The sequence below is a fragment of the Coffea arabica genome, chromosome 10c (genome assembly GCF_036785885.1).
Source record: "Coffea arabica cultivar ET-39 chromosome 10c, Coffea Arabica ET-39 HiFi, whole genome shotgun sequence".
Taxonomy (NCBI): Eukaryota; Viridiplantae; Streptophyta; class Magnoliopsida; order Gentianales; family Rubiaceae; genus Coffea; species Coffea arabica.
In genome coordinates this window covers 18,227,627-18,299,715 of record NC_092329.1, presented here as the reverse complement: position 1 = coordinate 18,299,715, position 72,089 = coordinate 18,227,627, and the positions used below count along the sequence as shown (strand labels likewise).

Here is a 72,089-nt window from a genome sequence, read left to right as displayed (position 1 = left end):
GAGGAAAATGACCTAATTTTGGTATAATATCTGAATTTATTTTGTTTTAAATTCTCTAGAAAGACAAGAATACCCCCATTACATTTTGAATTTTAACAGGTACAACATGTAATTAAGCTTACAACTATATATATATATATCTAAGTAATTTCATAAATATAAAATTTTGTATATTTAAATATACCTTAAGCTCGATAAGCACGCGAGCTTATTGAGCATAACATTTTCAGCTCGAATTCGATTCATTTGATATTCGAATAGTTCGAGATCGACTCGAACTTGATTTGACCAAGCTTAAGCTGATCATTTGAACAAGCTACTTGTGAATTCATTGACACCCCTACCCACCATTACCCCACCCCTCATCTCCCCTCCTCCCTCCTCCTTATCTCATTCCTCTTGCCATCTCTCTGGTCACGAAAATGGTCACCGTCTGCAACCAAATTTGGTCGCTATTCACGACTAGAGGAGGGGAAAGGGGGAAGGGGGAAGGGGGCAGCGGGGGAGATGTGGGGAGGAAGGAGGAGAAGAGGAAGAGGGAGGAGAAGAGAGGAGGAAGAAAGAGAGGACAAATGGGGAGGGGAAGTGCGAGGAGGAGGAAGAAGGAAGGGGAGGAGAGTGGAGGAAGGGATGGTGGATAGTGGTGTGTTTTTGAAAGTTGGTGGTGGTGGTGTATTATTTATTGTATATTTGGAGTTGTTTTTTATATATTGTATGGATGTGGTATTTTAGAGCTGTTTTTATTTGTGTATTATTGTAACATTATATATGAAAAATTTGTTTTTCAAAAATTGAGAAATTCAAATGAAGCCGTAGTTTGGGAGATGAATTTGTAGCTATTTTACTTAGGGATGGCAATAGGGTAGGGTTGGGGCGGGGGACCCCTCCCCATCCCCCACCCCGCTGCCCATTAATTCCCCCCGCCCCCTCTCCTCATCCCGCTTCCCCGACGGGGTTATTAAAAATTTATTATATAATTTTATTATAGTCAAATTTTAACAAATAATCAAGTACTAAAATATTAACATATCACAATGTTATTATCCATTATAATTTTACAATTGAAACTCATAAAAACAATCAAATAAAAACTATTTGAATACAATCCAACATGACGAAACAAATATAACTAAAGTAGTTAAGTTTTCACTTTTAATACAAATATAATCACTAAATCATTATTATTTTTTTTTTGAAAAAAAGTATTCTTGTGTCAAGTGTAATTGGGAATTTAGTATAAATGTATTAGTAAATTTATTATAACTAATTAATAATTTCTATTAATAGACATGTATAATTATTGGTATAATTGATAATGTCAAGTATATTACATATACTAATATACAATATATAACACATACAACTAATAATATCATTATTATAAGTTTGAAACTAATTAAGTTAAAAATTATATACATATATATGTACTTATATATTTATTAATTTTTTAAACGGGTGGCGGTGTGGGGGATTGGATGGGGGTATACTTCCCTACCCCGCCTCATTTCTAAATAGGGGGAAAAAATCCCCCCACCCCCTCCCCATTTGCCCTCTGCAGGCGGCGCTCGCCTCAATTGTCATTTCTAATTTTACTTGGTTGACATTGGTGATATTGTTGTCATTCAGATACTTCGAGTAGACCTGTGTATTTCCATTATTGTGATAGTAAAGTTTTTGACTAGATTAAGTCCCGTGATTTTTCCCAATTTGGGTTTTTCACATTGAAAATCTTGATGCCCTATGCCTTTTATTTTTCTTTCATTTTATAATTACTGTTGGCATCGTTGCTTGATAATTTGATTTATTCCTATTTTAACTAGTATTTGGGAAAAGTGTAATTTGTTTTGAATTAACTCTGATATTGTGTGCCTGCACCGGTACCCATTTTCCAACAATTAAATATGCGATTAACAGGAATTGGGGAGGGCTGCATCTTTAGATGTAAATTCTGAGAAACCAAGGAGATTAGGGCAATTGGAAATTTGTAGAAAAAGGAAGTAGGTTCGTTTGCAATTTATGGAAGGTTGACCTTTTTCGTAGTCTATGAAGTAAATAGTTATTCTTGTGCTACATTATGCATCTTGGCAAGGTTCGTACAATTACTTTCTCTCATAAATGTCTTTGAGCTTCAAAAATTTATTGCAAAGTTTTTTTTTGGACTTGATATATCTGTCTAAATTGTTTGATGACACGTAGTGTCGCATTTATTTTTCTCATTAGAAGGATTCTACAAATGGTAGTCCGTTTTTGCAATTCGTATGGAGGAATCCTAGCATGGTTTTTTGTTAGAGTTACAAGTCAACTTAGGAGTACAATTCTACTAGTTTTGGAATTCATGTTAAGTAGCCATACAGGTGCAAAACCATTTAATTTCCTCTTAAAAGGTTGTCTTGGTGTTAGTCTCAATGTCACTATTCCCAATAGTATTCTTGTTGAAGATATTGCTCAGCACCTTCTTCTAACAGTTGCATGCTGAATAAGCTATGCAACATACTTGAGTAGCACTAATCTTTCCCTTCTGAGCTACTTAAACTTAGTATTTATTGCTATATGAATCGTGTTTTACCACATTTTCTTTTCTTTTCTTATTTTTTCTATGATTGGAAAAATTTTAATTATATTTTCTGGAGGTTTAACATGTGTACGCATGAATAAGCTTGTCATATGGCTTATTGACATATGCATGCTAGACTTTGAGTGCCTGATACCACCTGTGACGACCCCACCGTACCCAGAGGCGTACCAAAGGGATTAGCGGATCGCCTGCCTAACTCGCGCCAGGACTCGATTTCAAAAACGATAAAATAAATTTCACACTAAAAAAAAGTTCTATATACACTATTACATCTTCAAAAGTTATATAAACTATTACATCAAGCCATATATACCACTTGTACTAGAAAGTAAATCCTATAAAAGTTACTAACTATAACCACCACAACAAATATATACATCTTATTAGTCCACTTATAACAAGTACTAGGGTAACATCAGTTATTCTTTAAACCAAAAGTCTATACACCTTCCCGAGAGATCCCCGCGTTGGCCCCTGCTACGGAAAACAAATGGAATGGGGTAAACTATATGCTTAGTGAATAATCAGGGGTAAAATGTAAAATCACATCCAAATAAACATGTAGACCAAGATATTTCACATCAATAGACAGAAATGTAACATCACAATGGTAGGATACGGGTGGCTTCAAAACCAGTTCATTTCTCCGAGTTTGAACGCCTGTTGATACTCCGTCAACCAAAATACTCATGGTCCGTAGACTCCACTTACTTTCCCCGTTCACCTTATCAACCCCCGCTGGCCAGTCAACATCACACAGCAGCTCGAGCGAAACAAAATCACTTAGCTTTAATCAAAGCTTTAACAAAGAACGAAATCCCAAGATTAGCATGGAACTAACTTCGACCAAGCCCCGGGTGGCTCGAATAGTCCGTCTACCCTTGGAACTGGGTTGGAACCAAGCCCTAAGATATCCAATCTCTCAATAGATGATATCTCTCAACAAAGTACTCACTCCAACAGCACAAGGGGTTCAACACAAGTCATGAATCACCCCAACAACACATAGCAAAAAGGGTGATGCTCAACACAAGGCATGTATTCTCACATATTACATCAAGAACAAAAGATGGGCTTAGGTTGAGTGAGATAAAGTACACCCTCGCCTGAGTACCCATTTAACATATACAAGGTACTTTGACAATTTATCATATAAGCCAACCCAATTACTCACTCAAAATAGTTAGCACGCAAATTAAGGCACTTTATACGGGTCCACTGACTCTGTCCGGTTCGTCGCTACCTGTGATAGAAGATTATACTCAACTATCAGTTAATCGACCATCACAAATAGAAATAAGGACTAAAACGATTAAAGCGGCGAAAACGGCAAAGAAGTGTATGCGCGCGTGCGCAGAAATGAAAACGGTATATAAACGGGTTACACGGTTTTGACCATAACTAGAGCTGTGGTTATCAGACCAAGGTATACTATGTAGCTTCTCGAAGCTAAGACAAAGGGTTACAACTTTCATGAAAACAACTCAACCCAGTTTTAAGTGGATCTAGGTCACATTTGTAGATTACAGAACCAAAACTCCAAAGGCTGGTTTATGCCTCTAGTAAAAATTTGGGCGGCATGCCCCTTGTGTTTACCTATTTTTCAGCCATTTATGACCTCATTATTTTTCTCAAATCAGCCCCAATGTCACACATAGGTAATGTTACGACAATAGCTCTTCAACTAGGCTCAAAATAATCCAATTACAACACAAGTTTTAACAAGGCAACCGAAAATCAAGTTTAAAGGCAAATAGCTAAATGGCAGATTTGATGTCTCTTAGCGTTTTGGTCACAACTAAAGCTACGCTTATCGGTTTGGGGTAAACGTTGTACCGTTTTGAAGCTAAGACAGATAACTAGAAGTCTCATGAAGACATCAACAATCAGTTTGTGCATTTTCAATATCAAAATGTGACATCTCAGAGGAAAACAGAAACTGCCCGCAAAACTGTACATTTGGTAGTCAATGGTATTTTGGTCATTTCACATGCTACAGTGCTCCAATTGATCTGAAATTTTACAGAAAACTATACAACATCATTTTCTACAACTTTCATGTTTTGAGCTAAGCTTAATTCAGCCTCCATCATGGCCGAATGGAACTGGTCAGAACAGGGCAATCTAAAAACTCAAACCTGGAATTTAGTGAATTCAAAGTGTAAACTTCACATTTCTAGCTTGAACCACTACTACAACTTCCTATACAAGATTATATATATCATATACCATCTAAACAACAAGAAATATAAGTGAACAATTCAAAACCCTAACCCACAAATCCATAACCACAATCATGAAAATCACTTAAGTAGGTATCACAAGCCAAGAATACAAGTTGCTACATAACTTAAGCAAGATTAAGGGAAAGAAATAGGATGAGCAGCCATAATACCTCAATAAAATGCTTGCAAGAGATATCTTTCACCTCTCCTTGAAAAATTTTAGTTCCCCAAGCTTCCTAAGCCCCAATTTAGAGATTTCTTGATTTCTCACTCAAATAAGCTAAGCTTAAGATAGAAATGGAGTTTTCTTTCTCTTGTTTTCTCCCTCACGGCGCACGGCTGGAATGGCTGAAATGAAGAGAAATTTAAGTGATTTTTGGTGATAAATATGGAAGAAATTGGTTGGTCAACAACCATAGGATGATCGTTACTTGTCGCCATGAGATGAACTTTCAATTTTTTTTTCTTTTTCCCTTGTTTTTCTAGTCAATAATTTCGGCCATCAAGAGCTAAGTAAGGGGCTGATATTTTGCACTAATATCAATGATGTTTTATGGTAGGAAAGTGGTGGCCAAGTGGTGTGTTCAATCGGTAGTGAACGATACCCGTCGGCTCAAGCCGATTTTTCTTAAATCGCGTATACTAGGGTTTTAACTTATCATTCACTAACTTATTATTATCACCTCTCATCACACACTTAATATCATTTAAAACTCACTCTTAATCACTAAATTTAATCCACACTCCGTACCGAATAGTCACACTACGAAAAGGCGTAAAAACCCTAATTTGCGATAACTTGAAAATGAAAGGAAAAATCCTTAATTCTATGTTCATTTGCACTTTTTGTTGGCTAAATGAGTAGTAAGGTTAGTCTAAAGTAATAAAGTTCAAGTAAAAGGGGATTTTAAGAAAAATATATGGGATTTTACAACTCCATCGATTAAAATTAGGGTTTCGATTAAAATATGAGAGATTTAAGAAAAAACCTGTTAGTCACAAGTAAAACTAGGGTTTTGAGTACAAGTAGGGTTTCTAGTCTTTAAAACAAAACAATGTCTTAAAATAAAAATAAAATAAAGAAACGTAATATCCTTTTTGAGACTAAACAAAACATTCTCCTAAAGTCAGGGTATTACAATCTCCCTTCCTTAAAAGAATTTCATTCTCGAAATTGCAACCTATAAGCCAAATCTTCTTACTCTTTTCACAAGTTAAGGGTTGGAATACTCTAATACCTCATTAATGAGTTCATCATTGACAATAAAATTCACCTCAAAAGTTTGTCCCTCTATGTAGTCCAATCCAAGACCAAGTCTCAATGGTCTTTACGTATTCTTAATGAACGCTGAACGTCTCATAGATCGAATTCCATAAAATTTTAACAACATAATAATTCCGCTGTACTCGGCCTTAATCTATTAGAGCGAATAGAAGGAAACCTCAATACGATGGAAGATATGGAGGGTACCTTCGATGATTGCTAATGGGTCTGTCATCTCTTGACGTCCCATTGCATAGGTCCTTGCCGGCACTTTCGGTCGATTTCTCTTTGCATTGGTCAGCTTAGAAGTGTTCCCTTCTGCCATTGGCAAATTTCCTTCTTTTGGCAGGTGAGGGCACTGAGCAATCAGGTGCTCAGCACTACCACATCGGTAGCATTTCCGAACTTGGCCTTTCTTCCAACAATTATCTTCCATGTGGTTAGTAGCTCCACAAAATCCACATGTCATTCTAGGTCCTGATGTCGGACCCCCTCGTGAGGTACCTTTTTGGGTCTCTCTTCTTGCCTGATCCTTCTCAAAATTTCCTTGATTTGGGATCCCTGTGGATTGTGGACCACCTATTTCTCGGCCTATCTTAGATGGTGGCTCGCTTCTCGAGCTCTGTCCCTCTATATAACTGTTTGTATCTGGTTGTCTTATTTTCTTATCATGAAAAGCCTTTACTTGACTGTTAGTACTTTCAATTCTTTGTGCCTTTTCAATCGCTTGACTATATGTCTCCAATTGAGCAGCTGCAAGTGCCTCTTGAATCTCTACGTTCAAACCCTGGACAAACCGACGAATTCTCTTTCGGTTTGTTAGCACTAACTCTGGAGCAAAACGAGAGAATTTGGTAAATTGTGTCTCGCACTCCGCCACACTCATAGTCCCTTGACGTAGTCGTATGAATTCATCCTCTCGCCTTTCTTGAACAAGTGGCAGTAAGTACTTCTCATTAAACTCACGGGTAAAATTAACCCATGTCCAGGGGGTTTGCTCTCTATCCCATTTGGTTCTGATCACATTCCACCAGGCACAAGCCGCCCTCTCAAATTGAAAAATAGCAAAAGCTATCTGCCGTTCCTCCGAGTATCCTAACGCTGCGAAAATATCTAACATTCGATCCAACCAACTATCCGCTATATCAGGGTTAGATCCACCTAAAAATTTTGATGGTAGAAACTTCTGGAACCATTCTAAGGCACGGTTCTCTCCCTCATAATTTCCGGGATGCTGTACCTGGCCTTGACCCTGTTGGTTAATCACTCGTTCTAACAAATCAGCCATTCGCTGTACGGCTGTAGCTACTTGGGTCTCAGCCTGTATATTCGCATTTTCATTTGTTACCCCTTCGGTGCTTTGTCCTTGTCCTCTACCCCTACCTCGACCACGGGTCTCCATTTGATTGTTTTATAACTTTTATAATTGGAACAAAATATGGTACGAGTTCAAAGCGTGGAAAATTATAAAATGCATGAAATGGTTAAAATGCCAAAATGTCATATACTAAACTATATACATCTATATACAATTCACGCCAAAATATACACATTAATCCACATAATAACTAACATCCAACCAATATAAAACATGTTAGTTCATGAGCACACCGGCTCCAAAAGTCAACAAAACAAGTCAAGGTAACGGCCCTGGCGAAAATTTCCTACAGAGCCCATAGAGTCTATCGCATCCATCGGCCCCGCGCTGCCAGCCCTAGGTAGCGCCTCTGCAGCCATATCCAAGAGAACCTCACAGTTTAGTATAATACCCCGGGTTCTCTCTCTCACCTGCCCTTCAAAGCAAAGAGGTGGCGGTGGGTCTCCTCAAACTGATGACCAAGAGTATATGTCCGCTCCTTCTCAGCTCGTAACCCCTCCTCGAGGTCACGCAGGCGCACGCCCTGTCCATGGCTCACTCTTTTGGCCTTTTCCAACTGTGCCCTCAGAGTGTCAACCGTCTTACCTAGGCAACGACATTTGTTATCTATACCCATAACTACCCAGCCCTAGGTAGCGCCTCTGCAGCCATATCCAAGAGAACCTCACAGTCTAGTATAATACCCTGGGCTCTCTCTCTCACCTGCCCTTCAAAGCAAAGAGGTGGCGGTGGGTCTCCTCAAACTGACGACTAAGAGTATATGTCCGCTCCTTCTCAGCTCGTAACCCCTCCTCAAGGTCATGCAGGCGCACGCCCTGTCCATGGCTCACTCTTTTGGCCTTTTCCAACTGTGCCCTCAGAGTGTCAACCGTCTTACCTAGGCAACGATGTGACGACCCCATCTTCCCCTAAGGCGAACCAGAGGGGTCGACGGACCGCCTGCCCAGCTCTCGCCAGGACTACGGGTCACAAACAATCGAATCGCGTTTAAATATATAAAGGGAAAATTCAACAAAGTGAACGATTTAACCCAATAACTTGTTCTTATATCCATATTATCATCGTGCAAGAAAGTATAGCGCTCGAGCACTTCAAACGGACAAGAAAACGAAAAACGAAGATTTGCCGCGGATGAACAGTAACCGGCCACGTCACTATCCGGCCAGAATCCGGCCGGATTCTAGGCCGGATAGGAGGCCGAGGCTAAACCAAAATTTCGAAATGTCCCCTGCCAATCCGGCCAACAATCCGGCCGGAAGTTGGCCGGATTGCTCTGGCCGGATTCTGGGCAGTAGCCTGAGTCCAAAAATTTTCTTTTTTTTTTCTTCTTCCCCTGCCTATCCGGCCTTATATCCGGCCAGAAACTGGCCGGATTCTGGGCCGGATTCCAGGCAGTGGTTTTTCCAAAATTTCCTGCTTTCATTTTTAAAACCGGCGATTGCACAAATACACCATATAATGAATCCCAGACTTGGTAAACCATATATACATATCATCTATACATAAGAAAGTGTCCTTATACAATTCAAACACAAACACTAGAGTTCAAATACATCGAAGTTTCAAATGTTCGAGGAGCTTGCAAAACTAACTATATCACGGCTCAACTCATATCAAAACTTGTTTCCAATCATGCTCCTGTAAGGAAAACAAAACGACGGGGGTGAGCTTACGCTCGTGAGGTACCAAATGCACAATTTCATGATACAACCATTAACACATATACATAAACACCTTCATACAAACATACACATATAAAAGGATACATGTGACCCTCAAGGGCCGGTTTCCGTTTGCCATACTTGATCGCACACGTTGACACTCCGTCAACCATTTAAACAAACCAAGGTCCGTAGACACCACTTCGCACCATTTCCTTCCACCATTCACCCCCTATTCGGGCCCGCCGCCTCATAGTTCCAAAAGGGTAATACTCGAGTATACCACAAGGTCGAGGAGTTAACACTCCACTCGCCTATCAAGAACCCAAAGGCTCATTAACGAATCGCCCAAGCCCTTGCCGGCACGACTCGAATAACGGTCTAATGGCATGAGCTCAAATTCACATTAATATTAAGGCATTGCCCCAACAAATGTTCAATCATGTATACATACCATTTCACCTCCAAACGAGAATGATAAATGCAAATAAGTGATCAAGAGCGATCAAGTACACTCTCGACCCAAATCAAGACATTTAAAATCACATCACAAGTATGTTCATCATATACTGGTACACTCACCAAATAAACAAGCAAATCACACGTTCGAGTCAGGAGTAGGTCCCGGTCCATCGGTACGACCTAAAACAAGCAAGTAACCAGATATAAGACTCAAACACGAGTCAAAGTATAACTTTAACTTACTAATACAAGTTACACAAAACAAATAAAATGGAGTAACAACAGTGTGGAATGTGAACAAACTCCCCACTTCATCCATTCTATTCAAATCCTTCTCAATTCAAGACCTCCCATATCTACAATCAATTGGACAGCATTCCCCTTATTTTCTTCACATTTCCAACCTAATGAACAACACCCAACTTGTACCATTGCACTTATGGTTCTTAAACTAGTCCATTCACCCCATTTGAATCACAATACAACCAAATATACATCCATTGCTAGCATGTAAACCATACCTAGAAAAGCCCTAATTTCAACAAACCCTAAAACCAAAATTGCTCACAAATGCTGAAATTTTCTACAATTAACCACCATTAATACATATAAGCTTTAAAACAAGTCATATAAAGCCATCACACCCAACTCCATCATGAGGTATCATATAAAACAGAAAATTCCTCAATAAATAGAAAATTATCACTACTCAACCATAAGTCTTGAAATAAGCCACAAAATGGTATCTTCAACTACCATCACCTATCAATTTCATCTTACAACCAACAAAGAAACAATTCCTAACTTGCTTACCTTACAAAGACTTGATACAAGGTAGAGTAGAGCTTTTCTTTCCAAACAAAAACCACCAACCACTTCAATCCCTCCAAGCAAGCAAGTATTATGGAGAAATTTGGGAGATTAATGGTTGGTTTACAAGATTTGGCAAGGAAATGAAGCAAAAGTTGAAGAGTTTTTCTCCTCTTTCTCTCCTTATGTTGCACGGCCAAGAAGAAAGAAAATGAAGAGATATTGAGTCAAATTTTTACTTTGGTAAAGATGTAAGAAAAGTCAAAAGTCCAAGGGCCAATGAAATTACAACATTTGTCATTCAAGCTTATCTCATTCTTGTGTCTTATAACACTTAATTATAATGGCTAACCTCTAATTAATTCATAACACTAGGTACTAAGCTTCCGTATATAAAATTTCCAAAACTACATTTTACCGTACCAATCGTCTTAGTGGGTCCCGCAACCACTGTGCACACTTAAAAGTACAGAAATTGACCTAAACCCAGAAAATGATGCAAAATTCATATTTTCTCATAAAATTCCCCAGAAAACCCACGGATAAAAGAAAACCCTAGAAATAGACTTAAAAGTCCCCAAAATAAATGCCCGGAAAATAAGAAAATTTTCGGGGTCTCACACTCTCTCCCCCTTAAGGAATTTCGTCCTCGAAATTTCTCACCTGAGTCAGTAAACAGCTCTGGATACTTGGTTTTCATCTCGTTTTCCATCTCCCAGGTTGCCTCCTCAACTCCGTGGTTCTTCCATAGAATTTTCACCAGTGGAATTTGCTTATTCCTCAGCTCCTTAACTTTCCTATCCAGTACTTGCACAGGTTTTTCTTCGTAAGTAAGGGCCTCGTCAATTTCGATCCCTTCCGGCTGGACAATGTGAGTTGGATCAGGGTAATACTTTTTGAGCATGGAAACATGAAATACGTCGTGAATCCGTGATAAGCTCGATGGCAATTCCAGTCGGTAAGCTACTTTTCCAACTCGTTGAAGGATAGGAAAAGGGCCTACGAATCTAGGTTGAAGTTTCTTTCCTCTGCCGGCAGTGACACTACGTAACGGAGTAATCTTCAAAAATACTTGGTCTCCTACTTCAAACTCCAGGTCTTTTCTTCGATTATCGGCGTAGCTCTTTTGGCGACTTTGGGCTGTCTGGAGTCTTTGACGGATTAATTTAATCTTTTCTTGGGCATCCTCCATCCAAGGGATAATGGTAGGGTCTAAGACCTTCTTTTCTCCTACTTCATCCCAATATATCGGTGAACGGCACTTTCGCCCATAAAGGGCTTCGTACGGTGCCATTTGGATTGATGAATGGTAACTGTTATTATAGGCGAACTCTACTAATGTCATGTGCTGTCCCCAATTACCCCCGAAATCTAAAATACTCGTTCGTAACATATCTTCGAGAGTCTGAATCGTCCGCTCCGACTGTCCATCCGTCTGAGGATGATAGGTAGTACTCAAATTCAACTTCGTCCCTAAGGTCTCTTGAAACTTTTACCAAAATCTAGACACGAAGCGAGGGTCTCGGTCGGAAACAATGCTCACCGGCACTCCATGCAATCTCACAATCTCCTCCAGATACACTCGAGCTAACTTATCCATGGAATACTTCATATTCACAGGTAGGAAATGAGCCGACTTGGTCAATCGATCAACGATCACCCATACGGCATCATGTCCTCTTTGAGTCCTAGGTAATCCAGAAACGAAGTCCATAGTAATATGTTCCCATTTCCATTCAGGAATTTCCAAAGGTTGTAGCAATCCCGAAGGCTTCTGATGTTCAGCCTTAACTTGCTGACACACTAGGCAGGTTTGCACGTACTGAGCTATCTCTTTCTTCATCTTGTCCCACCAGTACAATTGCCGCAAGTCACGATACATCTTGTTACTTCCAGGATGGATTGTATACTTAGATCGATGAGCTTCCTCCAAAATTTCCCTTCTCAAATCTCTATCATCAGGTACTACTATTCGATTTCTAAATCTCAAAATCCCTTCAGGGCTCAAATTAAAATTGGGTATTTCTCCTTTCTTCACCTTTTCTACCCACCATTGAACTGTCGGATCCTTAATTTGAGCTTCCTTGATCTTTTCTAAAAACACAGACGTCACTTGGATGTTCCCAAAGATTATTCGATTAGGCTCTAGCTTTGGATTCCATTCTCCTACAGCTCCCAACAATTCCCATTCTTTCACCATCAATCCAGAAATCTGAGCCTTTCGACTTAAGGCATCGGCTACCACATTGGCCTTACCAGGATGGTAATTAATCATATAATCGTAATCCTCCAAGAATTCCATCCAACGGCGTTGTCTCATATTCAGCTCTTTCTGGGAAAAGAGGTATTTAAGGCTCTTATGGTCGGAATAAACTTCAAAGGTCACTCCGTACAGATAGTGTCTCCACTTTTTCAGAGCGAAGACAACTGCGGCCAATTCTAGGTCATGGATGGGATAGTTTTGTTCATGAATTTTCAATTTCCGGGAAGCATAAGCTATCACATTTCGATGTTGCATTAGTACACATCCCAATCCTTCTTTGGAGGCGTCGGTGTAAACGGTGAAACCGTCTGAACCGTTAGGTAAGGCTAAAATAGGGGCCATTGTCAATCTCCGTTTCAGCTCTTGAAAGCTAGTTTCACACCTATCGCTCCACAAAAATCGACCACCCTTCTTTGTTAGATCGGTCAAGGGACTGGCAAGTTTCGAAAAATCCTTAATAAACCGCCGGTAATAACCTGCCAACCCTAGAAAACTTCGAATCTCAGTAGGGTTCTCGGGTCGCTTCCACTCAGTCACGGCCTCCACCTTAGCCGGATCGACCGCAATTCCCTCCTTTGATATCACGTGCCCCAGAAAAGACACTTTGTCTAGCCAAAATTCACATTTGCTAAATTTGGCATACAACTGGTGCTCCCTCAGGGTTTGTAGGACCTCTCTCAAATGTTGTTCATGCTCCTCACGGGTTTTTGAGTAAACCAATATGTCATCGATGAAAACAACAACAAATCGGTCAAGAAAGGGCTTGAAAATTCGGTGCATAAGGTCCATGAAAGCAGCAGGGGCATTGGTCAATCCAAAAGGCATCACGGCAAATTCGAAATGCCCATACCGGGAATTGAAAGCAGTTTTAGGCACATCCTCCTTCTTAATCAACAACTGGTAATACCCCTGTCGAAGGTCTAATTTTGAGAATACCACCGCACCTTGCAATTGATCAAATAACTCGTCGATATGGGGAAGTGGGTAGTTGTTCTTAATCGTCACATTGTTTAACCCTCGGTAGTCAATACAGAGTCTCAAAGTCCCGTCCTTCTTCTTGACAAAGAGAACGGGCGCCCCCCAAGGCGAACCGCTCTCGTGAATAAACCCCCGCTCTAAAAGGTCTTGCAACTGTAGTTTTAACTCTTTGAGTTCCGCGGGTGCCATTCGGTAAGGGGTTTTAGAAATAGGGGAAGCCCCTGGACAAAGGTTCACTTCGAACACCACTTCTCTCTCTGGAGGCAAGTTCACTAACTCGTCAGGAAAAACATCAGGGTATTCACTCACTATCGGAACATCTTCTATTTTCAGCTTGTCAATAGGAGTGTTAATAAGAAGAGCTAGGAACCCCTGTGCCCCTCTACTTAATAATTTCCTAACTCGAATACCCGATATCATAGCAGATGAGGCTAGACTACCCCTCACATCTAACCTCAAAGTTGCCTCCCCAGGAATACGAAATTCGACAGTTTTCCTCTTACAATCCAGCTGAGCATCATATCGAGCCAGCCAATCCATGCCTAATATCACATCATATCCCTTTATGGCTAAACTTATCAAATTCCCCAACAATTTCCGTTCACCTACCCAGATTTCACAATTCGTGTACATTTTACTAGAAATCAAACTTTGGTCCCCCGTAGGTGTACTAACTTCCAATTCATAAGGGAGAGTGACAGGGTTTATATCAATTCCACACATAAACTCGGGGTTAACAAAGGAATGGGTAGCTCCAGGATCTATCAAAATTCTAGCTAGGCGGTGGAAGACAGGAATCGTACCTTCCACTACCTCCGCAGAGTCAGGAACTGGCCGTTGTTCAATGGAGTACACCCGTGCAGGTACCTTTGGTTTGGTACTATCTACCCTCGATTGACTTGAGGTAGCCTTAGACGTCATCGGAGTAGTTCCTCTTGTGTCACGTGCCTGGACCGGACAGTTGGCGAATCGGTGCTCCGCACTTCCACACCGCAAACACTTATTCTGCTTCCTCCAGCAGTCGTCATCCGTGTGATTGGGTTTCCCACAGAAGTTACACGGCCCACGTGCAACAGTAACTGAACTCCCTTGTGCGGTGCTCCTCGGCGGCCCTCGTCCTGGTTGGCTTCCTCGAGAAGGAGCCCCTCGAGCCGGACTCGTAAATCGTCCCCCTCCAGCTCCCCGTCCAAACTTAGGAAGGGGAGGGGTACTCCTATCACCTTGAGTTGAGGTACTTCCAGCAGCTCCACGCTTTCGATTTTGGAAGTTCCTCACCTGGAGCCTAGCGTTCTCGGATCGTAATGCCTTCTCAACGGCATCACTAAAAGTAGTGATCTGGGCAACGGCCAAATCCTTCTGGATTTCCACATTAAGCCCCTGAAGAAAACGCCTAGCCCTCCTTTGTTCGGTTAAAATGAGCTCAGGAGCAAATTTGGATAAACGTGTGAATTGGCTCTCATATTCGGCTACCGATTGCGTTCCTTGGCGTAGACGAATAAATTCGTCCTCTTTCTTCTCTTGAACCAACGGCGGAAAATACTTAGCATTGAATTCCCGTACAAAATTCATCCAGGTCCTTGGTGTCTGTTCTCGCTCCCATTTTGTCCGAATAATATTCCACCATGAGCGAGCAGCACCTTCAAGTTGAAAAACCGCAAAGGTCACTTGCCTCTCTTCCGAGTAACGTAGAGCGGCAAAAATGTCTATCATCTTTTCTAACCATTGTTCGGCCACATTAGGATCGGGTCCTCCAAGAAATTTAGGCGGTGAAAATTTTTGGAATCGTTCGAGAGCTCGATCTTCGCTCTCGACGTGATTTCCAGGGTTTCCAGGATTGCCTACAGGTGGGTTAGGGTTGGGGCCCTGTTGCTGCACCACCTGAGCCAGGAGAGCAGTCATCTGCTGGATAGCAGCGGCCACTTGCACATTAGGATCGATTTGGGGTTCAGGAATTGGTTCGGGCACTTCAGTTCCCGTACCCTGTTCAGTCGTGGGCTGTCTACCCCCACGTCCGCGCCCCCGGCCACTACGCGTGCCTTCCATCGCTCTAGATCAATCTATAATCACAATATACCCATGAATATAACTTTAACACTAAAGGGTACACATCCCTGTACTTAACAAGAAACATGGCCACAAAATCAAACAATCACTTCATAACACACTTAAACACATAACACATAGTCATAGCATTCATAACAAGATCAAACATTTACACCAAAGTAGTCAGTCAAGTACAAACAGGAAGCGTCTTACGGAAGAGGCAATACAAAAGTAATATATACAAAACTGGTCCTATATACAACACGACTAGCTAAGACTCCTTCCCGGCCTACCATTCCGTGTCCCATATATATACAAGTCAAAATCATCCAAAATGGCTTAAAAGCCATTCCCTAGCCTACCGTGGGACTAGAGGACCTATTCGCTTGGGAGGGTTCACTTCCAACCCCACCTCCTACACTAGAACTCTCGACACTCTCGTCCCCTAGTAGGTCTTCACACAAATTTAACATTGTTCCGGCGTTCTCCCTCAGTTGTCTCGCCCTCTTGGTCATACGTTTGCGCATCTCCCCAAGTTGCGTACACAAATCATCCACCCTATCTTGACCCTCGCTCAGGTCATACTCCAACTCCTTAATACGCTCCGCTTGCCTCTTGTTGGCCTCTCTTAATTGTTTCACTTCGGCTTCAATCTTAGCATAATCCTTGGCCAACTCCTTTCGTTCTTTGTCCACCGCAAATACAAGAGTATTGGGATAGGCAAACTTGTGACGGCACTCGCAACGTAGGATTCGACTCGCTGGACTCCAACGTAGAGTCGCCCCTCTCGGCCGGATTTGGTACTTGATCATAGGAAGTACTCCACGGCCTTGCTTCGCGATCGATCGCACACGAGAGCCACTAGGCACGTCCATCCTACACAAAAGTATCATTAATCTCCAACACCTAAAAAAAAACAAGCAAATACAACTCCAAGATCAAGACATGTCGAACATAACCAGGTTAAGCCAAACCTAGGCTCTGATACCACTTGTGACGACTCCATCTTCCCCTAAGGCGAACCAGAGGGGTCGACGGACCGCCTGCCCAGCTCTCGCCAGGACTACGGGTCACAAACAATCGAATCGCGTTTAAATATATAAAGGGAAAATTCAACAAAGTGAACGATTTAACCCAATAACTTGTTCTTATATCCATATTATCATCGTGCAAGAAAGTATAGCGCTCGAGCACTTCAAACGGACAAGAAAACGAAAAACGAAGATTTGCCGCGGATGAACAGTAACCGGCCACGTCACTATCCGGCCAGAATCCGGCCGGATTCTAGGCCGGATAGGAGGCCGAGGCTAAACCAAAATTTCGAAATGTCCCCTGCCAATCCGGCCAACAATCCGGCCGGAAGTTGGCCGGATTGCTCTGGCCGGATTCTGGGCAGTAGCCTGAGTCCAAAAATTTTCTTTTTTTTTTCTTCTTCCCCTGCCTATCCGGCCTTATATCCGGCCAGAAACTGGCCGGATTCTGGGCCGGATTCCAGGCAGTGGTTTTTCCAAAATTTCCTGCTTTCATTTTTAAAACCGGCGATTGCACAAATACACCATATAATGAATCCCAGACTTGGTAAACCATATATACATATCATCTATACATAAGAAAGTGTCCTTATACAATTCAAACACAAACACTAGAGTTCAAATACATCGAAGTTTCAAATGTTCGAGGAGCTTGCAAAACTAACTATATCACGGCTCAACTCATATCAAAACTTGTTTCCAATCATGCTCCTGTAAGGAAAACAAAACGACGGGGGTGAGCTTACGCTCGTGAGGTACCAAATGCACAATTTCATGATACAACCATTAACACATATACATAAACACCTTCATACAAACATACACATATAAAAGGATACATGTGACCCTCAAGGGCCGGTTTCCGTTTGCCATACTTGATCGCACACGTTGACACTCCGTCAACCATTTAAACAAACCAAGGTCCGTAGACACCACTTCGCACCATTTCCTTCCACCATTCACCCCCTATTCGGGCCCGCCGCCTCATAGTTCCAAAAGGGTAATACTCGAGTATACCACAAGGTCGAGGAGTTAACACTCCACTCGCTTATCAAGAACCCAAAGGCTCATTAACGAATCGCCCAAGCCTTGCCGGCACGACTCGAATAACGGTCTAAGGGCATGAGCTCAAATTCACATTAATATTAAGGCATTGCCCCAACAAATGTTCAATCATGTATACATACCATTTCACCTCCAAACGAGAATGATAAATGCAAATAAGTGATCAAGAGCGATCAAGTACACTCTCGACCCAAATCAAGACATTTAAAATCACATCACAAGTATGTTCATCATATACTGGTACACTCACCAAATAAACAAGCAAATCACACGTTCGAGTCAGGAGTAGGTCCCGGTCCATCGGTACGACCTAAAACAAGCAAGTAACCAGATATAAGACTCAAACACGAGTCAAAGTATAACTTTAACTTACTAATACAAGTTACACAAAACAAATAAAATGGAGTAACAACAGTGTGGAATGTGAACAAACTCCCCACTTCATCCATTCTATTCAAATCCTTCTCAATTCAAGACCTCCCATATCTACAATCAATTGGACAGCATTCCCCTTATTTTCACATTTCCAACCTAATGAACAACACCCAACTTGTACCATTGCACTTATGGTTCTTAAACTAGTCCATTCACCCCATTTGAATCACAATACAACCAAATATACATCCATTGCTAGCATGTAAACCATACCTAGAAAAGCCCTAATTTCAACAAACCCTAAAACCAAAATTGCTCACAAATGCTGAAATTTTCTACAATTAACCACCATTAATACATATAAGCTTTAAAACAAGTCATATAAAGCCATCACACCCAAATCCATCATGAGGTATCATATAAAACAGAAAATTCCTCAATAAATAGAAAATTATCACTACTCAACCATAAGTCTTGAAATAAGCCACAAAATGGTATCTTCAACTACCATCACCTATCAATTTCATCTTACAACCAACAAAGAAACAATTCCTAACTTGCTTACCTTACAAAGACTTGATACAAGGTAGAGTAGAGCTTTTCTTTCCAAACAAAAACCACCAACCACTTCAATCCCTCCAAGCAAGCAAGTATTATGGAGAAATTTGGGAGATTAATGGTTGGTTTACAAGATTTGGCAAGGAAATGAAGCAAAAGTTGAAGAGTTTTTCTCCTCTTTCTCTCCTTATGTTGCACGGCCAAGAAGAAAGAAAATGAAGAGATATTGAGTCAAATTTTTACTTTGGTAAAGATGTAAGAAAAGTCAAAAGTCCAAGGGCCAATGAAATTACAACATTTGTCATTCAAGCTTATCTCATTCTTGTGTCTTATAACACTTAATTATAATGGCTAACCTCTAATTAATTCATAACACTAGGTACTAAGCTTCCGTATATAAAATTTCCAAAACTACATTTTACCGTACGAATCGTCTTAGTGGGTCCCGCAACCACTGTGCACACTTAAAAGTACAGAAATTGACCTAAACCCAGAAAATGATGCAAAATTCATATTTTCTCATAAAATTCCCCGAAAACCCACGGATAAAAGAAAACCCTAGAAATAGACTTAAAAGTCCCCAAAATAAATGCCCGGAAAATAAGAAAATTTTCGGGGTCTCACAAACGATGCTTGTTATCTATACCCATAACTACCTCGTCAGGGTATCCATATGTATGTCGACACTCACACGATCGACTCATCTGACCGAAGGGAGAATATAGCCTATAGGGTTCCCCGACCCTCCTCTGATATCTGAGGACTCGTCAGTGTACCACCCGATTCACCGGCCTACCTACACTCGTAGCTCGTGCTCTGGCACCGCTAGGTCCACCGGTATCGCTAGGTCCACCAGTCTCCATACCTAAACGACAAAACATCACTTAATCAGTTCTCCGGCAATTCATCTTAATAGATACGTTTCAACTTAAAGGCAATCGAATACTTATGTGTCCTATGACTTATTTCCCAACCATCCAAATCCTCTAATTTAGGCGCTCTGATACCACCTGTGACGACCCCACCGTACCCAGAGGCATACCAAAGGGTTTAGCGGATCGCCTGCCTAGCTCGCGCCAGGACTCGATTCCAAAAACGATAAAATAAATTTCACGCTAAAAGAAAGTTCTATATACACTATTACATCTTCAAAAGTTATATAAATTATTACATCAAGTCATACATACCACTAGTACCAGAAAGTAAATCCTAGAAAAGTTACTAACTATAACCACCACAACAAATATATACATCTTACTAGTCCACTTATAACAAGTACTAGGGCAACATCAGTTATTCTTTAAACCAAAAGTCTATACACCTTCTCGAGAGATCCCTGCGTTGGCCCTTGCTAAGAAAAACAAATGGAATGGGGTAAGTTATATGCTTAGTGAATAATCAGGGGTAAAACGTAAAATCACATCTAAATAAACATGTAAACCAAGATATTTCACATCAATAGACAGAAATGTAACATCACAATGGTGGAATACGGCTGGCTTCAAAGCCAGTTCATTTCCCCGAGTTTGAACGCCTGTTGACACTCCGTCAACCAAAATACTCATGGCCCGTAGACTCCACTTACTTTTCTCGTTCACTTTATCAACCCCCGCTGGCCAGTCAACAGCACACGGCAGCTCGAGCGAAACAAAATCACTTAGGTTTAATCAAAGCTTTAACAAAGAACAAAATTCCAAGGTTAGCATGAAACTAACTTCGACCAAGCCCCGGCTGGCTCGAATAGTTTGTCTACCCTTGGAATCGGACTGGAACCAAGCCCTGAGATATCCAATCTCTCGATAGATGATATCTCTTAACAAAGTACATAACAAAGTACTCATCCCAACAGCACACAGCACAAGGGGTTCAACTCAAGTCATGTAATCACCTCAACAGCACACAGCAAAAGGGTGATACTCAACATAAGGCATGTATTCTCACATATTACATCAAGAAACAAAGGATGGGCTTAGGTCGAGTGTGTAGGAATCTTGAATGAGTAATCTCAGGAGATAAATTAGTGAAGGAAATCAGGATGAATGTAGGAATCTTGAATGAGTAATCTTAGGAAATATTTTAGGTAAATTAGTGGAGGAAATCAGGGTGAATAATCTGTCTCCAAAATTAAGGGAATTAGATGTAGACTTTCCTTATTTAGTGTACCAAAAAATTGTATATATAGACTAGAATGAATTGTAGGAAAGATACAGAATTAACAAAATCTCTTTGATTCTTTTCCAACATAGTATCAGAGCTCGTCTAGGGTTCTGGGAAAAATACCACCTTTGCTTCTTGTCAATTCCAGCCTTAATTGCTGGTTCATTTCTCATTCTCTCCAGCCTTCATTGCTATTCCTTTTACTATACATTTTTTTCCTCCTATTCAATCATGGCGGATGCTACATCCTCAGCGCGGCAATTGTCTTCAACTGTGGAAGAAGAACAAAGTACACGGAACACAACAGAGCTTCAAAACATCCAGGCAACATATAGACTAAATGGAAAAAATTATTTGAAGTGGTCTCAATTGGTTCGAACATTCCTGAAAGGAAAAGGAAAGTTGAGTCATCTATTGGAAATAGCACCGGATTGTGAAACGGTGGGGTTTGAAGCTTAGGAACAAGAGGATTCAATGATCATGTCTTGGTTATAGAATTCCATGATTCCTGAAATCAGCGATACATGTATGTTTCTTCCTACAGCAAAGGCAATTTGGGATGCCCTTCATCAAACATATTCCAAGGTTAATGATGCAGCTCTTATCTATGACATCAAGACAAAGACAACTGGAGCAAAATAAGGGACAAAAATAGACACGGAGTATGCCAATTTTTTACAAAACCAGTGGTAGGAACTGGATTATTACAGGACACTTGATTTGAACTGTAGCAAATGTGCAGTGTTTATCAAGAAGTTCATAGAAAGGGATCGAGTTTATGATTTTTTGGCTGGCCTAAACTCTGAATTCGATCTTGTACGAATTCAAATTCTGGGCAGGCCAGAATTTCCCTCTTTAACAGAAGCAATATCCCAGGTACGTGGAGAAGAAAGTCGCAGGGGTATTATGTTAGAGCTATCTTCAATAGAAAATTCAGCCCTTTTAAGTTTCAAACCTCAGCGGTTGGTATTGAACAAGGTTGCTGCGGACAAGACTAATCAAACAAGTGGGCAAAAGAATCGCGAGGAATTGTGGTGCACATACTGCAAGAAACCATGACACACCATAGATCAATGTTGAAAACTACATGGGAAACCACCCACTCGTGAATGGGGACAGAAAGGTGGCTAGCAAAGGCAGGCTCATATGTTGGTTCAAAATCCAACTCAAGTGATTGGAGGGTTTAGTATGGAGCAAATTGAGAAGCTTAAAAGTATGTTAGAGACAGTTGATAAACCAGCAACAAACAATTCTCAATCAAGGAATCCGGGTATGTGTTCATTGACACTTTCAGGTAAGGTTCTAGTCTCTTTTGCGTTTAGTGTTTGAGGCAATGAGCTTAGGAATGTCTGGATTCTTGACTCTGGTGATACGGACCATATGACTCATATTTCAAATAAATTCAAAACCTATAAACCCTGTCCTAGCAATAGAAAGATTGTTGTTGCATATGGTACTACAACCACTGTGGCAGGTATTGGAGATGTCCAAGTTACTCCAAATTTGATTCTTAAAAATGTTCTTCATGTTTCTCAATTATCTACAAATTTGGTTTCTATAAAAAAACTTGCCAAAGATCTAGCTAGTTCTGTTATATTTGATGAATCCTGTTGTGACTTCCAGGACCGGGACTCGGGGAAGAGGATTGGACTAGCTAAGGAGCATGATGGACTCTATTACTTGGATACATCAAGTCAACCAGAATTTAGTAAATCTACCCTGTCCACATTGTTTTCACCCTCCAATAAGGATGTCATCTGGTTACATCATAGACGTCTAGGTCACGTGTCTTTTTCTGCACTAAAAATAATGTTTCCCTCCTTGTTCAAGGGATTTGATGTTCAGTCTTTTCATTGTGATATTTGTGAGTATGCTAAACACACTCATGTACCATTTCCTATCAATAATAAACGATCGTCTTCTCCTTTCTTTTTAATCCATAGTGATATTTGGGGGCCATTAACTATTCCAAACATCTCAGGGTCTAAGTGGTTTGTCACATTTATTGATGACTGCACAAGAGTCTCTTGGATCTATTTATTCAAAAATAAGTCTGATTTGAGTCATATTTTCCCTGTTTTTCATGCAATGATTCAAAATCAATTTGGCACCAAGATAAAACACTTTCGTTCAGATAATACTCGTGATTATTTCAATCAAACCTTGAGTCCGTTTTTCCAAAAGAAGGAATCATACATGAATCATCCTGTATTACCACTCCACAACAAAATGGAGTGGCAGAATGAAAAAACCGAAATCTTCTTGAGTGCGCTAGAGCCTTACTGTTTGAACAAAGTGTGCCAAAAGCATATTGGGGAGAAGTTGTACTCACATCAACTTATGTCATAAATAGAATTCCTTTCAGGGTCTTGGGGTTTCAAAATCCACTAGAGAACCTATCCAAATTCTACCCCAATATTCGATCTTCCTTTAATCTCACTCCTCGAGTTTTTGGACGTACTTCCTTTGTTCATGTCCATAGTCATAACCGTGGGAAGTTAGATCCTCGTGCTCTTAAGTGTGTCTTCGTGGGGTACTCATCTACTCAAAAGGGTTATAAATGTTATCATCCACCTACTAGAAAACTCTATGTCTCAGCAGATGTTACATTTGTTGAAAATAAGCCCTATTTCATCACTCCTTATCTTCAGGGGGAGTTAGATACACTTGAAGATAAGGAGTTAAAATTTTCCTCTTTAGAGTTGTCCACATCTGAGTCATCCAAATCTGAATTCCAAGAGTCAATTCTTCAATCTGATGTGGTAGAAGAAAAAAAGAAAGATCGTAAAATCTATGACTAGTTCCGGTTTAACCAAGTGTATACAAGGAAAGGAGATCCCATCGTGGTTACAGGGCAAGAACAATCCTCTAAACCAAGCTCCAGGAATGAGGTAACAATGAGTGAATCAAATCTGAATTCTACACCACCGACCGACCATTCTTCCAGCTCTAAATCACCTTGTCTTGAGCCTCTTAGCCTTGACCAGGACCTACATCTACCTATTGCTGTAAGGAAAAAACCCCGAGAATGCACTAAAAGACCCCTATACCCATTGTCTCACTTTGTGTCTTTTGAGAAGTTTTCCCCAAGCCATCAAAGCTTCCTTTCCACCTTAAACACAGTCTCTATTCCTAGCTCATTGTCTGAAGCATTATCAAAGAAAGAATGGAGCCTTGCTATGGAAGTAGAAATAGATGCATTAGAGAAGAATAGGACTTGGGAATTAGTTGATTTACCAAAGAACAAGAAAGTAGTGGGCTGTAAGTGGGTGTATGCAGTAAAGTTTAAAGCAGATGGGTCCCTAGAACGCTATAAGGCAAGGTTAATCGCGAAAGAATACACACAGACATATGGAGTAGATTATCGGGAAATGTTTGCTCCGGTAGCAAAGATGAATACAGTAAGAATTCTGCTATCCTTGGCTGTTAATTTTGATTGGGAATTACAGCAGTACGATGTGAAGAATGCTTTTCTTCATGGAGAGTTAGAAGAGGAGATTTATATGAGCATTCCACTGGGATTCAGTGGGGTTGACAAGAACAAGGTTTGTCGGTTAAAAAAGGTATTATAAGGGCTAAAACAATCCCCACGTGCTTGGTTTGGACGATTTGCCAAGGTAATGATAGCTAATGGTTACAAGCAAAGTCAAGGAGATCATACCCTGTTCATCAAGCATTTAGTCTTCGGGGGAGTTACTGTTTTGATTATTTACGTAGATGACATTATAGTGACAGGAAACGATGAAGTAGAGAAGAAAACTTTGAAGTGGTGCCTAGCCAAGGAATTTGAAATAAAGGATTTAGGAAAATTGAAGTATTTTCTGGGAATTGAAGTGGCTCGATCAAGGCATGGAATTTTTATTTCTCAACAGAAGTATGTTATGGACCTGCTCAAGGAAACAGGCATGACAGCGAGCAAACCAGTTAGAACTCCCATTGAGCAGAATCACAAATTAAGTGAGGCTCATGGAGATACAGCAGTGGATAAAGAGATGTACCAAAAACTTGTTGGGAAACTCATTTATCTCGCACATACTAGGCCAGATATAGCTTACTCAGTCAGTGTTATTAGTCAGTTTATGCATGATCCTAGAGCAGTTCATCTACAAGCAGTTTATTGAGTGCTTTATTACTTAAAGGCACATCCAGGGAAGGGAATTTTATTCAAAAAGGGTCCTGAAATTGATTTGGCAGTTTACACAGATGCAGATTTTTCAGGGTCTCCAGTCGACAGGCGATCAACTTCGAGATATTGTACATTTCTTGGAGGAAACTTAATATCCTAGAGAAGTAAGAAACAAAGTGTGGTAGCAAGGTCAAGGAGTTCAGGGCTATGGCAGCAGGGGTATGTGAATTATTGTGGGTTAAAATTATCCTAGAAGACTTGAGGATTCAATGGAGCAAACCGATGAAGCTATACTGTGATAACAAATCTGCTGTAAGTATAGCTCACAACCCAGTGCAACATGATCGGACGAAGCACATAGAGATAGACAGGCATTTTATTAAAGAGAAGCTAGAAAGTGGACGGATTTCTACTCCGTATGTTCCGACAGGACTTCAACTTGTAGACATGATGACAAAGGGAATGCGTAGCAACATGTTTCATGAGAGTGTTGTCAAGCTGGGAATGGAAGATCTATATTCACCAGCTTGAGGGGGAGTGTAGGAATCTTGAATGAGTAATCTTAGGAGATAAATTAGTGGAGGAAATCAAGGTGAATGTAGGAATCTTGAATTAGTAATCTTAGGAGATATTTTAGGTAAATTAGTGGAGGAAATCAGGGTGAATAAGCTATCTCCAAAATTAAGGAAATTAGATGTAGACTTTCCTTGTTTAGTGTACCAGAAAATTGTATATATAGATTAGAATGAATTGTAGGAAAGATACAAAATTATTAAAATCTCTTTGATTCTTTTCCAACAGAGTGAGATAAAGTACACCCTCACCTAAGTACCCATTTAACATATACAAGGTACTTTGACAATTTATCATATAAGTCAACTCAATTACTCACTCAAAATAGTTAGCACGCAAATCAAGGCACTTTATACGGGTCCACCGACTCCGTCCGGTTCGTCACTGCTTGTGACAGAAGATTATACTCAAATATCAGTTAATCGGCCATCACAAATGGAAATAAGGACTAAATCGATTAAAGCGGCGAAAACGGCAAAGAAGTGCATGCACGCGTGCGCAGAAATGAAAATGGTATAAAAATGGGTTACACGGTTTTGACCATAACTAGAGCTGTGGTTATCGGATCAAGGTGTACTAGGTAGCATCTCGAAGCTAAGACAAAGGGTTACAACTTTCATGAGACAACTCAACCCAGTTTTTAGTGGATCTAAGTCACATTTGTAGATTACAAAACCAAAACTCCATAGGCTGCTTTATATCTCTAGTGAAAATTTGGGCGGCATGCCCCTTGTGTTTACCTATTTTCTAGCCATTTATGCCCTCATTATTTTCCTCAAATCCACCCCAATGTCACACATACGTAATGTTACCACAATATCCCTTCAACTAGGCTCAAAATAATCCAATTACAACAAAGTCTTAATAAGGCAACCAGAAATCAAGTTTAAAGGCAAATAGCTAAATGGCAGATTTGATGTCTCTTGGCATTTTGGTCACAACTAAAGCTACGCCTATCGGTTTGGGGTAAACATTATACCGTTTCGAAGCTAAGACAGAGAAATACAAGTCTCATGAAGACATCAACAACCAGTTCATGCATTTTCAATATCAAAATGTGACATCTCAAAGGAAAACAGAAACTGCCAGCAAAACTGTACATTTGGCAGTCAAGGGTATTTTGGTCATTTCACATGCTACAGTACTCTAATTGGGCTGAAATTTTACATAAAACTATATAAAACCATTTTCTACAACTTTTATGTTTTGAGCTAAGCCTAATTCGGCCTCCATCATGGCCGAATGGAACTGGTCAGAACAGGGCAATCTAAAAACTCAAACCTGGAATTTAGTGAATTCAAAGTGTAAACTTCACATTTCTAGCTTGAACCACTACTACAACTTCCTATACAAGATTATATATACCATATACCATCTAAAAAACAAGAAATATAAGTGAACAATTCAAAACCCTAACCCACAAATCCATAACCACAATAATCAAAATCACTTAAATAGGTATCACAAGCCAAGAATACAAGTTGCTACATAACTTAAGCAAGATTAAGGGAAAGAAATAGGATGAGCAGACATACTACCTCAATAAAATGCTTGCAAGAGATATCCTTCACCTCTTCTTGAAAAATTTTAGTTCCCCAAGCTTCCTAAGCCCCAATTTAGAAGTTAATCGGTTTAGATTTCTTGATTTCTCACTCAAACAAGCTAAACTTAAGATAGAAATGGAGTTTTTTTTCTCTTGTTTTCTCCCTCAAGGCTCACGGCTGGAATGGCTGAAATGAAGAGCAATTTAAGTGATTTTTGGTGATAAATATGGAAGAAATTGGTTGGTCAACAACCTTAGGATGATCGCTACTTGTCGCCATGAGATGAACTTCAATTTTTTTTCTTTTTCCCTTGTTTTTCTAGTCAATAATTTCGGCCGTCAAGAGTTGAGTAAGGGGCTGATATTTTGCACTAACATCAATGATGTTTTATGGTAGGAAAGTGGTGGCCAAGTGGTGTGTTCAATCGGTAGTGAACGATACCCGTCGGCTCAAACCGATTTTTCCTAAATCGCGTATATTAGGGTTTTAACTTATCATTCACTAACTTATTATTATCACTTCTCATCATACACTTAATATCACCTAAAACTCACTCTTAATCATTAAATTTAATCCACACTCCATACCGAATAGTCACACTACGAAAAGACGTAAAAACCCTAATTTGCGATAACTTGAAAACAAAAGGAAAAACCCTTAATTCTATGTTCATTTGCACTTTTTATGGGGTAAATGAGTAGTAAGGCTAGTCTAAAGTAATAAAGTTCAAATAGAAGGGGATTTTAAGAAAAATATAGGGGATTTTACAACTCCATCGATTAAAATTAGGGTTTCGATTAAAATATGAGAGATTTAAGAAAACCTGTTAGTCACAAGTAAAACTAGGGTTTTGAGCACAAGTAGGGTTTCTAGTCTTTAAAACAAAACAATGTCTTAAAATAAAAATAAAATAAAAAAACCGCAATATCCTCTTTGAGACTAAACAAAACATTCTCCTAAAGTCGGGGTATCACACAAAATGTCGAAGAAGTTAAGTTGTAAAGCAAGGAGGAGACATCAGAAAAGGTATGACATTTCACTAGATCAAGTTCTGTTTTACTGCAAGCTATAGAGTAATGCAATGAATGCAATCCAATTGATATGTAGTATAGCTGCCTAAATTATACAAAGGATAAAATATTAGTTATTTACCTATAAATTATTTGATCTTTTAGCAGGTTGCTTTGTTTTGAGTTCTTAGAATAGCACTTGTTTACCAATGAACTATTGTTGGATGTATCATTTTTCTATCTTCATTCTGCTTTTGATTACAACTCATTATTATCATCAGCTGTTCATATGAAAGCCAATTCAATTTAGGGCTCTAAGAAGTTGCACTGGTGGAGCAACATTTTTGGTTGCTCAAAACTGCAACGAAGCTTCAAGAAAGTCTGAAAATGGTCCAAAAGATTAGAGCCATCAGTCTGGTATGATGAATGAAATGCAAATTTTCTTGCATGAATAAATTGCTGGAGCTGCCAAAACTGAACTTCATATTGCCAGAACAACCACTTCTCCTATGTCTCAACTTCCCCACTTCCGCTGAATGTAATCCAGCTCAAAAAGAAGTCATCAAGTAGCTACAGCACAAATAGAACGGCATTTGCAATCGTCACCACTACTGCTAAGCATCCAAAAGCAGCGTGAATGTGCTCTCAGTCAACATCTTCAATCTGGATATGACCTAATGTTTGTAGCATAGGCTACTTAATGTATTTGTTAAGGCTATCACTTGGTACAAACAGGTCCAAAGCCTACTAACAAGTGATCAATTAGTAACTACTTAATATCCCACTAAGGGCAGACTACTTCATACTTTTGTCAAGGCTATCGCCTATCAATATAAGTTCCAATAGCGTGAGAATATCTCCCTATGCAAAAGCTGTTTATCTACCTATGTAAATATATCCAGCTTAGTAGTTGCTTTGCATGCCTCATTTTCATACTTTAACATCAATTTTATACACTTTTGACTTTACAACACATTTAGTCTCAAAATCTAGTTTTCAGTCACAAAATTTGGGCAACCTCACGCCTTGTGTAAAGCCCAAATAAACTAATTTATCTATAATCTAAAATCTAACCCCAATTTTGGGTTCAGTGGATCTATTTCCACAGTGGTGAAAAATTGCCAACAAATTCCTTTACTTAGTAATCTTCAAGACAATTTTTCAAGTATCATGAACGTGACCATTCATAATTAAGAAATGTGGCTGGAATTTTTAAATTTAACAAATAAAGTTTTAAAGGACAATAAAAAAAACTTATAGTGCGGAGGGAGTTAATCATTAATAGAATTCATCAAGAACTGAAAAAGAATATATACAGTATATGAACTAGCCTCGGAGTTGATTCTCTAATTAACTTGTCTATTCTTCGAATAATGATTTTTTACTTTGTGCTCCTAATCTTTTATCAATTCTAACACCTAAACTAAAATTTATTTCAATTATATTCACCTAAAACAGTAAGTGTGCATCTATTGCACCTGTAGTAAAGGGTAGTAGTGAAGCCACATGTAAGCAAATGGGGGCAATTGACCCCACTTAACTTTGAAAAAATTAGTTTTAATTTTAGAAAATTTGGAAAATTTTAAAGCTGTATCTTATTTACCCCCCACTAAACTTTAACAAATTCTCTTTCTATATACATTGACCTCCAAACAATTAAAAATTCATAATTGTTACCATCACAAGAATTTTGGATTTACTTCAAGTTATTTATGGAAGCTATTTCAAGAATAAATTCTTTTAAAGTTTCCAAATTTAAATAGAGAGAATGATTTTTACTTCTAAATTTACGTATAACATGAATTTCAAAGAGTAGTAAATTTAGAAAAAAAAAGTATGTTTAACATAAATATTCGTTGACTTTAACTATATTATTACTTCATAAATGAATCAAAACAAGTCGAATACCTTAGAGTTTAAGTTTGATTATTTAAACAAGTTTGAAAATGTGTTCAAGTTTGGTTTGTTTATTTACCAAGCTAACCTCGAACAAGTTTTTATCGAACTAAGTTCAAGTAACTTCAATATTTTACCTATGAGTTCCAAATTTATTATAATCAAGTCAAGTTCGAATCGAGTTAAAAAAAATTGCCAAACACAAAATACACTTCAAACGTGACTTAATTAGTTTGCGAACTAAATTTGAACGAACTCTTACCGAATCGAATTGAATTTAAGTATTAATTAGTTTGGGTGATCTTTCAGCTCTAACTTCAATTCATATGCTATAAGAGATTGAACCCCCTCACTCCAAGGTCTTGGTTTTACCACTGTTAAAGGGAGCAATTAGTGAACTTCAGATGCACATTTATACTTTGGCTTTTTGTATACTATGCAATGGCATTAGTTACCTGGTATGATGCCATCCATTTTTTTTATTACATGGACCTAGGTCACTAGTAGCCCATCTCATGAGCATGTGAGTCTTGCCATGTTTGTGAGATTACATGCTTGAGAGATGGTCTATTAGTGGATCGAGTCCAATGGCAGATGATAAATTTTCAAAGTGAACACTGATAAGAAAATAGTTATGTTAATTCTGTAGATAGAAGAATGCAATAACCATTGACCACATAACTAGTAGCATCTTAAAAATAAAACAAAAAATAAAAAGAAAAATAAAAAAAAATAAAAAGAAATCAACAAATTGTATGTATAGGCGAATGTAGTTATAAGATAAGAAGCAAGTAACCCAAACTATTAATGTTACACTGTGAGAACCCGTAAATACCCTAAAAATTTTCCTAGGGTTTTAGTTCCCTTAATTGCATAATTTTTGCATTTTCTGGCTTCGAAACATTTTCTGGGTTGATTTTATGAGCAATTATAGTTTTTAGATGATTTTTCTAGTATTGGTGAGTTTTTAGAAAATTAAGAATATATACTGGACGTGGGACCCACTAGTGCGAAAAGTTCGAAAAAATTCGGCCAATTAGGTTAAATTCCGGATACTGTGTAAATTTTATCGGGTGTTAAGAGATAAGTAGAGTGTGTGAAGTGATTGATGTGAGAGAGAAAAGAAGTGATAAGAATGCATTAAATAGAGTGACAAGTGTCACCATGTTATTGGTTTTTCTTTAAGATTTACTATTCACAATTTTGACTTTTTTGACCAAAGGATTAAATATCCAAAAATTGCATAAAATTCACAATTTTTCTTCTCTTGTTGGCCGGCCCTCTCTCTCAAGTTCAAGGAAGGAAGAAAACCTCTTCAAGTCTTGATTTCTTCTTGCTTCAATCCATAACTCAACCAACTAAACTAGTTTCTACTCCATAAAATCTTTCTAGTTGGTGTTAGTGGTTGATTTGGTGAAGTTTTTGGAAGAACTAAGGTGTCCAACACCTCTACCTCTCTTGTTACTAGGTGAGTGGTGTGTGTATCTTCCTCCTACATCTAATGATGCTTAAGTTATGCTTATTAGTGATTAAAGTGCTGAAATTTCTGGTTTTCTCTTGACTTGAAGTGATTTGGTGAAGTTTTCCATTTATTGATGATTTTTTCTGGTTTAATTGGATTATGATGGTGTGGTTGTTTGTGATGATTGGCAATGGCCTATAATAACTCTAGTGGGTGTGAAATGTGGATAAATGCAACCAATTTTGGATTTGGAATGAAAACTGAAAAGTTAGGGTTCTTAAATCCCCAATTCTGTCCGGTTTTGGATCATAGGGTTAGAGGCCGAATTTGACTTTGCTCAAAACATTAAAGTTGTAGGTATTGATGTGTTTGAGGTGCCTGTAAAATTTCAGGTCATTTGGATTAATGTGGAATGAGTTATGACGAAATTACTGTAGCTGTTCTGCTTTGGACAGAATGCGAAAACTGTACTGGTTATTGGCCATTTTGACTGGAATTGGTTTGGATTTAGTTGTTGGTGTCTTCTGATGAAATGTAGCTGGATGTCTTAGCTAACATATGCCTTTGGAATTTCGGCATTTGGACTTGTATAGACTAAGTTATAGTAATTACAGTTTTGTGTGATTTGCAAACCTGTTTTGGTAATTCTGGTATAGTATTTGGCATTTTCGACCTAGTTAAGCTAGGAACTGGATTGAGTGACCTTCTTCATTGTTGTAGCCCTGTTCCATAGCTTCGAAGCGGTGGATCTTACACCCCCATCCGATAATCGTAGTGAGAGTTGTGCCATTACCGCATTATGAGGTCGAATCCGGTTTTCTTTCCAAGGCCTAAGTTTAAGGCCTTTCTTAATTCCTGGTTTGCTATCATGCTTGTATATGTTTATAAAACCCTATTGGGGTTGTGATTGGCATTGCTATATGACTCGTTATCGAGTCTCATTGCATTTGTTTACTTGTTCTAGGGCGTGACGGTGGTTCACGACATTCCCCTGACGGAAGTGCATGAAATAGCACTTATTTGATTTGTGAGTATACTACTCACTTAAATGTTACAATGTGGCTTTGTTATATGTGTAATTGATGCCTTGAAGGCTTATTTGCTTATTGGAAGTGATTAAGGTGAGGGTGTACTTGACCGCCCTCACCCCTTGTGATTTTATTCATGGTTAATGACTGTTCACTGAAATACTGTACTGGTTATATGAAATACTGAATTCCACTCATGGAAACTGATTTGGTGTCGTTTGGATGAATGTCCAACGGCTTTACTGTATCACTGAGCTCAACCCCGTTTGGTAGTCAATTGGATCGATGCCGGCGAGGGCTTGGTCGTGAAAATTGTCTTGCCACGGGGACTGTACTGAGAAACCTTGTAGTAATGAGACTCTTGGTTCCGGTATACTCGAGTATTACCAAAAGTGACTGAATGGAGTGCGGGCCCGGTTGGGGTATGATTGGTGGAAGGAAAGGAAGTAAAGTGAGGTCTACGGTTTTGGTACTTTTAACATTGACGGAGGGTCAATGAGGTTGGATCAAGATTGCAAGTGTGGAAATGGGCTCTTGAGAGCCAACCGTATCCTTTCACTGGTTTGATTTATCTCTTAATTGCATATTTGAACTGAACGGTTATGATTATGTGATCTTGACTGCTTTTGTGTGATAGTTGCTCACTGGGCTTTAGCTCATACCGTGCCATTTGTTTTCCTTACAGGAAAATGACCACTTTTGGAAAGAATGTGCTAGTTGGTTCAAGTTGAGCTCATGTGAATGTATATTTTGAATAGCTCCTTGAGGGTGAAAACCCTAAGTGTTTTGTTGCAACCAATGGTTGGCTTGTAAATGGTTATTTGTACATGTATGAACTAGTTGAATATTTGATATGCCGTCTTGGCTTGCAAATGTTGGTTTCCAATGTATATATATGTTTGGTCGATGCTTGGTTGGATTTCGAACTGATACGCGTTTCAAACGGAAAAGAAAAAAAAAATTTGGAAAAGGAAAGGGCCAAATCCGGCCGGATTCTGACGTGTCCTCTACTGTTCATCGCGGCTTCGATTTTCGTTTTTTTTATTTTGTGATTTTGACCTATTTGCGCGCGTTGGTAAGCTCCGGAGCGCATTAGATCGACGTTAACTGATCCGTAGTCCTGGCGAGAGCTGGGCAGGCAGTCCGCTAACCCCTTTGGTTCGCCTTAGGGGAAAGTGGGGCTGTTACAAGTGGTATCAGAGCCACGTCGCGTGGTCTCTGCGCGGAGTGAGTCTGGGCCAAGGGGTGTTGTGGTCCTAATTTCATGAATATGTCTATGTGCTCGTTTGAGCGTAAGTTATGAACCGGGCATGTGATAAGTGTACGAATCATTATCATGGGACTCGAGGAAGCTAGGTATGTATGTCGGGTAGGAATCTTTAATAAGGATGGTTTACTCTTGGGACCGGCCGGCTCGAGATGTGAACTATCTTAGACAAGATTCTTGCGCCCGGATACGAAGGATATGAGGGCCTAGGTTAGAAAGGATTTGGTGAACTAGAAAGGCGATTCTATGGAACTTCGTGTGGTTTGTTCGGGTATGGTTAAGCGTGATCGACCTTGATTAAGATATAAATATTTGGACGAAGCCCTAGAAGGGGAAAAGCTTTTCGTGAGTTCTTTTGCACTTGTGACCTAGTTGTTCAAAGTACTTTTGAGGACCCTATTGTTTCATGCAATGACTTCGTATGTAATTGACTGACTGTTCCGTATGATTGCTTAACCTGGTTATGTGGGCTATGTGTACGTGTAATGTGTTTAAATGCATTTTCCGCCCACATACCTTCTAAAGAAATTCTGTTTTGGGATTTTGAAGAAAAACTAGGATGTACTAGTTTTATTTATAAGCGATGAGTGGAAATAAGATATATATGCTTTAAATATGTATATTTTCCTGATTTTGGTAAAAAGGTGAATTTTACTTGAATTTCAAATTTGAAAATTAGTGAATAACTGATGAGTTGTTGAATTTTGTATATGATGGGTTAATACCAGGATAACAATTTCTGAACTAAGTTTTCCCCTTGATTGTATATTAGTGTAGTCTCACACTTGAAATTGTCCATGCTTTACACAAAGAAAATATATATATATCCTGAATTTTTGAAAGAATGGCAAGCTTATGGTTAACATTGTGAATCTTGAACTTGATAAGATTTCTGATTACTTTAAATACTTTTCTTATGTTTTAAAATTCTTGACTTTCAAGAAGAGTGAGCCAATTTTAAATGTACGGATTGAGGCAACTTTGAGATATAGAGTGACTGTATTCAAGAGTACGAAGTTAGTGTGAATTGACTTGGGTTCCATTTGGCACGTTAGTTAGCGAGTTGTATTCATTTCTTGGGTTTGAACATGGAACTTGCGACTTTACTATAGAACCTAAGATTGGTTATTCTTGGAGATGATGGTGCTTTTGCTGGTCGCTTGTTTATTTCAGATTTTTAACTTCGAATGGATAATCTTGGTTTCAGCTGGCGTTATGGCTTTATTGGATCTAATTGCGTAAGGGTATGTGATTTGATTGAAATTAGCAATAATTGGACCCTTTGGTTTAACTATAGACCTAGGAAGGGTGGTGCACGTCCTGAGACTTTGGTATCCTGCTTACATAAGCTTTTATCTGTTGTGACACTTAATTGCCTATATACAATATCTGACATATTGGCCTTATTTTGTGACTTTTGGCTCGTGCTATAATTTTGATACCTGTAAAGAATCATGTCCTGATTCAAAAATTGTTATACCTTGTATATGTATTAAGCTTTTTGATGCTTAATTATGCCTTGTCCTGTGATTATAGACTTCTATTAAGTAGGGTAGCAGGACTGGGAGTAAAGCATTATGACCGAGGGTTTAGCCAACTCCGTATTCATGGGAGAAATTGATGGATAGTTTCATGTAATTTATTAGGTCCATAGTACTGAATATGAACCGAAAATAAATCCGAAGATCAGATCTACTGGTGTATAATGGATTAACCTAGTCGGAAACTTGGTGAGATTTTCTTGTGCGCAACATATATTATGATTGGTTTTGTGACCATATTCCAACTTTTATGGAAATTTGAACTCCGAAAGTATTGCATTGGGTTGGTAAGAGAACTCGAACTGTCTGGAACCGATTAGACTGAGCTTACTTGAGACTTGAACCTGTTTAGGCTAGTGTGGCCTTACATACCTAATGTGGATTTGAATTTGTGACTGCTTAAGAATGTGAATTGGCTGGACAGAGACTAGACCATTGTGTTCTTACTCGTACTCATGATCCTTGAGGTTGAACTTGAACTTGAACTTATACTTTTATTCGTGCTCATGCACCATGAACCTGAAGTATTTGGCTCTGCTTTGACCCTACTCTTGAACTTATTCGTACTGGTGTGACTGTAGACCGGCTACTACTCTTTTGTAGCGGTTGAACTGAACCTCTCTGGTGGGGCATTGCCTGTTGTGTTGTCCAGCACCACCAGGGATGACATTTTGCACTGAGGCTTTTGGTGAAGTTTAGCCGTTGAGCTAGCTTGTTGTGTTGTCCAGCACCACCAGGGCCAACTTACTGAACTGAAATTCTTTGGTGAAGCATAGCCGTTGTGCTAGCTTGTTATGTTGTCCAGCACCACCAGAGATGAATTTTGATCTAAAGCATCACTATACCCTGAATTTCTTCCAAATATCTGGGACCTTGCGTCCGATTTCAAGCCTTTTGCCTGTTTTATTTGGGTACGCGATTAACTCCCTATTGAACCATGACCATTTGATAGGTTGGATTGGCGTGATATGTAGTACTTGGATTATATAGGCCATGCTTTCCTGGATCATGAATTACGATAAGTGAGATTCGAATGATTTTTAGTATTTGGCCGACTTTGGGGAAAAACAAATTGGACCTGGTGAATACAAGTTGGAATAGATTGAATCCCAATGCTTGATTGGTTTCTGAGCGATATCTTGACCGGATCTATAATAGTTAGAAGGCTCGAGTGACTCTTGAGGGATATTTGATCTGATTAGTACAGGTGGAATGTCGAGGACGACATTCTTTTAAGGAGGGGAGAGTGTGAGAACCCGTAACTACCCTAAAAATTTTCCTAGGGTTTTAGTTCCCTTAATTGCATAATTTTTGCATTTTCTGGCTTCGAAACATTTTCTGGGTTGATTTTATGAGCAATTATAGTTTTTAGATGATTTTTCTAGTATTGGTGAGTTTTTAGAAAATTAAGAATATATACTGGACGTGGGACCCACTAGTGCGAAAAGTTCGAAAAAATTCGGCCAATTAGGTTAAATTCCGGATACTGTGTAAATTTTATCGGGTGTTAAGAGATAAGTAGAGTGTGTGAAGTGATTGATGTGAGAGAGAAAAGAAGTGATAAGAATGCATTAAATAGAGTGACAAGTGTCACCATGTTATTGGTTTTTCTTTAAGATTTACTATTCACAATTTTGACTTTTTTGACCAAAGGATTAAATATCCAAAAATTGCATAAAATTCACAATTTTTCTTCTCTTGTTGGCCGGCCCTCTCTCTCAAGTTCAAGGAAGGAAGAAAACCTCTTCAAGTCTTGATTTCTTCTTGCTTCAATCCATAACTCAACCAACTAAACTAGTTTCTACTCCATAAAATCTTTCTAGTTGGTGTTAGTGGTTGATTTGGTGAAGTTTTTGGAAGAGCTAAGGTGTCCAACACCTCTACCTCTCTTGTTACTAGGTGAGTGGTGTGTGTATCTTCCTCCTACATCTAATGATGCTTAAGTTATGCTTATTAGTGATTAAAGTGCTGAAATTTCTGGTTTTATCTTGACTTGAAGTGATTTGGTGAAGTTTTCCATTTATTGATGATTTTTTCTGGTTTAATTGGATTATGATGGTGTGGTTGTTTGTGATGATTGGAAATGGCCTATAATAACTCTAGTGGGTGTGAAATGTGGATAAATGCAACCAATTTTGGATTTGGAATGAAAACTGAAAAGTTAGGGTTCTTAAATCCCCAATTCTGTCCGGTTTTGGATCATAGGGTTAGAGGCCGAATTTGACTTTTCTCAAAACATGAAAGTTGTAGGTATTGATGTGTTTGAGGTGCCTGTAAAATTTCAGGTCATTTGGATTAATGTGGAATGAGTTATGACGAAATTATTGTAGCTGTTCTGCTTTGGACAGAATGCGAAAACTGTACTGGTTATTGGCCATTTTGACTGGAATTGGTTTGGATTTAGTTGTTGGTGTCTTCTGATGAAATGTAGCTGGATGTCTTAGCTAACATATGCCTTTGGAATTTCGGCATTTGGACTTGTATATACTAAGTTATAGTAATTACAGTTTTGTGTGATTTGCAAACCTGTTTTGGTAATTCTGGTATAGTATTTGGCATTTTCGACCTAGTTAAGCTAGGAACTGGATTGAGTGACCTTCTTCATTGTTGTAGCCCTGTTCCATAGCTTCGAAGCGGTGGGTCTTACACCCCCATCCGATAATCGTAGTGAGAGTTGTGCCATTACCGCATTATGAGGTCGAATCCGGTTTTCTTTCCAAGGCCTAAGTTTAAGGCCTTTCTTAATTCCTGGTTTGCTATCATGCTTGTATATGTTTATAAAACCCTATTGGGGTTGTGATTGGCATTGCTATATGACTCGTTATCGAGTCTCATTGCATTTGTTTACTTGTTCTAGGGCGTGACGGTGGTTCACGACATTCCCCTGACGGAAGTGCATGAAATAGCACTTATTTGATTTGTGAGTATACTACTCACTTAAATGTTACAATGTGGCTTTGTTATATGTGTAATTGATGCCTTGAAGGCTTATTTGCTTATTGGAAGTGATTAAGGTGAGGGTGTACTTGACCGCCCTCACCCCTTGTGATTTTATTCATGGTTAATGACTGTTCACTGAAATACTGTACTGGTTATATGAAATACTGAATTCCACTCATGGAAACTGATTTGGTGTCGTTTGGATGAATGTCCAACGGCTTTACTGTATCACTGAGCTCAACCCCGTTTGGTAGTCAATTGGATCGATGCCGGCGAGGGCTTGGTCGTGAAAATTGTCTTGCCACGGGGACTGTACTGAGAAACCTTGTAGTAATGAGACTCTTGGTTCCGGTATACTCGAGTATTACCAAAAGTGACTGAATGGAGTGCGGGCCCGGTTGGGGTATGATTGGTGGAAGGAAAGGAAGTAAAGTGAGGTCTACGGTTTTGGTACTTTTAACATTGACGGAGGGTCAATGAGGTTGGATCAAGATTGCAAGTGTGGAAATGGGCTCTTGAGAGCCAACCGTATCCTTTCACTGGTTTGATTTATCTCTTAATTGCATATTTGAACTGAACGGTTATGATTATGTGATCTTGACTGCTTTTGTGTGATAGTTGCTCACTGGGCTTTAGCTCATACCGTGCCATTTGTTTTCCTTACAGGAAAATGACCACTTTTGGAAAGAATGTGCTAGTTGGTTCAAGTTGAGCTCATGTGAATGTATATTTTGAATAGCTCCTTGAGGGTGAAAACCCTAAGTGTTTTGTTGCAACCAATGGTTGGCTTGTAAATGGTTATTTGTACATGTATGAACTAGTTGAATATTTGATATGCCGTCTTGGCTTGCAAATGTTGGTTTCCAATGTATATATATGTTTGGTCGATGCTTGGTTGGATTTCGAACTGATACGCGTTTCAAACGGAAAAGAAAAAAAAAATTTGGAAAAGGAAAGGGCCAAATCCGGCCGGATTCTGACGTGTCCTCTACTGTTCATCGCGGCTTCGATTTTCGTTTTTTTTATTTTGTGATTTTGACCTATTTGCGCGCGTTGGTAAGCTCCGGAGCGCATTAGATCGACGTTAACTGATCCGTAGTCCTGGCGAGAGCTGGGCAGGCAGTCCGCTAACCCCTTTGGTTCGCCTTAGGGGAAAGTGGGGCTGTTACAAGTGGTATCAGAGCCACGTCGCGTGGTCTCTGCGCGGAGTGAGTCTGGGCCAAGGGGTGTTGTGGTCCTAATTTCATGAATATGTCTATGTGCTCGTTTGAGCGTAAGTTATGAACCGGGCATGTGATAAGTGTACGAATCATTATCATGGGACTCGAGGAAGCTAGGTATGTATGTCGGGTAGGAATCTTTAATAAGGATGGTTTACTCTTGGGACCGGCCGGCTCGAGATGTGAACTATCTTAGACAAGATTCTTGCGCCCGGATACGAAGGATATGAGGGCCTAGGTTAGAAAGGATTTGGTGAACTAGAAAGGCGATTCTATGGAACTTCGTGTGGTTTGTTCGGGTATGGTTAAGCGTGATCGACCTTGATTAAGATATAAATATTTGGACGAAGCCCTAGAAGGGGAAAAGCTTTTCGTGAGTTCTTTTGCACTTGTGACCTAGTTGTTCAAAGTACTTTTGAGGACCCTATTGTTTCATGCAATGACTTCGTATGTAATTGACTGACTGTTCCGTATGATTGCTTAACCTGGTTATGTGGGCTATGTGTACGTGTAATGTGTTTAAATGCATTTTCCGCCCACATACCTTCTAAAGAAATTCTGTTTTGGGATTTTGAAGAAAAACTAGGATGTACTAGTTTTATTTATAAGCGATGAGTGGAAATAAGATATATATGCTTTAAATATGTATATTTTCCTGATTTTGGTAAAAAGGTGAATTTTACTTGAATTTCAAATTTGAAAATTAGTGAATAACTGATGAGTTGTTGAATTTTGTATATGATGGGTTAATACCAGGATAACAATTTCTGAACTAAGTTTTCCCCTTGATTGTATATTAGTGTAGTCTCACACTTGAAATTGTCCATGCTTTACACAAAGAAAATATATATATATCCTGAATTTTTGAAAGAATGGCAAGCTTATGGTTAACATTGTGAATCTTGAACTTGATAAGATTTCTGATTACTTTAAATACTTTTCTTATGTTTTAAAATTCTTGACTTTCAAGAAGAGTGAGCCAATTTTAAATGTACGGATTGAGGCAACTTTGAGATATAGAGTGACTGTATTCAAGAGTACGAAGTTAGTGTGAATTGACTTGGGTTCCATTTGGCACGTTAGTTAGCGAGTTGTATTCATTTCTTGGGTTTGAACATGGAACTTGCGACTTTACTATAGAACCTAAGATTGGTTATTCTTGGAGATGATGGTGCTTTTGCTGGTCGCTTGTTTATTTCAGATTTTTAACTTCGAATGGATAATCTTGGTTTCAGCTGGCGTTATGGCTTTATTGGATCTAATTGCGTAAGGGTATGTGATTTGATTGAAATTAGCAATAATTGGACCCTTTGGTTTAACTATAGACCTAGGAAGGGTGGTGCACGTCCTGAGACTTTGGTATCCTGCTTACATAAGCTTTTATCTGTTGTGACACTTAATTGCCTATATACAATATCTGACATATTGGCCTTATTTTGTGACTTTTGGCTCGTGCTATAATTTTGATACCTGTAAAGAATCATGTCCTGATTCAAAAATTGTTATACCTTGTATATGTATTAAGCTTTTTGATGCTTAATTATGCCTTGTCCTGTGATTATAGACTTCTATTAAGTAGGGTAGCAGGACTGGGAGTAAAGCATTATGACCGAGGGTTTAGCCAACTCCGTATTCATGGGAGAAATTGATGGATAGTTTCATGTAATTTATTAGGTCCCTAGTACTGAATATGAACCGAAAATAAATCCGAAGATCAGATCTACTGGTGTATAATGGATTAACCTAGTCGGAAACTTGGTGAGATTTTCTTGTGCGCAACATATATTATGATTGGTTTTGTGACCATATTCCAACTTTTATGGAAATTTGAACTCCGAAAGTATTGCATTGGGTTGGTAAGAGAACTCGAACTGTCTGGAACCGATTAGACTGAGCTTACTTGAGACTTGAACCTGTTTAGGCTAGTGTGGCCTTACATACCTAATGTGGATTTGAATTTGTGACTGCTTAAGAATGTGAATTGGCTGGACAGAGACTAGACCATTGTGTTCTTACTCGTACTCATGATCCTTGAGGTTGAACTTGAACTTGAACTTATACTTTTATTCGTGCTCATGCACCATGAACCTGAAGTATTTGGCTCTGCTTTGACCCTACTCTTGAACTTATTCGTACTGGTGTGACTGTAGACCGGCTACTACTCTTTTGTAGCGGTTGAACTGAACCTCTCTGGTGGGGCATTGCCTGTTGTGTTGTCCAGCACCACCAGGGATGACATTTTGCACTGAGGCTTTTGGTGAAGTTTAGCCGTTGAGCTAGCTTGTTGTGTTGTCCAGCACCACCAGGGCCAACTTACTGAACTGAAATTCTTTGGTGAAGCATAGCCGTTGTGCTAGCTTGTTATGTTGTCCAGCACCACCAGAGATGAATTTTGATCTAAAGCATCACTATACCCTGAATTTCTTCCAAATATCTGGGACCTTGCGTCCGATTTCAAGCCTTTTGCCTGTTTTATTTGGGTACGTGATTAACTCCCTATTGAACCATGACCATTTGATAGGTTGGATTGGCGTGATATGTAGTACTTGGATTATATAGGCCATGCTTTCCTGGATCATGAATTACGATAAGTGAGATTCGAATGATTTTTAGTATTTGGCCGACTTTGGGGAAAAACAAATTGGACCTGGTGAATACAAGTTGGAATAGATTGAATCCCAATGCTTGATTGGTTTCTGAGCGATATCTTGACCGGATCTATATTAGTTAGAAGGCTCGAGTGACTCTTGAGGGATATTTGATCTGATTAGTACAGGTGGAATGTCGAGGACGACATTCTTTTAAGGAGGGGAGAGTGTGAGAACCCGTAAATACCCTAAAAATTTTCCTAGGGTTTTAGTTCCCTTAATTGCATAATTTTTGCATTTTCTGGCTTCGAAACATTTTCTGGGTTGATTTTATGAGCAATTATAGTTTTTAGATGATTTTTCTAGTATTGGTGAGTTTTTAGAAAATTAAGAATATATACTGGACGTGGGACCCACTAGTGCGAAAAGTTCGAAAAAATTCGGCCAATTAGGTTAAATTCCGGATACTGTGTAAATTTTATCGGGTGTTAAGAGATAAGTAGAGTGTGTGAAGTGATTGATGTGAGAGAGAAAAGAAGTGATAAGAATGCATTAAATAGAGTGACAAGTGTCACCATGTTATTGGTTTTCCTTTAAGATTTACTATTCACAATTTTGACTTTTTTGACCAAAGGATTAAATATCCAAAAATTGCATAAAATTCACAATTTTTCTTCTCTTGTTGGCCGGCCCTCTCTCTCAAGTTCAAGGAAGGAAGAAAACCTCTTCAAGTCTTGATTTCTTCTTGCTTCAATCCATAACTCAACCAACTAAACTAGTTTCTACTCCATAAAATCTTTCTAGTTGGTGTTAGTGGTTGATTTGGTGAAGTTTTTGGAAGAGCTAAGGTGTCCAACACCTCTACCTCTCTTGTTACTAGGTGAGTGGTGTGTGTATCTTCCTCCTACATCTAATGATGCTTAAGTTATGCTTATTAGTGATTAAAGTGCTGAAATTTCTGGTTTTATCTTGACTTGAAGTGATTTGGTGAAGTTTTCCATTTATTGATGATTTTTCTGGTTTAATTGGATTATGATGGTGTGGTTGTTTGTGATGATTGGCAATGGCCTATAATAACTCTAGTGGGTGTGAAATGTGGATAAATGCAACCAATTTTGGATTTGGAATGAAAACTGAAAAGTTAGGGTTCTTAAATCCCCAATTCTGTCCGGTTTTGGATCATAGGGTTAGAGGCCGAATTTGACTTTGCTCAAAACATGAAAGTTGTAGGTATTGATGTGTTTGAGGTGCCTGTAAAATTTCAGGTCATTTGGATTAATGTGGAATGAGTTATGACGAAATTACTGTAGCTGTTCTGCTTTGGACAGAATGCGAAAACTGTACTGGTTATTGGCCATTTTGACTGGAATTGGTTTGGATTTAGTTGTTGGTGTCTTCTGATGAAATGTAGCTGGATGTCTTAGCTAACATATGCCTTTGGAATTTCGGCATTTGGACTTGTATAGACTAAGTTATAGTAATTACAGTTTTGTGTGATTTGCAAACCTGTTTTGGTAATTCTGGTATAGTATTTGGCATTTTCGACCTAGTTAAGCTAGGAACTGGATTGAGTGACCTTCTTCATTGTTGTAGCCCTGTTCCATAGCTTCGAAGCGGTGGGTCTTACACCCCCATCCGATAATCGTAGTGAGAGTTGTGCCATTACCGCATTATGAGGTCGAATCCGGTTTTCTTTCCAAGGCCTAAGTTTAAGGCCTTTCTTAATTCCTGGTTTGCTATCATGCTTGTATATGTTTATAAAACCCTATTGGGGTTGTGATTGGCATTGCTATATGACTCGTTATCGAGTCTCATTGCATTTGTTTACTTGTTCTAGGGCGTGACGGTGGTTCACGACATTCCCCTGACGGAAGTGCATGAAATAGCACTTATTTGATTTGTGAGTATACTACTCACTTAAATGTTACAATGTGGCTTTGTTATATGTGTAATTGATGCCTTGAAGGCTTATTTGCTTATTGGAAGTGATTAAGGTGAGGGTGTACTTGACCGCCCTCACCCCTTGTGATTTTATTCATGGTTAATGACTGTTCACTGAAATACTGTACTGGTTATATGAAATACTGAATTCCACTCATGGAAACTGATTTGGTGTCGTTTGGATGAATGTCCAACGGCTTTACTGTATCACTGAGCTCAACCCCGTTTGGTAGTCAATTGGATCGATGCCGGCGAGGGCTTGGTCGTGAAAATTGTCTTGCCACGGGGACTGTACTGAGGAACCTTGTAGTAATGAGACTCTTGGTTCCGGTATACTCGAGTATTACCAAAAGTGACTGAATGGAGTGCGGGCCCGGTTGGGGTATGATTGGTGGAAGGAAAGGAAGTAAAGTGAGGTCTACGGTTTTGGTACTTTTAACATTGACGGAGGGTCAATGAGGTTGGATCAAGATTGCAAGTGTGGAAATGGGCTCTTGAGAGCCAACCGTATCCTTTCACTGGTTTGATTTATCTCTTAATTGCATATTTGAACTGAACGGTTATGATTATGTGATCTTGACTGCTTTTGTGTGATAGTTGCTCACTGGGCTTTAGCTCATACCGTGCCATTTGTTTTCCTTACAGGAAAATGACCACTTTTGGAAAGAATGTGCTAGTTGGTTCAAGTTGAGCTCATGTGAATGTATATTTTGAATAGCTCCTTGAGGGTGAAAACCCTAAGTGTTTTGTTGCAACCAATGGTTGGCTTGTAAATGGTTATTTGTACATGTATGAACTAGTTGAATATTTGATATGCCGTCTTGGCTTGCAAATGTTGGTTTCCAATGTATATATATGTTTGGTCGATGCTTGGTTGGATTTCGAACTGATACGCGTTTCAAACGGAAAAGAAAAAAAAAATTTGGAAAAGGAAAGGGCCAAATCCGGCCGGATTCTGACGTGTCCTCTACTGTTCATCGCGGCTTCGATTTTCGTTTTTTTTATTTTGTGATTTTGACCTATTTGCGCGCGTTGGTAAGCTCCGGAGCGCATTAGATCGACGTTAACTGATCCGTAGTCCTGGCGAGAGCTGGGCAGGCAGTCCGCTAACCCCTTTGGTTCGCCTTAGGGGAAAGTGGGGCTGTTACAAGTGGTATCAGAGCCACGTCGCGTGGTCTCTGCGCGGAGTGAGACTGGGCCAAGGGGTGTTGTGGTCCTAATTTCATGAATATGTCTAAGTGCTCGTTTGAGCGTAAGTTATGAACCGGGCATGTGATAAGTGTACGAATCATTATCATGGGACTCGAGGAAGCTAGGTATGTATGTCGGGTAGGAATCTTTAATAAGGATGGTTTACTCTTGGGACCGGCCGGCTCGAGATGTGAACTATCTTAGACAAGATTCTTGCGCCCGGATACGAAGGATATGAGGGCCTAGGTTAGAAAGGATTTGGTGAACTAGAAAGGCGATTCTATGGAACTTCGTGTGGTTTGTTCGGGTATGGTTAAGCGTGATCGACCTTGATTAAGATATAAATATTTGGACGAAGCCCTAGAAGGGGAAAAGCTTTTCGTGAGTTCTTTTGCACTTGTGACCTAGTTGTTCAAAGTACTTTTGAGGACCCTATTGTTTCATGCAATGACTTCGTATGTAATTGACTGACTGTTCCGTATGATTGCTTAACCTGGTTATGTGGGCTATGTGTACGTGTAATGTGTTTAAATGCATTTTCCGCCCACATACCTTCTAAAGAAATTCTGTTTTGGGATTTTGAAGAAAAACTAGGATGTACTAGTTTTATTTATAAGCGATGAGTGGAAATAAGATATATATGCTTTAAATATGTATATTTTCCTGATTTTGGTAAAAAGGTGAATTTTACTTGAATTTCAAATTTGAAAATTAGTGAATAACTGATGAGTTGTTGAATTTTGTATATGATGGGTTAATACCAGGATAACAATTTCTGAACTAAGTTTTCCCCTTGATTGTATATTAGTGTAGTCTCACACTTGAAATTGTCCATGCTTTACACAAAGAAAATATATATATATCCTGAATTTTTGAAAGAATGGCAAGCTTATGGTTAACATTGTGAATCTTGAACTTGATAAGATTTCTGATTACTTTAAATACTTTTCTTATGTTTTAAAATTCTTGACTTTCAAGAAGAGTGAGCCAATTTTAAATGTACGGATTGAGGCAACTTTGAGATATAGAGTGACTGTATTCAAGAGTACGAAGTTAGTGTGAATTGACTTGGGTTCCATTTGGCACGTTAGTTAGCGAGTTGTATTCATTTCTTGGGTTTGAACATGGAACTTGCGACTTTACTATAGAACCTAAGATTGGTTATTCTTGGAGATGATGGTGCTTTTGCTGGTCGCTTGTTTATTTCAGATTTTTAACTTCGAATGGATAATCTTGGTTTCAGCTGGCGTTATGGCTTTATTGGATCTAATTGCGTAAGGGTATGTGATTTGATTGAAATTAGCAATAATTGGACCCTTTGGTTTAACTATAGACCTAGGAAGGGTGGTGCACGTCCTGAGACTTTGGTATCCTGCTTACATAAGCTTTTATCTGTTGTGACACTTAATTGCCTATATACAATATCTGACATATTGGCCTTATTTTGTGACTTTTGGCTCGTGCTATAATTTTGATACCTGTAAAGAATCATGTCCTGATTCAAAAATTGTTATACCTTGTATATGTATTAAGCTTTTTGATGCTTAATTATGCCTTGTCCTGTGATTATAGACTTCTATTAAGTAGGGTAGCAGGACTGGGAGTAAAGCATTATGACCGAGGGTTTAGCCAACTCCGTATTCATGGGAGAAATTGATGGATAGTTTCATGTAATTTATTAGGTCCATAGTACTGAATATGAACCGAAAATAAATCCGAAGATCAGATCTACTGGTGTATAATGGATTAACCTAGTCGGAAACTTGGTGAGATTTTCTTGTGCGCAACATATATTATGATTGGTTTTGTGACCATATTCCAACTTTTATGGAAATTTGAACTCCGAAAGTATTGCATTGGGTTGGTAAGAGAACTCGAACTGTCTGGAACCGATTAGACTGAGCTTACTTGAGACTTGAACCTGTTTAGGCTAGTGTGGCCTTACATACCTAATGTGGATTTGAATTTGTGACTGCTTAAGAATGTGAATTGGCTGGACAGAGACTAGACCATTGTGTTCTTACTCGTACTCATGATCCTTGAGGTTGAACTTGAACTTGAACTTATACTTTTATTCGTGCTCATGCACCATGAACCTGAAGTATTTGGCTCTGCTTTGACCCTACTCTTGAACTTATTCGTACTGGTGTGACTGTAGACCGGCTACTACTCTTTTGTAGCGGTTGAACTGAACCTCTCTGGTGGGGCATTGCCTGTTGTGTTGTCCAGCACCACCAGGGATGACATTTTGCACTGAGGCTTTTGGTGAAGTTTAGCCGTTGAGCTAGCTTGTTGTGTTGTCCAGCACCACCAGGGCCAACTTACTGAACTGAAATTCTTTGGTGAAGCATAGCCGTTGTGCTAGCTTGTTATGTTGTCCAGCACCACCAGAGATGAATTTTGATCTAAAGCATCACTATACCCTGAATTTCTTCCAAATATCTGGGACCTTGCGTCCGATTTCAAGCCTTTTGCCTGTTTTATTTGGGTACGCGATTAACTCCCTATTGAACCATGACCATTTGATAGGTTGGATTGGCGTGATATGTAGTACTTGGATTATATAGGCCATGCTTTCCTGGATCATGAATTACGATAAGTGAGATTCGAATGATTTTTAGTATTTGGCCGACTTTGGGGAAAAACAAATTGGACCTGGTGAATACAAGTTGGAATAGATTGAATCCCAATGCTTGATTGGTTTCTGAGCGATATCTTGACCGGATCTATAATAGTTAGAAGGCTCGAGTGACTCTTGAGGGATATTTGATCTGATTAGTACAGGTGGAATGTCGAGGACGACATTCTTTTAAGGAGGGGAGAGTGTGAGAACCCGTAACTACCCTAAAAATTTTCCTAGGGTTTTAGTTCCCTTAATTGCATAATTTTTGCATTTTCTGGCTTCGAAACATTTTCTGGGTTGATTTTATGAGCAATTATAGTTTTTAGATGATTTTTCTAGTATTGGTGAGTTTTTAGAAAATTAAGAATATATACTGGACGTGGGACCCACTAGTGCGAAAAGTTCGAAAAAATTCGGCCAATTAGGTTAAATTCCGGATACTGTGTAAATTTTATCGGGTGTTAAGAGATAAGTAGAGTGTGTGAAGTGATTGATGTGAGAGAGAAAAGAAGTGATAAGAATGCATTAAATAGAGTGACAAGTGTCACCATGTTATTGGTTTTTCTTTAAGATTTACTATTCACAATTTTGACTTTTTTGACCAAAGGATTAAATATCCAAAAATTGCATAAAATTCACAATTTTTCTTCTCTTGTTGGCCGGCCCTCTCTCTCAAGTTCAAGGAAGGAAGAAAACCTCTTCAAGTCTTGATTTCTTCTTGCTTCAATCCATAACTCAACCAACTAAACTAGTTTCTACTCCATAAAATCTTTCTAGTTGGTGTTAGTGGTTGATTTGGTGAAGTTTTTGGAAGAGCTAAGGTGTCCAACACCTCTACCTCTCTTGTTACTAGGTGAGTGGTGTGTGTATCTTCCTCCTACATCTAATGATGCTTAAGTTATGCTTATTAGTGATTAAAGTGCTGAAATTTCTGGTTTTATCTTGACTTGAAGTGATTTGGTGAAGTTTTCCATTTATTGATGATTTTTTCTGGTTTAATTGGATTATGATGGTGTGGTTGTTTGTGATGATTGGAAATGGCCTATAATAACTCTAGTGGGTGTGAAATGTGGATAAATGCAACCAATTTTGGATTTGGAATGAAAACTGAAAAGTTAGGGTTCTTAAATCCCCAATTCTGTCCGGTTTTGGATCATAGGGTTAGAGGCCGAATTTGACTTTTCTCAAAACATGAAAGTTGTAGGTATTGATGTGTTTGAGGTGACTGTAAAATTTCAGGTCATTTGGATTAATGTGGAATGAGTTATGACGAAATTATTGTAGCTGTTCTGCTTTGGACAGAATGCGAAAACTGTACTGGTTATTGGCCATTTTGACTGGAATTGGTTTGGATTTAGTTGTTGGTGTCTTCTGATGAAATGTAGCTGGATGTCTTAGCTAACATATGCCTTTGGAATTTCGGCATTTGGACTTGTATATACTAAGTTATAGTAATTACAGTTTTGTGTGATTTGCAAACCTGTTTTGGTAATTCTGGTATAGTATTTGGCATTTTCGACCTAGTTAAGCTAGGAACTGGATTGAGTGACCTTCTTCATTGTTGTAGCCCTGTTCCATAGCTTCGAAGCGGTGGGTCTTACACCCCCATCCGATAATCGTAGTGAGAGTTGTGCCATTACCGCATTATGAGGTCGAATCCGGTTTTCTTTCCAAGGCCTAAGTTTAAGGCCTTTCTTAATTCCTGGTTTGCTATCATGCTTGTGTATGTTTATAAAACCCTATTGGGGTTGTGATTGGCATTGCTATATGACTCGTTATCGAGTCTCATTGCATTTGTTTACTTGTTCTAGGGCGTGACGGTGGTTCACGACATTCCCCTGACGGAAGTGCATGAAATAGCACTTATTTGATTTGTGAGTATACTACTCACTTAAATGTTACAATGTGGCTTTGTTATATGTGTAATTGATGCCTTGAAGGCTTATTTGCTTATTGGAAGTGATTAAGGTGAGGGTGTACTTGACCGCCCTCACCCCTTGTGATTTTATTCATGGTTAATGACTGTTCACTGAAATACTGTACTGGTTATATGAAATACTGAATTCCACTCATGGAAACTGATTTGGTGTCGTTTGGATGAATGTCCAACGGCTTTACTGTATCACTGAGCTCAACCCCGTTTGGTAGTCAATTGGATCGATGCCGGCGAGGGCTTGGTCGTGAAAATTGTCTTGCCACGGGGACTGTACTGAGAAACCTTGTAGTAATGAGACTCTTGGTTCCGGTATACTCGAGTATTACCAAAAGTGACTGAATGGAGTGCGGGCCCGGTTGGGGTATGATTGGTGGAAGGAAAGGAAGTAAAGTGAGGTCTACGGTTTTGGTACTTTTAACATTGACGGAGGGTCAATGAGGTTGGATCAAGATTGCAAGTGTGGAAATGGGCTCTTGAGAGCCAACCGTATCCTTTCACTGGTTTGATTTATCTCTTAATTGCATATTTGAACTGAACGGTTATGATTATGTGATCTTGACTGCTTTTGTGTGATAGTTGCTCACTGGGCTTTAGCTCATACCGTGCCATTTGTTTTCCTTACAGGAAAATGACCACTTTTGGAAAGAATGTGCTAGTTGGTTCAAGTTGAGCTCATGTGAATGTATATTTTGAATAGCTCCTTGAGGGTGAAAACCCTAAGTGTTTTGTTGCAACCAATGGTTGGCTTGTAAATGGTTATTTGTACATGTATGAACTAGTTGAATATTTGATATGCCGTCTTGGCTTGCAAATGTTGGTTTCCAATGTATATATATGTTTGGTCGATGCTTGGTTGGATTTCGAACTGATACGCGTTTCAAACGGAAAAGAAAAAAAAAATTTGGAAAAGGAAAGGGCCAAATCCGGCCGGATTCTGACGTGTCCTCTACTGTTCATCGCGGCTTCGATTTTCGTTTTTTTTTAGTTTGTGATTTTGTCCTATTTGCGCGCGTTGGTAAGCTCCGGAGCGCATTAGATCGACGTTAACTGATCCGTAGTCCTGGCGAGAGCTGGGCAGGCAGTCCGCTAACCCGTTTGGTTCGCCTTAGGGGAAAGTGGGGCTGTTACATAAACTATCAAAGTATATAAGTAAGCTTGTAAAAGGGAAAAATTGCTTTAGACTTATATATTTGAAGTCATCAATACAGTGATAGATTATGTTTTTTTTTTTTGGATAAAACATAAGCCGATATTGTTAATAGACTAACTGAAAATCGTCCAACACAATTTGCTTGACAAAGATAGCTATATTAATGACAAAAAATACATAAAACATGACACAAATATATCTAATTTGAAAAATCATTAGATTTAACAGAACTACAAAATAAGAAAGACTATACTATGAATTAGTGTAAGGACCCAAAAACTTTCTTAATTTTATATTATTTTATTTTATTTCTTGGAATACATTTTCTATACTTTACTTTATTACCTTAATTTTCTAGATATTTTTATAAGTGAGTCAAGTTTTTAAATCATTTTCCTTGTATAAGTTAGATCATATTAAGTTTGACATGCATTATGGAAGTGGGACCCGCTAATGCGGTAAGTACGATAAATTTTTGAAAATTAGATGGAGTTTTGCATAAAGAGATATTATTTTATAAGGTGCTAAGGGATAATTAGAGGTTAACTAGATAGTTTAGCCCTTGGAAAACAATAAGATAAGGATTAATCTTGGCTAAACACTTGTGTCAAAGGTCTTGGTTCTTTGACTTTGACTAAAGACTTTCTTACCTCTTGAATTAACCAAAAAAATTGACTAAAAATCCTATCATTTTACCCCTCTCTTGGCTGAACCTTGGAGAAGAAAAAAGGGAAGAGAACTACATCTTCAACCTCAAATTCTTGCTTGAATCTTGAGTTTTAACCAACAATCTTGCAAACTATTCCATAAAAAGTGATATCCAAGGAAGATCAAAGGCTTTAGTGGAGAGATTTTTGAGAGAGAAGCACTTGATTTCCATTTTTCTTGGGGTTTTAAGGAACCTATGGCAAGAAAACTTCTTTTTACTTCTAAGACTTGCATACTAGTGGTTTTAGAGTTGGATTTTGGTAGTTTCATGAGAAATTTCATGGTTTGAAGTGGTGATTTGAAAATTATAGCTTTTATGGTGAAATTTCAGCCCTTATATGATGCTTGCGCTTGTCCATGATTTGCTAGCTTTGTCATGTGAATTAACTAGTTTTTAAATGTTAGTTTGGCCTACTTAAGGAAAATTTCAGCTTAGGGATTTCAAAATTCAGCTTTATTGTGGTTGATATTTGAGCTATGAATTGGCTATTTGGTGATGGTTTTGCGGCCTTAATAAAGTGTGTGTTATAGCTTATGACTTGTGATTATGGTTGAGGTTGAATTGAGATGAAATTTGGTGTTAAGTTTGGATGGAAAAGTAAAAAAAAATTAAGGAGAGGTGCTGTCCAAATTTTGGAACAGCTTGTTTCCTTCAAGTACGGGCTGATTTTTTGATAAACTTGCTTAAGGGGCTTAGTAAACCTATAAGCTTTACTTATGTGATGAATTTTGGTTGAAATGGAAGGATTTTCGTTGGTATGTTCCTCCAATTTGCTGGCTGAAATTTCGCTTGTTGGCCAAGTGATAGCGAAGTCTATTACCTTGTTATTTTCCAACCTTTTCATAATTGATTTTGGCCAAAACTTGTTACAAACCTTGGTTAAGACTTTTGTGCGTGATTTTGAGTGAAAACTATGGAGATGGGAAGGTGAAAAGCCTTATGATTGTACTTGTTTCATGGCTGCGAAAAATTCTGGTTTGGATGGCAGCTTTGTACCTTGCTACCTTTTAGCCTCAAAGTCTTTAGTTTAGAAGTCTTTTGGACACAATCTCGCTGACTTTACTTGCTAAAACCTTGAACAACAATTGTATGTTGAGTTGAAATGAATATCCTATCCTAAAGAGGTGCATTACCTTGTTTCTTTTCATTGTTTTGCTGCTGGAAATTTCCAACCATGAATCAAAATGAAGAACTCTTTGGTTATTCATGTTTTTGGATTCCAATATTTTCTTTTCACTCCAAAATCATATTTGTATCTTTACACTAGCAGTCACTTGGATTTTCTTTGGTTCACCTAAACTTTGGATGGTTGAACCATAATATTTTCTCTTGGTTATTCTTAGGGTTTGTTGGTGATCAAGGGCATAATTTGGAAGGAAACTTTTGACGTTATTTTTCCTTGAACTGATGAGTGTACCACTCGCATGACTTGTGGCTTAACTGATTTACTTGTGGTTGAAATTTATGACTTGAATAACTATGACTTTCGTTTATTCTAGACAAGACGAGAGTGTACTTAATTACACTCGTTTCTCTTGACTATTTGTCTGGTTTACTGTGCAATCTGGATCTGTTACTTGTGCATGAGTTGATGCCGTTTGGAGGTCAATATCCAACGACCTTACTGTGAAATTGGAGTTCAAACCTCATTGGTAGTCAATCGAATCGAGCCAACAAGGGCTTGGTCGAGGTAGAATGACAAACCATGGGGAAACTGTTACTTATTTACTGAATACTTCTGATATTTGCTATACTCAAGTATTACCATCACCGTTCCTATTTGGTGTTTGGGCTCGGTAAGAGGCGTGTTTGGTGGACGAAAATTGATGTAAAGTGGGGATCTACGGTCATGATTTTGCTTATTTAATCGTTAACAGAGTATCAATGGGTTTGGAACAAGTAACGCAACGGGGAATTTGGCTCTCGAGAGCCATATGTATCCTTTTACCTGAACTACTCTGTTTAAACTGTGATGTATACTTATATCTATACTTGATGCTTATATTTGAGCGATTAAAATCGAAATTGTGTGATTCTTGATTGCGTGACCTTTTTGGTACCTCATTGGGCGAAAACTCACCCGGTTACCTTTGTTTTCCTTACAAGGGGCAAAATTTTGGGAACGTGAATTTTGGAAAAGAGTTGAGCTAGTTATAGTTTGTTTTTTTTTTGTTTAACCTCCTCTGTATTAGTAACCTTACATGTATTTGTATTAGTTTGGATACTTTGACTTGTAATTTAAGTTGAAAAAAACTATGCCAAAAGTACAAAAACATCCAGTTAGGAGCTTTCCTAACTACCCCACACATGGTATCAAAACATGGCTCATAGGAGCTCTAACCTAATTCCCAATTGAGCTAACAGACTCTCTCTTATGGGTAGAACTAGGTGCGTCTCCCTCTCTAGGGACTCCATCGCCCTAAACCTCTACAGGTGCATTAGCGCCAATCACCCCCTGGATTATCGCTTCACACTCGTCAATAATACCTCCAAACCGATCCCTAACCTCTCTGACCACCCTAGTGAAGCGGTCATTAACTGCCTGTAACTGCACTCTAAGAGCATTTGTCCTTTGCTACTCCAACATTATATCCTCCTAGAGCTCTCGAATGTGACGCTCCCACTTCTCCCTCAGGCGAACCAGAGGGTATCCGCGGGACGCCTACCCAACTCTCGCCAGGATTCAAGCAGTTTCCATTCAAACTTAAAGCAAAACCATTCAACAACACTAGATAAGTAAGAAAGTGCGGAAAACTTCCAAACTTAACAATATATATATAACGATTATGTAACCCTTACATTAAATTTCCAAAGTTACATCAATACCCAAAATATACTACATCTGGGTACATCAGATATCCAAATCATACATTAGATTTCCAAAGTACAACCAATAAGAGGTCTAGCCCAAAATATATTACAAACCCTGAGCCAGAAGTATATCAAAAGGTTCCTCCAAGTCTCATTCCATGCCTAATCCTGTTAAGGAAAACAAATCTACAGGGTGAGCAAAACGCTCGTGAGGCCAAGGACACACATGCAAGCACATAATCCAAGTAACAAGCTCAATTAACAGGTCAAATGATAAAGTACAAGTAATCGTCAATTCCAATGAAATGTAAACAGAAACAATTCAAGGACATGGTAGCTCTCAAGAGCTAAGTTTCACTTGCATTGCCAGGGTTATTCGTATACCTTCCCGCGATGACTCTCCGTCAACCGGGTCAGTATTTTCAATCCGTAGATCTCCACTCACTTTCCTCCATCCATCCTTTCACCCTCTCGGATCCGTAACTAACAGGCATGTAAAGATGATACCATACAAGTATGCCAAGCAAGATCTCAAAAGATCAAGCTTCAGGTCCCAAGGTTTACCAAGTTTTCCTTACCAAGACCTCACGATTGGCTGCGAGATTACGAGGTTTAACGATTGGGTTTTGGGCGTCCCCACAGGTCAGGTTTTCAGAAACAAATCAAGTTTTAGTCGATGAGATTTTCTCTGCATTCAACTTCAGGTCATGTACATGTAAAATCCAGTAATTTCATGTAGCAAGTCATGTATTGATCCAAGTAAAGGAGATGAAGTGCGGTAAAGTACACACTTCCCTCAACAAGTATAGTTCATGTAACAACAAGTTCAAGTAGAGTTCATGTAGGCAACAGATCTCAAGTGAAGTACAAGTAAATATGCACTTGACACTCACCAAGTCAACCAAGGAGAAATGTTACTTGAAGTTCAAGCGTCTACCGTAGGATCCTCTTGAAGGTTCTCGTGCGAGCCTGAGCAATTAATAGTGAACAATCACTTATAAATCCCAATTATCAAGAAATTTTGCACACTTGTGCAATCCTCGAAAATTTTACTAAAATGAGCTTAAATTACTCATGAATTAAGGCTCAAAAGTGGGGTTTTAAAGTACAAGAGACATCAAGTTTTCATCTTTGAAATCAAGTATATAAAACGTTCAGGTAATATCGAAGGAATAAGGAGAATTCGAAAAACTCCATTTCCTTAAGATTCGGAAATTTCAGTTTTGATACGAGATTTTTGAAAATCGTATCTCACTTTTTACAAGTCCAAAATTGGAAAAATTGGTACCATTGGAAACCTCTTAGGAAGTACTAAAAGTTCCTAGAAGACATCTTTCCAGGATTCTAAATGGAAGGTATCCGAAAATTAGCTCAAAGTTGCTGTTTTGGGGCATTGAAGACAGGTTTAAGTTGGTTTTTGGCCAACTTTGAAAATTTGGCAAAATTCACTTGATTTGAACCAACCTCTGGAATTTGGAAATCTATTAGAGTTGCAATCCAAGTTTAAAACAAAACCAACAGAACGAGAATCGGAGTTTTGAGCACCAAGATACAATAGCTCAAAGTTGGTGAAAAATCGAAACTTGTTGAGCCAATTTTCCAGATTTAAGTTCCAAAATTTGGGACTTTAGTTAGGTATCGAAAAGGACTCGGAACAGTGCCAAATTTGGTATGAATATACTACCGCATAAGGGCCACTCCTTTGCCAAATTTCATAGAGAGATATGTTCGGAAATTAGTTAACGAGACCGTCGAAATCACAAGAAATTCTAAGGCTAAACTGCCTTTGAACTTCCGTTTTGCCGTTTCCAAGCATTTAGTCAAGAAACATCTCAAATCTGGTCCATTCCAGTAGGTAATGTCTAAAATATGTCCAAGGTACATTTGATAGGTGATATACACTAAGAAGTTTCGGATAACAAGTTCCAAATCATTGTTAGTTTCAAATCTGTCCAAATGCATGGTATTTTTTCATAATACCAGATTTGAATTTTGGTCAAAAATCACTCAATTCAACTCAGAATTAAGCATGGTTGGTGGCGTTAGAAAACACATTCATGGAGCTACAATTTCTTAGAAGAAACCATTACCAAAATCTGTCCACAACTAGCCCACATTTAAGCATCAAGTTGTAGTTCATGTTCTGCCTTCTAGTGAACCAACAAAACAGTGCAACCAAGTTTAAACGGTTGGTGTGGTTCACTCAGGTGGAATCAGAACATGCATTTTATACCGTTGGAAAACTGGGAATGTCTAGTTTCCAGTGCCACAAACGTAGTCGATTTCGACATCGGGACAAAGATTTATAGTCGAAACAAAATCCCTGCTAGAGTAATACGGGACACAATTCCAGTTTTGGCAAATTTTCTAAATCTCAACATGCACTCACCCAAATCACGTAAAATTTTGAGGAAACTTTAAACACAACCTATATTTCACATTTTTATCAGAAACAAGTCAATTGGACTTCAAGAAAGTACACTAAAATGCACGAAAATGGCAGGGCAGAATCGGCACCTTCACATGCAACCCCTCATATAGCCCACTCACCAATTTTCTAACAATTTAAAGTTGCCCATGAGAATCCAAGAGCTCATGAGTGTAATCTATCTTCCATAAATCAAGAATTAAGTGGTCAACCATTACTTACTTTCTTAGAGAGCCAAGACAGAAATTTCGGTCACTTTGAGTTGGAGAAAAACCGTGAGAGGCAGCTCTTTTCCTAGCTTATCTTGATCACCATGCTTTTTTTTTTTTTTTTTTTTTTTTAGGAAACTGCCAATCATATCTGGCAGACGGGCACTACGCCCTTTTATTAAGAAACAACCAAAGTACAAGGAGCTAAAGCACAAAAACAAAAAGCCAACGAGCAAAACCTATCTACGAAGCGAGAAACGAAAATTGGGAACCTGCTCCCTATCTAAAACAAAGAGGGACCTAGACAAGCGTGGAAGAGAAGACAAAGTGGGATAATCCAAGTGCCCGCTACAAGCAACGCCCACAGCAGCCAGAGAGTCAGCAACTGTATTCGCCTCCCGGAAACAGTGGGAGAGACGAACCCCCAACGGCAAAATTGCTCGAATCGCTCTAATCAGCGGCCGTACCACCCACGGAATTGAAAAACTCCCTGCCACCACACGAACCAAAACCTGCGAGTCAGACTCAACTTGGACCATGGAGAAACCCATCTGCTGGCATAGTTGGAGTCCATGAAGCATTGCATACGCCTCCGCCTGCAAAGAGTCCACCAGCGGTAACTTGGCCGCAAACGCTCCAAGGAACGATCCATCGGACCGTCGGAGAATCCCACCAATACCACTAGCAGCGGCCGTAGATGAGGAGGACCCGTCAGTATTAAGCTTGACAAATCCAATCTGCGGGAATTCCCAACTAACCAAAGTAGAACTTAAGGGGCGCTGGATCCCCGAGATGACGGACACAAGTCCCCCAAATTCAGGCGGAAGTGAACGCCCAGGAAACTTGACAGAACAAATAAGCCAAAGCTCATGAGATATAGAGTAACACAAGGTTTGGACAGACCACTTAATGCCATCGAAGCGCCATTTATTCGAAGCCTTCCACAAAAACCAAAGAATGAGCAATGACAAAATCCTGTACAACCACCGAATCGACATCTTACTCACAGGTTGAGACCACCAGGTCATACATCTAGTCCGATAGCCGCAAGAAGCCATCGGAATCCCCAACCGACACTCAAAAAATGACCAGACAGCCTGGGCCACCAGGCAGGAGGAAAACAAATGATCAGCCGTCTCCTGAGCAGCCAAGCACAACGGGCACTGGGAGGGCCCCGCAAACCGGCACCGAGTACGTAACACGTCATCCAAAGGCAACCTACCGGAAAACAAACGCCATGCAAAACAAGAAACCTTAAGTGGAATGGAGGAATCCCACAGCGACCGGAAGACCAGAGACTTCACTCCAGCCCGACGGACCAGCTGGTAAGCCGAGGCCGTGGAGAAAGAGCCCGAGGATGCCAACTGCCAACAAGGCTGATCTGGCAGATCCCCAAAACACATAAAAGTCTCCCCTATCACCTTTAAAATCTCCGTAGGAAGGAAAGACGAGAGACGAACCCAGTCCCAACTCCCCTGAACACAAAAGTCACTAACCTTCTGGTCGGAAGAAAGGTCTGGAAACCGCCAGCCAAGGGGGCCCAATCCGGTCCAATTATCCCACTAGAAATAACAATCTCCCAGAGAAACGTCCCAACGGATCTGTAATTCCATCTGCTCACGAACTTGGAACAACCGCCGACAGATCGCCGAACGCGACGGACCAACCACCACCTGATTAGGATGACCTCCCCGAAGGTACAAACTAGACAAAAACCTCGCCCACAGAGAGTCCTGTTGACGAAAGCGCCACCACAATTTACAAGAGAAGGCCTTAGAAATAGACTGCAAAGATCTAACCCCTAGGCCCCCTTCTCCACAGGAAAACACACCTTAGACCAACTACACCAGTGAAAATGGTTATCCCCCCAAAAAAACCGCGCAAACATCCTCTCAATCTCCCAAATTGCCCCTCGAGTGGGCTCCAAGACTGCAAGCAAGTGAACTGGAATGGACGTAAGCACATGCCGAATAAGAATCAGCCGCGCCCCCATGGAAAGCCACCGATTCTGCCAGGACAGCAAACGAGCCTGAACTTTATCTATGATCCCAGCAAACAAGGACTTAGATCGCCGACCCTCATACAAGGGGCATCCCAAATACGTGATAGGCAAAGACTTACGAGCAAAACCCGTTTCCTCCGCAACCCTCTGACTGCGAAGACCAGAAACCTTCTTAGAGAGTAAACAACAACTCTTCGAGGCATTAACCAGCTGACCAGACACTCGCTGATAATCAGTTAAAACACCCATGACTTTCCGCACCGAAGCCTGCCCCCTATTGCAAAAGACTATAACGTCGTCCGCATACCCCAGATGCACAGGGGGGGACCCTCCCGAAGGAACTGAATAAGGGATGAAACCACTAGAGAGCGGAAGAGACTCCAGACCGCGGGACAGGAACTCCGCCATAATGATGAAAAGCGCTGGAGACAGCGGATCACCCTGCCGCAAACCCCTAGTGGACCTGAAAAACCCGACCGGACCACCATTGATCAACACTGAAAAATGACAGGAGGAAACCAAACGCCAAACCATGTCCAACCAAACCTCACCAAACCCGAATTTCCGCATAACAGATAGCAGAAACATCCACGATACCCTGTCATAGGCCTTGGCCATGTCCAGTTTCAAAACCACATTAGAACCCCAGACCTTTCTCCCAATCCTAGAAATCATCTCCTGAGCAAGTAGAATGTTATCAGAAATGGCCCTTCCCTTAACAAAACCACTTTGCTGAGGGCAAATGAGTCGGGGTAGAACTTTTTCCAGCTGAGCCGCAAGAATCTTGGAAATAATCTTGTTCGAGAAATTACAGAGACTAATCGGCCTAAAATCGCCAAAGGTCTTAGGGGCCGACTGTTTAGGAATCAAGGCCAACAAAGTGGTCGAAATCCCACACGGGAGATCAGCAGCAACAAAGAAATCCGCGACTGCATCTGAGAGGTCCCCTCCTATAATATCCCAGCAAGCCTGATAAAAGGACCCTGGGAACCCGTCCAGGGCTGAGCAACTGTCCCTATCCAAAGAGAAGACCGCCCCTCGAACCTCCTCAGCAGTAGGAAGCCGTTCCAAATCCAGATTGTCATCATCCGACAAAATTGTCGGGATTCGAGACAATTCATCCCCCGTCACCTGATCCAGTGGCCCCTGAGTAAACAAGTCAGAGAAAAAAGTCTCCGCCATCGCATCAATAGAACCTACATCATCAGTCCACGCACCAGAGGAAGTCTGAAGCCGATGAATACGAACCTTCACCCTGCGTTGACGCACATAAGAGTGAAAAAACGTAAAATTGGCATCTCCCTCCTTCAGCCAACGTAACCTCGATTTCTGCCGCCAGAAGATGGCCTGATGCAACAAAGCTTCCTTCAAGACCGATGAAGGCACCAGCCGCAAGTCCACTTCCGGGGATGGTCGGGCCGCCGCCTCAGCCTCCAACTGAGCAACCTCCTCCTAGGCCTGTTTTACGACATCGAACACGTTACCGAAAACATTTTTGTTCCAAGCAGTCAAAGCCGTCTTAACCGCCTTCAACTTATGCAAGAAGCGTCGCATCGGTCGGCCAGTGCTACCCGAGAGCCAGGCCTCCTGAACAACGCCCTTAAAACTAGCATGCCGAAGCCAAACATCTTGGAACCGGAAGCTCCTCGGAGATGACGAGCTTGAAATCAAGTAAGAAACCAGCAACGGAGAATGGTCAGAAGCAGTGCGCGCCAAGTGATGAACCGAAGGCACCACACCACTACCCAACCAGCCGCGATCAACCAGGACTCGATCCAACCGCTTCCAGACCCGCGCCCTACCCTGACGATTATTACACCACGTAAACTGGTTCCCAGAGAATCCCACATCTGTTAAGTCCAAATCCTGAATGAAAGCATGGAAGTCCTCCGACTCAGCCCTGCGAAAAGGCAGACCTCCTCTCTTCTCCTCCGCATACAAGATTACATTAAAGTCACCATGAAAGAGAAGAGGAAGACCCAACACCTGCAAAGCACGTAAGTCCGCCCAAAGCTCGCGGCGGTCACTGACTGAGCAGGCCGCATGCACAAAGACCCCAACCACCTCAGTACTCATCTGAGAGTGTGTCACGCGGAGGGCCAAATACTGAGAAGATTGACCCACAATAGAGCAAGAAAATTCACTAGAGTAAAAAACAACAAGGCGGCCATCATTGGTAGGACAACAACCATCAAAGCCCAACCTCTGGCGAATCCAATCAAAACGAGAAGCATCCATTTTGGGTTCACAGACCCCTAACAAGGAAAATTTATGCAATAGACGCAACTTACGTAAACGAGCTATAGTGATGGAGTTATCTAAACCCCGAACATTCCAAAACAATGACTTAAACATCACGTAAAGGAAAAGAAGAAGAGTGAGGGGGAAAACCTGGCGGGGCCGCGACCACCCCAGGCTGTCTCTGTTTCAAGTCGCCACGCCGGCGTTTAAGCGCCTCCATGGCCGCCAAGGGAGGAACAGCTTTGCGTGGAGAAAGATTCAATTCTAATATTGCAACCTGCTCCTGCTGCATGCGCACCGACGACGCGGTCTCGTCATCAACCGCCTCCGCAGCCACCTTGTCGGCAAGGTCATCAAAGATCGCCTCCGCAGCCGAGGCAATAGCGTCCTCCACCAACTGCTCCACCACTGCACCAGGCTCCTGCTGCCCTGCGGTAGCAAGCAGCGACAAAGGGACCGCTGCCTCCTCCACCCCATCCTGGTGTTCATCATCCGAAGCCTCCTCCACAACTACATCATCCAGGTCTAACGGAGTCCCCTTGTGAGTGGCCTGCATCCCCAGAAGGGCCGAGACTCCCTGCCCATCCCCCGCAGACGGGGATGCTGCCGCCACTGGCTCAGCAGCCTGGGCAATCGACCCAGGCCCAGGCACCGCATCAGGCCCGAGAACCACCCCCGACACCCTGTGCTTCTCGCCCACAAGCGCAGGCGCAACCAATTCCCCCGTCGCCGCTACCTTCTCACCCGCCACAGCCGCAGCAGGCGGCCGTCCCTTGCGTCGTCCCTGAGGCTGCGCCTCCCCAGTGGGCCGAGCCTGGGCCTTCAACTTCGGATGAAGCATCACGCAGTCATCCTTGCTATGCCCCTGTCGAAAGCACCCAGAGCAGTTGGCCGGTAGATGCTCAATATCAAGATTCTGCCAGAACCCTTCCTGTCCGCCATTCCCAATCCAAACCCGGGACACTAGCGGCTTCAGGAGATCAACCTCTACGCAAACCCTAGCCACGCTGGGACGGGACAAGGCTGCGGTAGCAGCATCAACGTATAGCGGCACGCCCAACGTAGCAACAATCTGAAACAAGCACTCTCGATTGAAAAGATGAATGGGAAGTTTGGGCAAAGACACCCACACCGGAACCACAGACGGCTCCCGGTCCACATGAAACGAAGGCGTCCACTTGAACAGCTTCATTGGCCGCCCCTGAACATACCAGACCGCACGAAGCCATAAACGATGATAATCCCTCTCATCGGCAACCCTGATGAGAATGTGACGGGGATCGAGCAGCCCAACAGAGACAGGCTGCTTGAGATCAAGCGTGACGAAATATTTACGAACCAGTTCCAGCGAAGGTCGACCCCGAGCAAACTTCCCAACCAGCGCATATCGAAAGGGGTCGGACAGCTTGTGTATCACCTCCTGTGAAAAGATCAAAGCAGGCTCTCCACGGTGTGTGGAGGCCGTCGCCTGAACCGAGAAGGCTGGCGCAGTAGGACTCATGAACAGATCCGAGAAGGACTGCTGGATCTTCGCAGGTAGAGGCTGCCCCCAAACACCCGGGTGGGGGGCCTCCGAGGAAGCCATGCAAACCCTAAAAAAACCCTAGCGAGGAGACTAGAAAGAAGAGAGAGAAAAAGTTAGAGATACCTTTTCAATACTCCATGGGCCAGTTAGGTTAAGCTATAGATCCCTCTAATTAGGTCTAAAAAGGTTAGAAAATAATAATCGAAACATTTGGCCAAATAAATAATTAAATGACCTAGAATTTAGAGTTTAAATTAAATAAATTTTGTGAGTTTTTACATCCTCTCCCCCTTAAGAAAATTTAGTTCTCGAAATTTACATTGATCTGCGAACAAGTCTGGATACTTTCCTCGGATGGCCTCTTCAACTTCTCAGGTCACTTCCTCTAACTCGTGGTTCCTCCAGAGAACTTTTGCTAAAGGTATCTGCTTATTTCTCAATTCTTTCACTTTTCTATCCAGAAGTTTCACTGGTTTCTCCTCATAGGTCAAAGTCTCATCAATCTCAATATTTTTCGGTTGCAAAATGTGAGAAGGGTCTGGATGGTACTTCTTAAGTATGGATACATGGAAAATATTATGGATCCGAGACAGGCTCGGTGGCAATTCCAACTTATAGGCTACACTCCCCACACGCTGGATAATCTTATAAGGTCCTACAAACCTCGGTTGTAGTTTCTTCTCCTTTCCAGACATCAATCTCGCTTTCAAAGGTGTGATCTTGAGAAACACTAGATTTCCAACTGCAAATTCCAAATTCTTCCTCCGGTTATCTGCGTAACTTTTTTGACGACTTTGTGCGGTTTGAATTCTCTGACGTACTAACTTTACTTTCTCAATAGTTTCCTCAATCCATGGCACTGTAGTCGGGTCTAAGATCTTTCGTTCACCTATGTCGTCCTAACAAATCGGAGACCTATACTTTCGATCATAAAGTGCTTCATACGGGGCCATTTGAATAGAAGAGTGGTAACTATTATTATAAGCAAATTCTACCAAAGTTAAATACTTGCTCCAACTCTCCCCAAAATCCAACACACAAGTCCTCAACATATCCTCAAGGGTTTGAATCGTCCGCTCGAACTATCCATCGGTCTGGGGATGGTAAGTAGTACTGAAATTCAATTCAGTCCCCAACATCTCTTACATCTTTTGCCAAAACCTCGAAACAAATCTTGGATCTCTATCTGACACGATACTGACAGGGATTCCATGTAACCTAATGATCTCATCCAAATACAATTTAGCCAACTTCTCCAATGGGTACTTCATGTTAATCGGCAGAAAATGAGCCGATTTGGTCAATCCATCCACTATCACCCAAATCGCATCATGGCCTCTCTGTGTTCTTGGTAATCCCGATACAAAATTCATGGCGATATTCTCCCATTTTCACTCAGGTATTTTTAGAGGTTGCAAAAGTCCCGATGGTCTCTGATGCTCAGTTTTGACCTGTTGGCAAATCAAGCAGGTCTGGACAAATTGAGCAATCTCCTTTTTCATATTCTTCCACCAATACAGACTCTTCAAGTCTTGGTACATTTTATTCCCTCCTGGATGTACCGTAAACTTTGATCGGTGTGCCTTTTCTAAAATTTTCTTGTTAAGCCATTCATCGTTTGGCACAACTACCCAATTCCGAAGTCTCAATACACCATTTGATCCCAAGTTAAAATTCGACTTGTCCCCCTTTTTAACCTTTGCCAAACACTTTTGTACTTCAGTGTCATTTCCCTGAGATTTCTTGATACGTTCCATCAGAGTGGAATTCAATACAATATTCCCAAGAATTATTTTCTCGGCTCCAATCGAAAATTCCAATAACTAATTTCTTCTAACAAGTGAAGCTCCTTAATCATCAATCCGGCCACTTGTACTTGACGACTTAGAGCATCAGCCACTACATTGGCTTTTCTTGGATGATACTTTATCGTGCAATCATAATCTTCTAGAAATTCCATCCATCTATGTTGCCTTAAATTCAGCTCTATCTGAGAAAATAAGTATTTAAGGCTTTTGTGATCAGTGAAGACATTGAACGTCACCCCGTACAGGTAATGTCTCCATTTCTTTAAAACAAATACCACAGCCGCTAACTCTAAGTCATGGGTCGGGTAATTTCCTTCATGCGGTTTCAATTTCCTAGAGGCATAGGCTATCACTTTGTTATCTTGCATTAAAACACATCCTAAATCTTCCTTAGAAGCATATGTGTAGACTACAAAACTATTCTTTCCATTCGGTAAAGCCAACACAGGCGCTCTTGTTAAGCATCTTTTCAATTTCTGGAAGCTCTCTTCGCATTTAGGACTCCAAATAAACTTTTCACTTTTCTTGATCAACTCAGTCATGGATCCAGCAATTCTAGAAAATTCTGGATAAATTTTCGGTAATACCCTGTCAATCCTATAAAACTTCGAATCTCAGTAGGATTTTCCGGTCGTTTCCACTTCGAAACAGTTTCAACTTTAGCTGGATCCACTTTGATCCCATTCTTAGAAATTATGTGTTCCAAAAAAGTCACTTCTTTTAACCGAAACTCATACTTGCTAAACTTAGCATACAATTGGTGCTCCCTTAGAATTTGCAAAACAATTCTCAAGCGCTTCTCATGATCCTCCATATTCTTAAAATACACCAAAATATCGTCAATAAAGACCACGAAAAATTGGTCCAAATAAGGTTTAAAAATCCTATGCATCAAATCCATAAAAGTAGCAGGTGCATTCGTTAACCCAAACGGCATTACGACAAACTCAAAATGCCCGTATCTTGAGTTAAAAGCAGTTTTGGGTATATCCTTCTCCAAAATCCTCAATTGATAGTAACCCCGTCTCAAATCCAATTTCGAGAATACTATCACCCCTTGCAATTGGTTAAACAATTCATCAGTGTAGGGCAGTGGGTACTTTTTCTTAACTGTAATATCATTTAAGCCTCGATAATCTATACACAGCTTCAAACTCCCATCCTTCTTCTTAACAAATAAAATCGGGGCTCACCACGGTGAATCACTTTTCCTTATAAAACCCCGTTCCAACAAATCCTGTAGTTGTAATTTTAATTCTTTCAATTCGGTTGGAGCCATTCGATATGGCGTCTTAGAGATAGGTGTTACTCCCGGGGTTACATCAATCTTAAAAGTTATATCCCGTTTCGGGGGCAAAGACTCTAACTCTTCAGGAAAAACATCTAGAAAATCTTTCACTACAGGCATGTCCTCCAAATTCACCTTATCACTAGGGGTGTTGATAAGGAAGGCCAAATATCCTCGAGCTCCTTTACTTAATAATCTTCTAACCTGAATTCCTGAAATAAGTGCAGACGAAACCAACTTACCCCTCACATCCAACTTCAGGGTTGCCTCTCCTGGAATACACAATTCTACAATCTTTGTCCTACAATTCAACTAGGCATTATAACAGGTTAGCCAATCCATCCCTAAAATCACATCATACCTCTTAATTGCTAAGCCTATCAAATCGACCAACAATTTTTGTTCTCCAACACAGATTTCACAATCCCTATACACCAAGTTAGCAATTAAACTTTTGTCTCCAGTAGGCGTTTTAACTTCCAAGTCATAAGATAACTTAATTGGTTTCAAGTCTATTCCATTCATGAAATTAGAAATTTACAAAAGAATGAGTCGCACCCGGATCAATCAAAATCTTAGCTAAATGGTGGAAGATAGGAACTGTACCTTCAACCACCTCAGTTGCATCAGGTATCTGCTGGTGATCCAGTGCATAAACTCTAGCCGGTACCTTAGGTCGACTTCCTCCAACACTGGTCTGTTTAGATGTTGACTTTTCTGGCCTCTGAGTGTTACCTCCAATCTTCGTTTTACTTGGACAGTTCACGAGTTGGTGCTCCGTGCTACCACAAGCCAAACACTTCCCAGACTTCCTCCAACATTCATTCTCAGAGTGGTTGAGCTTTCCACAGTATCCACAAGTGACTTGAGGGGTCATGACTGAACCACTAGAAGGCGCTCCCCTAGTCTGAACCGGTCCACTATGACCTCCTCTGGATAAAACTCCCCTAGAAGGTCCAGTAGTCCTTATTCCTCCCATTCCTCTTCCAACTTTAGAAGGCTGTGAACCCTTACTAGTCTGTTTAGAAGTACGACTAGAAAAGTTTCTCTTCCTATTGTGAAAGTCTTTAACTTGAATTCTTGCATTTTCCACTCGTTGCGCTTTCTCTAAAGTCTCAGTAAAGGTGGAGATTTGGGCTGCAGCCAAACCCTCCTGAATTTCTACATTAAGTCCCTGCACAAACCGCCTTATCCTCTTCCGTTCATTGGTTACCAATTTAGGGGCATACTTAGAAAGCTTAGTAAATTTCCATTCGTACTCAGCTACACTAAGGTTCCCTTGTTTCAACTTGATCAATTCATCCTCCTTCTTTTCTTGAATCAGAGGTGGAAGAAATTTTTCATTAAACTCCCTCATGAAATTTTTTCAAGTCCAAGGGGTTTGAATTATCTCCAATTTTCCTTTTATCATGTCCCACCAGGCACGAGTCACTCCCTCAAATTGGAACGCAGCAAAATTTACTCGCCTATTCTTCGTATAGTTTAAGGCAGCGAATATATTGGTCATTCTTTCCAACCAATTCTTCACTACCTCAGAATCGAGTTCACCAACGAACTTAGGCAGATTAAACTTCAAAAATCTTTCTAAGGCTCGGTCCTCTCGTCTTTCCTATTCCCCAAGTTGGTTAAGTGGTCTAGGACCTTGCCAATCAGCTAAGCATTCTAGAATGCCAGTCATCCTATTGATGGCAGTAGCCACTAATTTTCCTCAATATTTTCCTGGCCTTGGGTCGGTCCAGTTGCCGATCCCTGGTCATCTCCATACGTTTGGGCCTGTCCAGTCCGTCGCCCACGGCCTCGACCACTCATTCGTCCGTCCATTATCCTAAGTATGTTTAGTACAAGAAATGAATCAATTTCGTGAGAAAATGCTTAAAACAAGAACCAATCACGAAAGTATTGAAAATAATAGTAATTTACATTCATTATCACTTCAAGTTCATACAATTAGCAAGTCATGGGAAAATTACAAAAATATAGTGTGCAAGTGCTACAAGAGTACTTTTAGTCACAGAAGACTAAAGTAAAAGCAAGTGCCTCAAAAATTGGCCACATAGTTATGCAAAATACAATGGCATCAGCACTTAGCATCACCCCTGCTAATCCTATCTACACCAGTCAAAAGGATCAAAAGAGTCAATCACTAGGGACCTAGTCCACAACAGGACTACCAGGCCGAATCTCCTCCTCAAGATCCTCCTCCGGATCCTCCTTAGGGTCCTCTTCCTGGACCGAGTTCTGAACTATATCCACCACTCCCTCTATCATCTCAATGGCACCAGCCATGATCCCGGAAGCCCGATCACGGATCTCCTCTCCTAATCTAGTAAGTTGAGCCCTAGTACTCTGGAGCTCCTCACGAACAACTGCAGCTGTAGCCACCTCGCCCTCTACTACCTCCTCAAGCTCAGCGATCCTCTCGCCCTGAGCACTAACCATCTGTCTAAACTCGTCCACCTCTACCTGTAAGTCTAAGTTGGCAGTCACCAACTGATAACGCTCGTCGTCCAATGCTAGCACAATGTGGTTCGGGTAGGCAAATGTCACCCTATATGGGCAACGAGGATATCTATCATAAGGTGCATATCGCACATGAGTTCCTCCACTAATAGCTCGGTAGTAAATGGGCCTAAGAAGCTCTACATGACCATTAGCATGGCCATTCCCGTTAGCTGTCGAGGCTCCATTTCCATTTTTCATCCCTGCAAAACAATTACATTTTTTGGTTAGAACCTTAATTGCTAACTCGCACGGATGTCACTTAGGGTATGTCTAACTCAGTCACTAGTTCGCCCAAATATCACTTAAGGTATGACTAGGTCGTCCGGTCTCAGATCTTAAGGGTAGAGTATCTAGTATGTCTCCCATATAGATATCTAACCTAGTGCTTTGATACCAACTGTGACGCCCCCACTTCTCCCTAAGGCGAACCAGAGGGTATCCGTGGGACGCTTGCCCAACTCTCGCCAGAACTCAAGCAGTTTCCATTCAAGCTTAAAGCAAAACCATTCAACAACACTAGATAAGTAAGAAAGTGCAAAAAACTTTCAAACTTAACAATATATATATAACGATTATGTAACCCTTACATTAAATTCCCAAAGTTACATTAATACCCAAAATATACTACATCCGGATACATCAGATATCCAAATCATACATTAGGTTTCCAAAGTACAACCAATAAGAGGTCTAGCCCAAAATATATTACAAACCCTAAGCTAGAAATGTATCAAAAAGTTCCTTCAAATCTCATTCCATGCCCAATCCTATTAAGGAAAACAAATCTAAAGGGGGAGCAAAACGTTCGTGAGGCCAAGGGCACATATGCAAGCACATAATCCAAGTAACAAGCTCAATTAACAGGTTAAATGATAAAGTACAACTAATCGTCAATTCCAATGAAATGTAAACAGAAACAATTCAAGAATATGGTAGCTCTTAGGAGCTAAGTTCCACTTGCATTGTCAGGGTCATTCGTATACCTTCCCGCGATGACTCTCCGTCAACCGGGTCGGTATTTCCAATCCGTAGATCTCCACTCACTTCCCTCCATCCATCCTTTCACCCTCTCGGATCCGTAACCAACAGGCATGTAAAGGCGATACTATACAAGTATGCCAAGCAAGATCTCAAAAGATCAAGTTTCAGGTCCTAAGGTTTACCAAGTTTTCCCGACCAAGGCCTCACGATTGGCTGCGAGATTACGAGGTTTAACCATTGGGTTTTGGGCGTCCCCACAGGTCAGCTTTTCAGAAACAAATCAAGTTTTAGTCGATGAGATTTTCTCTGCATTCGACTTCAGGTCATGTACATGTAAAATCCAGTAATTTCATGTAATTTATGTAGTAAGTCATGTATTGATCCAAGTAAAGGAGATGAAGTGCGGTAAAGTACACACTTCCCTCAACAAGTATAGTTCATGTAACAATAAGTTCAAGTAGAGTTCATGTAGGCAACAGATCTCAAGTGAAGTACAAGTAAACATGCATTTGACACTCACCAAGTCAACCAAGGAGAAATATTACTTGAAATTCAAGCGTCTACCGTAGGATCCTCTTGAAGGTCCTCGTGTGAGCCTGAGCAATTAATAGTGAACAATCAATTATAAACCCCAATTATCAAGAAAGTTTGCACACTTGTGCAATCCTAGAAAATTTTACTAAAATGAGCCTAAATTACTCACGAATTAAGGCTCAAAAGTGGGGTTTTAAAGTACACGAGAAATCAAGTTTTCATCTTTGAAATCAAGTATAAAACGTTCAGATAATTCGAAGGAATAAGAAGAATTCGAAAAACTCCATTTCCTTAAGATTCGGAAATTTCAGTTTTGATATGAGATCTTTGAAAAATTGTATCTCACTTTTTACAAGTCCAAAATTGGAAAACTTGATACCGTTGGAAACCTCTTAGGAATTACTAAAAGTTCCTAGAAGACACCTTTCCAGGATTTTAAATGGAAGGTATTCGAAAATTAGCTCAAAGTTGCTGTTTTGGGGCATTGAAGACAGGTTTAAGTTGGTTTTTGGCCAACTTTGAAAATTTGGAAAAATTCACTTGATTTGAAATAACCTCTGAAATTTGGAAATCTATTAGAGTTGCAATTCAAGTTTAAAACAAAATAAACAGAACGAGAATCGGAGTTTTGAGCACCAAGATACAATAGCTCAAAGTTGGTGAAAAACCGAAACTTCTTGAGCCAATTTTCCAGATTTAAGTTCCAAACTTTGGGGCTTTAGTTAGGTATTGAAACGGACTCAAAACAGCGCCAAATTTGGTATGAATATACTACCATATAAGGGCCACTCCTTTGCCAAATTTCATAGAGAGATATGTTCGGAAATCGGTTAACGAGACCGTCGAAATCACAAGAAATTCTAAGGCTAAGCTGCCTTTGAAATTCCGTTTTGCCGTTTCCAAGTAGTTGGTCAAGAAACATCTCAAACCTGGTCCATTCAAATAGGTAATGTCTAAAATATGTCCAAGGTACATTTGATAGGTGATATACACTAAAAAGCTTCGGATAACAAGTTCCAAATCATTGTTAGCGTCAAATCTGTCCAAATGCATGGTATTTCTTCATAATACCAGATTCGAATTTTGGTCAAAAATCACTCAATTCAACTCAGAATTGAGCATATTTGGTGGTGTTGGAAAACACATTCATAGAGCTACAATTTCTTAGAAGAAACAATTTTCAAAATCTGTCCACAACTAGCCCACATTTAAGCATCAAGTTGTAGTTCATGTTCTGTCTTCCAGTGAACCAATGAAACAGTGCATCCAAGTTCAAACGGTTGGTGTGGTTCACTCAGGTGTAATCAGAATATACATTTTATACCGTTGGAAAACTGGGAATGTCTAGTTTCCAGTGCCATAAACAGCACTTGATTTCGACATCGGGACAAAAATTTATAGTCGAAACAAAATCACTGCCAGAGTAATATGGGACACAATTCTAGTTTTGGCAAATTTTCTAAATCTCAACATGCACTCACCCAAATCAGGTAAAATTTTGAGGAAACTTTAAACACAACCTATATTTCACATTTTTATCAGAAACAAGTCAATTGGACTTCAAGAAAGTACACTAAAATGCACGAAAATGGCAGGGCAGAATCGGCACCTTCACATGCAACCCCTCATTTGACTTCCTTTTCACTTTTGTCACTTAACTCTACTAAATTAATACTTAATCAACACAATTAGCATCCAATCTTATCAAATCAGATCATCAAAGTCATTGTGGGATTTCATAGAGCCCACTCACCAATTTTCTAACAATTTAAAGCTGCCCATGAGAATCCAAGAGCTCATGAGTGTAATTTATCTTCCATAAATCAAGAATTAAGTGGTTGATCATTACTTACTTTCTTAGAGAGCCAAGACAGAAATTTTGGTCACTTTGAGCTGGAGAATAACCGTGAGAGGCAGCTCATTTCCTAGCTTATCTTGATCACCAAGTGATTTGAGGGTTGTGTGTAAAATTTGGAGGTAATTTGAGCAAGGAATTGAGGAGAAAGAGTGGAGGAATTTTCTGGTCTTGTTCTTCCTTTGTTGTTCGGATGTTTGAGCGTATGAGAGGAAGGAAATTCTGATGTTATTAGCTTCTAAGGTAGGCTTAAAACTTGTGGCTCAAATTTACTCAAAGCTGTCCACTAAAATAATGCACGTGCTCGTGCGTTTC

At 40.1% G+C, this 72,089-nt stretch overlaps 1 protein-coding gene across 1 annotated transcript; it reads right to left on the bottom strand.

Annotated features, from left to right (window-relative positions):
* Positions 1–25,040: 25,040 nt before the first annotated feature.
* On the bottom strand, positions 25,041–62,866 carry LOC113724399 (uncharacterized). Its single transcript, XM_072068674.1, has 6 exons — positions 61,432–62,866; positions 60,508–61,295; positions 58,870–60,387; positions 58,712–58,771; positions 57,311–58,600; positions 25,041–25,127 (listed from the first exon to the last, which is right to left on the bottom strand). The coding sequence occupies exons 1-6, from the start codon at positions 62,864–62,866 to the stop codon at positions 25,041–25,043; spliced, it is 5,178 nt and encodes a 1,725-aa protein (XP_071924775.1).
* Positions 62,867–72,089: the final 9,223 nt, after the last annotated feature.

Excerpts from the sequence above, each read along its gene's own strand:
- LOC113724399 (XM_072068674.1), bottom strand. The coding sequence starts at position 62,866 with ATGGCTTCCTCGGAGGCCCCCCACCCGGGTGTTTGGGGGCAGCCTCTA. Across the intron at positions 61,296-61,431 it reads GGTGGTCGCGGCCCCGCCAG|GGGTCTGTGAACCCAAAATG; the intron begins GTTTTCCCCCTC and ends TTTCCTTGTTAG. Across the intron at positions 25,128-57,310 it reads TTGTTTTAGATAGGGAGCAG|GATATTAAGTTTCCTCCAAG; the intron begins GTTCCCAATTTT and ends TTACTTCTCTAG.